The sequence below is a fragment of the Glandiceps talaboti genome, chromosome 10 (assembly GCF_964340395.1).
Source record: "Glandiceps talaboti chromosome 10, keGlaTala1.1, whole genome shotgun sequence".
Taxonomy (NCBI): domain Eukaryota; kingdom Metazoa; phylum Hemichordata; class Enteropneusta; family Spengelidae; genus Glandiceps; species Glandiceps talaboti.
In genome coordinates this window covers 15,519,360-15,591,448 of record NC_135558.1, presented here as the reverse complement: position 1 = coordinate 15,591,448, position 72,089 = coordinate 15,519,360, and the positions used below count along the sequence as shown (strand labels likewise).

General features: G+C 36.0%; 2 protein-coding genes across 2 annotated transcripts; both read right to left on the bottom strand.

Annotated features, from left to right (window-relative positions):
- Window positions 1-40,116: 40,116 nt before the first annotated feature.
- On the bottom strand, window positions 40,117-50,171 carry LOC144440653 (uncharacterized). The gene is made up of 7 exons (XM_078130039.1): window positions 50,007-50,171; window positions 48,497-48,618; window positions 46,266-46,335; window positions 45,895-46,008; window positions 43,723-43,911; window positions 41,955-42,065; window positions 40,117-40,293 (listed from the first exon to the last, which is right to left on the bottom strand). Exons 1-7 carry the CDS (start codon window positions 50,169-50,171, stop codon window positions 40,117-40,119), a joined length of 948 nt encoding a protein of 315 aa, XP_077986165.1.
- Window positions 50,172-53,337: 3,166 nt separating this feature from the next.
- LOC144441090 (endoglucanase E-4-like) lies at window positions 53,338-67,965 on the bottom strand. The gene is made up of 10 exons (XM_078130619.1): window positions 67,705-67,965; window positions 65,188-65,346; window positions 64,434-64,618; window positions 62,816-62,975; window positions 61,828-61,924; window positions 59,190-59,358; window positions 58,135-58,279; window positions 57,268-57,436; window positions 55,872-56,068; window positions 53,338-53,601 (listed from the first exon to the last, which is right to left on the bottom strand). Exons 1-10 carry the CDS (start codon window positions 67,913-67,915, stop codon window positions 53,576-53,578), a joined length of 1,518 nt encoding a protein of 505 aa, XP_077986745.1. The 5' UTR covers window positions 67,916-67,965; the 3' UTR covers window positions 53,338-53,575.
- Window positions 67,966-72,089: the final 4,124 nt, after the last annotated feature.

Below are 72,089 nucleotides of genomic sequence, written 5' to 3'. Positions count from 1 at the left end.
TATTAAACAATTTAATGCTCAGTATTCACCTTCTTTTAATAAATGGTCTGGTATTCATTAAGCAAACGAATACCTGCCATTCTTTGACTCATTACGTGCATTCGTAATAACATCTCTAACGACTTTTATGTACCACAGTCGAAGTCACAGACTACATACCCAGTTAGGTCGTTTCGTCAATTTGTTATCTTTAAAACAAAAACTTGTTCTGACTAAAATAGTGGAAGACATAAAACATTGTAAATAATGAACATTTTTTTTGAATACATTGCACCTTACACATATAAGTCATTTTGGAAATGGGTCAACGAAATTAGGGAACAGAGTAAGTTTGACCGAATTGACCGACCCCACCCATCAGTAAAAATGACCGACCCCTAATACCGACTAATACTATATTAGACCTGAATTCGCACCATTAACGATTTTCTGACGTGCTATCTAGACTGTTGAGGTAAACATTGTACTGTGGACAATATCAAACCGACCACCCATGGGTGTTTAAAATGGCTGTGGCGAACCTTTGGAACCCAAAGACACTGCCCTTTGGTGAGTACGAGTAATCCTATGGAAACCATAGAATACTAATATACATTTAAAGACATAAACATTCGCTTGTGCTAGCGTGAAAATACTATGAGCAGATAATTATAGTAACCACTTACAGTTCGATCACACTTAGGCCAATGCATATGAATAACCGTTGATTCTTGGAGTCAAAGTATTTATATGTGTTTATGTTAAGTATTGTCTTGTTTATCGACTCGCTAGAATGGGCACTTTAGCCTGTCAGATGTCGATAAAAATAAATAAATAAACAAACCGGCTGGGATTGACAATAGCATACATGTATATACGACCACAAACAAGAACCCAAATAACACTCTTATAATCAAGCAGTTCGCTTTTGTTTTGTGGCGCTGTTACAACAGCATAGATGAGCGTAAGGAAATATGTCAACTACTATAACAGTCGTATTTGTAATCATACTAAATAGACCCCAACCATTACTGGAAGTTTAAATTTTGGGTATACCAATCTTGACTTGTCAATGAATAATTTAGTCCGTGTCACAACTCCATAAGGGAGTGTAATGTTTGTTGGCTAATTAATGATTTTCAGTAATTAGGCTAAATCTATGTAAAGAGTACAAGCTTCAAATTCTGTATAATTTGGTACAAACATTTGTCATACCAAAGTGCGCCTGTCCTTATCCATTTTTTGATATATGTATTAGCTTTAATTAGTTATTTGAATATATTTGTTACTTATATCTTTGAAAACTGTCGCTAAGGTTTCGCATGTGCCAATTTGAATTTTGAATAGTGCATGTTGTGTTGGCCTTAAATATACCACATCTTGCTATATAATTCGCCAAGATAAATTGAGATGATATATTCACTATTTCATTCTCAATGAAAATTGAAAATCTATTTTGTACTTCGATAATTAGCAATACATTTGCACTCCCACGTTTTTGTTTGCCATGTAGGAATAAGAAAATGAAGGGTCATCGGTCAAACCAGGCCAGCTTCAACGTCCGGGTCAAATTGCTTACTTTCTAATGTTTTATGGAATTAAGGAAACAAATGAGCAAAAAAAATCGGACCAAAATTTCCGGGGTTGAAGTATGCTTCTGAATTATTGTAAAATCAGTATTTCTACACATAATTCATACATTGTTCGTACTGGCACGAAACAAGAGATGCCAGTTGAGGTATACATTTTTACAGTATCTAAAATGATGGACTTTAACGACTGTTATGGTGAGTTGAAAATATGCCAAAATCTTTAAACTAGGGGTAAAGTTTTTAAATTATGTTACTACACACAGTTATTGTTGGAATGAATCATACCATTATGTTTGGAGTATATGCCAAATTTAGTTGAATTTGAAGAGTGCAATTTTAAGATCTAGCCTAAATACTGAATGTTTTTAGATAATTATGCAAATGGATCATTAAAACTAATACTACATTAAAGCTTTTCAGAACATGCACTATAACTTATGTTTGAAGTATGTACCAAATTGATTGGATTTGAAGTATGCATTCGTAAGACATAGCCTAATTACAGAAAACAATTAATATACAAATAGATCATTAATATTCACAAATGTTTACAAAAACATAATCAGTTCTTACCATTACCGTAAAGAATATGTTCACCAAATTTCGTTTGAATTAAGCGAGCCATATATATGAAATCAATGGCACACTGACAGACAGTCAGACACACACACACACACTAACTTTACACCCCTTATATATAACCCTCCATATATGGAATGTAACTTAACTTGATTAATATATCTCTTGGTTTAATGAATCACTTGCATACATAAACGCTGTTTATCACAGCTGAACACTAGGGTTCAGTCATGTTTATGGCATGGTGTGTGTGTATTAGGTTGAAAATGTGGTTTATGGTTAAAAGTTGTTAACTCAATAAGTAGTTTGTGAATTGGTCTGAAATCTGGTGGGAACGGGCTTAGGGACCGGCCAGTTTCTTCGGCTGGGGGTGGGTGGTTTGTGTGTGTGTGTGTGTGTGTGTGTGGGGGGGGGGGTTACCCTGTTTTTGATATTGGTATGCTGGTTTGTAAATTGCGGATGGGAGGTGGGGGTGTCATTGTGTTTTGCATTGTGATGGAAGAAAAAAATACCTCCAATGGCATTGTAGCACAACTGTACAGTTTTTAAAAATGTTTATCCAAATGCTAGTCCATGTTAACAATAGGTGTTCATTTGCTGAATGACTGTCTAGTTGCCTATCCAACTATGTCGCTATCTTTGTGATATACGCTATCATTTGGCTGTTGCTATGAGGGTGGTCATGTTGTTAGATATATTTGCATACATTTTTATGTTTTTCTTAACTTGTGTATGAACTCCTGATATTATCTTTGCAATATACGTGATCATTTGGCTGTTGATATGGGCATGGTTTTGTTGCTAGGCATATTTGCATACATTTTTAAATGTTTATTATTTTTTCTATTAATCCTATTGTTATCTTCACAGTATATGCGATCATTGGCTGTTGCTATGGGCATGGTCTTGTTGCTAGGCACATTTGCATTCATTTTTTGAATGTTTATTCATTATCTATCAATTGCTTTGCAATATACGTGATTATTTGGCTGTTGCTATGGGCGTGGTCATGTTGCTAGGCAAATTTACATACATTTTTGGAATGGTTATTCAATTGTCTATTAATCCTTGTTATCTTTGTGACATACACCACCGTTTGGCTGTTGCTATGGGCGTGGTCATTGTTGGTAGGATATTTGCATACATGTTTTCAATGTTTACTCACTTGCCTAACAGATGATGTTGTTATTTGACCAAAATATACAGCCATTTGGTTGTTGCTAATGGCGTGGGCATGGTTGCTAGGGCCAATTTTGTCAAAATGTTTTAAAGAAAAGCTGCAGAATAACACTTTTAGAAACATCTCACCAAGTTTAAGACTCATTGACCATGTACTTCTTGAGATATAACTTTTTGACCAAAAATGAGCATTTTTACACCTAATTTGCATATCACTCATGGAATCATTGTATGCTTAATATTTCTTCGTCCATACATCCCTAGATGCATTCCCGTTAAATTTCAGCCCAATCTGGTCAGTGGTTTTCGAATTATAGCTTTTTGACCAAAAAGACAAATTTTTAGCCCTAATTTGTATATTACTGATGGGACCATCATGTCATGAACAATTCTTAGTAAAAACAAACTGAAGAATGTTTCACCCAAATTTCAGCTAAATCTGCCCAGGAGTTTTTGAGTTTAAGTTTTTTTGACCAAAAATCACGTTTTTGACCCAAATCACAAACTGGTGGTAAGATCATTTTGATTTGAACAATTTCCCAACTAGTCACCCAAGGTAATGGACCCACCAAATATCTTGCAATCGGTTCAGCAGTTTTTGACTTTGACACCACACACACACACACACACACACACACACACACACACACACACACACACACACACACAGACAGACGCAGGGCGATCCCTATAAAAATCCTTTTCTACAATGACATATAACCTTGTCTGAAATGTGGTACATGTAAGTTTGTGTCCCAGTTTCTTACACTAATAAGAGTTCAAACATAACTACACTTGCATTCCGGTGTGGGCATTAAATTTCGACTGACAGTTACAAATGACCGCATTGACCAATCAGGGAAAAGTGTGCGGACCGGTGTATCAGCAGAGTAACAAATTTATATAATGTCAGTGGCGGGAATGTATTTTCTGTGTATAAGATCCAATTAATGTTATCCAAGAAAGAGTGATTATACGCAGACAATCATAACCAGATTTAAACTGAATGCCCTTCCGTAAGGCCCTAAGAGTATCATCTTGCTATCATAAATATAATTCAAACTCCCTGTTCAAACCACACATTGCGCCCTCAATGTGCACTGAATATATAGAGGTCAATGTAAAGGTCACCAGTGTTACTACAATTTTGCGAAGTAATACACGTAGGCTAGATCGTGAACAACAGTGTTGAAGACCAAAAATTTATTTCTGTAGGCTTATAGATTTCATAATATTGTTATAAATCATACTTTATTACACCTGATGAATGTGTTCAATGAAAGTGTATATTTCCCTAAATACTGCGTTAATTACACGATCACATGGCTCACACCAAACAGCAGTAACTTGATATTGGGAGAAATTGCAAAACAACAAGGTAAAATTAGAAAGTTCGACGTTAATATCATACTTCCTAAATTTCTAATCGAAAATTTACGAGATTTAAATCGAATCCCTCCCGTACGGGAATCACCAATTATGCAAATTACCTATTGAAATGATATTCAAATTGTTCTCATTCATAAAATGTATGGAAATATCCCTAGCAACAATGACCACGCTCATAGCAAGTCAGACGATGTCGAATTTCTCAATGATTATAAGGATTATTTACTAGACAAGTGAACAAACATTCAAAATGTGTATGCAAATATTTCTAGTAAGAAGACTACGCCCGTAGCAACAGCTAAATGATCGCATATATTTGAAATATAACGAAAACTAATAGATAAGTGAATAAACATTCAAAAACTATGTAAATGTGCCTAGCAACAAGACAATGCCCATGCCAACAACAAAATTGCCACGCATATTGCAACGATAACATCAGGAATTAATAGACAAATGAATAAATGTTCAAAGTATTTATGCAAATGTGCCTAGCAACAAAATATCACTCCCACATATGATGATGTATATTTCAAAGATAACATCAATAGCAACATGACCACGCCCATAATAACAGCCAAATCATCGCGTATAATTATTGCAAAGATAACAACAGGGCTGGAGAGGAAACTGGATAATCATTCAGTAAATGAACGCCTACATATAACATGGATCAGCATGTTGATAAATTAAAAAAAAATATACAGCTATACTACAACATCATTGCATTCGTGCTATTGTTGGCAATCAGGCTATATATAGACTAAAAGCAAGCTTCAGATTCCATATTATTTGCTGCATATATCAACCATAATAATGCACGCCTTTTCTATGGAGTTATTCACATGGTCTTACATACTCACTCACCAGCTATAGAAGTAAACCCCCGTAAGGAATAGTTAGGTCCGACCATCTTATTACGCAATATATGCATACAAAGTGTATGTATCGACCTTGATAATCCCAATTTAGTTGTCTGACGATCGCTCGAAGCGTGAAACTCTGAGTAACGACTTATTTACATCCTTATTTTTTTTAAATTAAGTCTATAATGATCTGCTACTAATATTTGCATCGAGCACTGTGCTCTCCAGTGACACACTTACATTCATATGAGTATATATTGAACACATATTGCCTGGCCATGAGGGCTATAGCACCCGTTTATTACACCCGGGGGACTGTGAGTTACCAGAATAACATGCTATTTCCCGAGGCCAAAGTCCGTGTGGACTGGTCTACTTTCGCCGATACCACTACGAGGCAAACAGTTCTGAAGATGGCTGCCGATATATGGTAGTCCAAACGTCAACGTTCTCTGGTATGAAAAATTACCTTGGTTGTGAAATATAACTATTTTTCTCAAGATATTGTCCAATTCACCTGATGAAACTATTCACGGATATACGTAACAAACATGGCCAGTTAAAAGTCCAACAAGTACGGGAACTAGAAAACTTGCAGAAGAAAATCGCCTGATATCGAAATCACGTCGTATTCGATCTCTGTTGTCGCGACGAAGCGGCCACCCCACCCAGTCTATCGCTTAGGACGCCGATACATTCCGTATGCGCAAGGGACATTATCAAACGAGCAGAAAAGGAATTATTACGAGAAAGACTAAGAGTGAACAACAACACACTGAAAAGCCTACAAGAAAGTGAAAAATGTAAGAAAGCTGCACTGTTTACATCGTTAGAAAGCGAGTTTGTTGACGCAACCACGGAACATCTCACTAATTCCCGCGAGAATGAATACAGTAAAACAAAATGGCGGCAACAACAGAAGTTGAAGAAATTGATCGAGCGTAACAAACATCGAACGCAAGAGCCGGATTTAAGTGATAACAGCTCAAAAGGTGGGTGAAAAATATTTCCAACCGTCGTCTAGATGAACATGAAACGTCTCTACTCTCAAAAGGCCTTAATTTTGTCGTGACACCAGATAAAGTGCCTAAGGAAGAATACATAGTAGCCACTGAGTTGGCATGCAGATCCTTCAACATCCAAGACGCGACGCAACTCAGGTCACAGGTAGCTGGTATTCTAAAATCGGCCGAGCCTCCTAAGACCAACATAAGTAAAGAACAAAGAAAGGCTTTGCACAAACTAAAAAAGGAGAAGGACGTCATGTTTTACCCGCCGATAAGGGGAAAGCAGTAAATTTGATAATGGATGTAAGCCAATATGAAGATCAGATGAAAGACATGCTTAGTGACACTCGTACCTATGCTAAACTCCCTGTGATCCAACAGCGAAATATAAAAGGAAGTTAGTAAGCATCCTAAGAGACCGGTTAGTTTCTTCGGCCTGGGGGGGGGGGGGGGTCACCCTGTTTTTGAAATTGGCAGTAGGGGGGGGGGAGGGGTCATGCTGTTTTCAAAATTGTGGATGGGGGGGTCATTGTGTTTTGGATTGTGATGGGAGAAAAATTTCCTTTTTCAACAATGGCATATAGCCTTCTCTGAAATGTGGTACATGTAAATATTTGTTCTTCTCCCTGTTTCTGACATGAATTCTTACTTATTAGTTCAAGCATAACTATAAATATACATATACTGTATTATACATGTATTACCTAGCTACCACTAGTTACAGAACATGTCATGTAAATGCGTGGCTGTTTCACAATCAATGCTTCACTTATATTGCACTTTTGGGCAAAAGTGAACTTGAAGGTTTCGTAATGGTAATCTTCATAGATAGTTTATAAAAGAAGTTAATCTAAAATGTTCCCTACTTGTCACTATGAACTTGTCAGAAGGGATTAATACACTTTCTATTTTGGACACTACATGTTATTGACACTACAAATCACCACATCTCATCAGATTCCAGTTTCTATTATACACTAGGTATATGACCACCTAAAGTTCTCTAACATACCAGTGACTTTACTATACATGCAATATTAATGCCCCTATACTAATGTTACGGGGCCATTTTTATGTGACATGGGAAACTCATTTAAAACTTACATTTACGTTAGCTATTCGAAGCTTGGAAATATTACCTCAAAGGCTATGAATAACCTAAACATTGCCTTAATAGAAGCAAAAAAATGCAGATCTGCCAGGGGGAAAACCCCCAAGGACCCCCTCACCCCCAGAGGTCACTCATGCATTCAACCAACAATCACATGCACCAACAACCTTTTACTGTGATAATGGTGTTAAACTTTTCTTAAATATTTTCACCCAATTCTAATTTGAGATGATAGTCTTTTAAAGATGTGAAATGTTTGCCAAGGTAGTCTAAAATTGTCTTAAACTCCAAATCTCCCCTCCCAATGATACTACCAGTAGATGTGCTGACCTTTACTACATGTGTATACTGATGCTATTTAACAGTTTAAGAGCATATTTCAACCCTATGTAAGTTATAAAGAAAAGTTTCTGAAACTTGATGGTGCTGTCTTGTAAAGCATAGATTGAGTTATTGCTTGAAAGGGTCTGAATAGCCTAAAAATTGGCTTTAAGAAGAGTAAAAAACCTCCTGGACTTCTAGGGGGAAAAACCCTAGGAATCCCCCCCCCCCCCACTACATGAGGTGTACACATCCCAGTCTCAAACTCTTCCCCTCTTACTGTCAAAGTATATTTCAAAAATATTTCAACCCTTTGTAGTTGTTTTTTTACATGTTGTTGCTGTCTTGTAAAGCTTGGAAATTATTGTCTGAAAGAGTCTGGACCCCCTAGGACCCCCCCCCCCACTACATGAGGTGTACACATCCTAGTCTCAAGCTCTTCCCCCTACCTCTTACTGTCACAAGATGCTATCAAAACTAATATTTCACAAATATTTTTTCTTTTTGCATTTTGGTGCTGTCTTGTAAAGCTTGGAAATTATTGTCTGAAAGGGCCTGAATAGTCTAAAAGTTGACTTTTCCGAGTAAAAAACCTCAAGGGCTTCTAGGACCCCCTAGGACCCCCATAAGAGATATACATATTCCCTGCTCAAGCTTTCCCATACCTTTCACTGTCAAGATGCTATTAAACTCCTTTTGGAATGTATTTACCCTGTGTAGTCAATAATTATAATTATAATATACCTAGTGATAATGCTGTGCCATGATTCGCTAGAATCAGTCACGTGATAGGAAAATAGAATGACTATTTCCCTTTGGAAATAGTTCCATCATATTTTACATGGTCACGTGACCACAGCGCGTTCACAGCAGGTCAAAATGGCAGCTTCTGACAATGTCGTCTGCCACCGCATGAGTTCACAGCATGAGGTATATTATAAAACACATATTGCCTGGCCTATATTTGGGCTATAGCACCCGTTCATTACCCCCTCGTGACTGTGAGTTACCAGAATCACATGCTATTTCCCTCGGTCTTTGGCCTCGGGAAATAGCATGTGATTCGGCCTTTGGCCTCTGGCCTTTGGCCTCGGGAAATAGCATGTGATTCTGGTAACTCGCAGTCCCTCGGGTGTAATAAACGGGTGCTATAGCCCTCATGGCCAGGCAATATGTATTCACTATGATAGTGCTAACCCAGGATCTTATAAAGTAGATGCAAGACAGTCAAGCTGTCCACACTGAGTCACGATCAAAAAATACCTGTCATGTGAACATTATATATATATGGGGGGGGGGGGGTCATCACGTTTTAGAATTAAGTGATAGGGGGGTCAGCCTGTTTTTGGTTTTACAGATGGGGGGGGGGGGGGTCAGTGACTTTTTGTCGGCCCAATTTAAGAATCCACCACCCCCCCCCCCCCAGCTGAAGAAACTGACCAGTCCATAAGTAGATTGAAAGATCAGAAGAAAATCACCGATACACAGTACAAATACTTGTATCCTACAGCAGAAAATGTTCCCAGGTTATATTGGACTCCAAAAATACACAAGTCGGGCATCCCTCTTAGACCTTTTGTGGATTACACAGGTTCTATAGGCTAGAGATCTAGCAGACCTGTTGAACCCACTGTTTGGCAATACACCATGCCATGCGAAAAACTCAAAGGAGTTGGCAGCCGAACTGGCCACAGTACATATAAAAGATGGGGACATATTCAGCAGCCATGATGTGGTGTCACTGTTTACTAATACACCTATCCCTGAGACACTCCAAATAGTCAAAGCGAGATTAGAAAAGGATGCCACACTAAGAAAACGGACAAATCTCTCCATAGATGACATCATGGAACTCCTCACCTTCACAGCTACGACAACATACTTCAGCTTCAGAGGAGATATTTACCAACAAAATTTTGGTACCCCATGGGGAGTCCTGTTTCACCAATCTTAGCTAACATATTCATGGAGTGGTTAGAAGGGGAAGCCATAGCAACGACACCAATAGAATGTAAACCATCGCTCTGGAAAAGGTACATTGACGACATATTGGAAATCATCAAAGATGGCCAGGTAGACAACTTAACATCACACCTCAACACAATAGACAAAACAAACAACATTAAGTTTACGTATGAACCTGAAGAAGACAACAAAATTCCTTTCTTGGATATCCTAATCACTAAGAAGAGTGATGGCACAGTCAAGCTATGTGTATACAGAAAAAAGACCCATACAGACCAATATTTAAACTTCAGGTCGCATCATCTCCTGTATCACAAATTAGGAGTGATGCGTACTCTGCTTGATAGAATGAATAACATCGTGACCGAAGAAGCAGACAAAACAGCAGAAGAACAACATATAATGAAGGCTTTGGAAAAGTGTGGGTACCCTAAATGCACCATAAATAAAGTGAAGAAAGACATACAGAAAAAAAGGAGTTACCACCAGGACAGACTGGGAGGGGCAAAGGTCGTGGACAAAGAAACGGACAGATACCAAAGATGGATTAGAGAGGCAATTTGCATTAAGAAGAGGGGATCCACCATGAACAGGGATGAGGGGGCTTACAACCTGAGTACCGTGTGGACTGGTCTACTTTCGCCAATACCACTACGAGGCAAACAGTTTTGAAGATGGCTGCCGATGGTAGTCGAAACGTCAACGTTCTCTGGTATGAAAAATTACCTTGGTTGTGAAATACAACTATTTCTCTCTCTCTCTCTCTCTCTCTCTCTCTCTCTCTCTCTCTCTCTCTCTCTCTCTCTCTCTCTCTCTCTCTCTCTCTCTCTCTCTCTCTCTCTCTCTCTCTCTCTCTCTCTATATTGCGGTCGGTTGCCAATCCGGGGCCTGGAGACGCTTTGTGGTCCCAACCGCTCAACCAGTTTGCGCCTCGTGTTATCACTGCACACACTAAACTAAGGCTCTCACATAACAACAACACGAGACTGTTCGCTTGAATTGTGATCGACACTTTGCTGGTTTAATTCTTCATCACCATCTACAACATGATGGGAAGGTGAAAGGTCAAGAGAATAAGAACTTTACAATAAAATACTAAAATAAAAAGTTACAAGCTCATCAAAACTTGAAATACATCTATCATGACGCAATGCTAAATACAGGCAAACTTTCCAAACTTCACTAGGATATAAATAAAATGTGTCATCTTCCGTTTGGCATACACATCAAGAGTTTGGATGCTTTGGATTACTACACCATTTAAATAGTTTTTCTGAAGACATGGAACCACTTACCTACAACATGATGGGAAAGCGAAAGGTCAAGAGATCAAGTAGAACATCGCCCTCTCACACATGAAGTGAATTACTTTTGTCTTATTTGTACAAAGGTATAAAGCTTACAACATAAATATAAATTAACAACACTGTCACTACCACAAGGTTCCAAGAACCTGGGTCACACACACACTCACACACACACACACACATACAAACACACACACACACACACACAAATATATATATATATATATATATATATATATATATATATATATATATATATATATATATATATATATATATATAACTCGGTGAGTATCAATCTGCTAAGACAGTGCTCTATACCGCAGTGGCAGAGCGTAATAGTTTTGGTAGTACTGGAACTCTTTCTTGGGTGTAACTCGGAGTTTCACGCATATTGCGATCAGAGTGTCTGATGATCGCAATATGCGTGAAACTCCGAGTTACACCCAAGAAAGAGTTCCAGTACTACCAAAACTATATATATATATATATATATATATATATATATATATATATATATATATATATATATATATATATATATATATATATATATATATATATATATATATATATATATATATCGGTGAGTATCAATCTGCTAAGACAGTGCTCTATACCGCAGTGGCAAAGCGCAATAGTTTTGGTGGTTCTGGAACTCTTTCTTGGTTGTAACTCGGAGTTTCACACATAGTGCGATCATCAGACAACTGGTTTCTACTCTCTGGGTGTGCTGTATATATAGAGTGCAGACGATAGAAATATCATCACTATTGTCTATGTGTTGGTGGGTTGGTGCTGTGTGTGTGAAGGTATTGGTTGTTATTGTGTGAGGTATTGGGTGCGGACAAGTAGGTGTTGGCGGGTTGTTACATGTCGGCCTTTGATGTTCTGTTAGTTAACGGGTTTAGTTTAGGTGATAGATGCTCTATTGAAGTTGGACAAATACAACTTATTCTCGTGTCAGCATTTGGATATCAACTCAGTTCTTTTGTTTAGTGTGGAGTTTTTGTCTGCTTTAATAATGGTTAGTTTTTCGGTTAAACACAGGTTGCATCGTTTTGTTTTATTGGTGTATGCTCGGGCTGTCATGCTAATGGACCAGGATACGGAAAAGGGCTCGTTGTTTCTTTTCAGTTTCCAAATATGTTTTCATAGTTGTGTGCTGCTTTCCTGTTTTTCATGTTTGAATGACTGTTTGTGGTTGGCGTATCTCTGTTTGAAGTTGTTCTCTGTTAGGCCGATATACTTTAAAGTTTTTTTTCCATGGACGGTGGCTTGGTATATAATGTTTTCCGTTTGGCATTCGCCGTTCAAAGGGCAGGTGTCCTTCTGTCTGCAATTACATGGTTTTTGAATGGGTTTAGTTTTGCTGTTGGAGATGGTGGCGTTGTGCGCTTTGATTATGGTAGCCATGTTTGGCATGCAGCTATAACTGACTTTGACATTGTTTCTGTTGAATATTTTGTGTAACTTGGAGTCTGCTGGGAAGTGTTTTGCGATTAGGTTGAGGAATCGTTTGCCTACATTGGTGGCTACGCTTTTTGCTATATGGTGGGTTGAACCAGATGGTGTTTCTATTTCTATTTTTCTTGTTTTTCTGTGGTGGGGTGCTGGTGTATGCGATGTAGCCGCTGGTTTTTAGTGCATTTGGGTAGTTTGTGACTTGGGCATCGAAATCGAGCCAGAGCCTGTTTAAAGGCAAAAACTGAAATACACGTCAGATACTTTTCAGGTTCAAGTTTTTTAATAAATTATTTTCTGAAAGATTATTTATGTAAATTATTTCTGAATGCCGTCCGTAAGGGCAAAGTTTTGATATTCTCGTTCTTACAGAGATTTGATGGAATACAACAGAACATGTGCAATTACTTATTTTTCCTCATTGACTGTTAATAGACCATTATCCGTCTCTCGTGCATAGCAACCACATTCGGGTGGTCAAGCTGAAGTGTCAACCGCTTAGCAACACCATTGTTCTCGACGTCATCGTATGTACAGTGCAGTATGTATGATCATGGAAGTATACTTCCATGGTATGATAGATCAAGGGAAGCAAACTTTTAAAGTATGGTTGTAACAATGATGTGCGTATGTGAAATTCATAAATATTACAGTTGGAACCACTCGAGGATCGCAGGCCCTATGGTTGAAAACTTGCATGTCAGGTCGAGTATATTATATTCCTATTTTTAAACAACGTCTAAAATTTGATACAATGTCATAACTTTTCCATAGATTTTTTATACGTCACGTAGCGTCGTCTAAAAACCAATACAACAAAGTATACGGGATCACTTTACTGTAACGTGCCGTTAATAGTTGGCAATGATGTAATTTTTAGTCTGTAATTCGTCAGCTAAATTCGTCAGGGTCCGCTAAAAACTTTGAAAACGGTAGAGAATTTTTTTTCGCTGTCTTTGATTTTATCATATAAATTTATAACTGAGCTATACATGTGTATTTAAAATTAAAATTTAGAGATACTATGTCGTTTTATTTTACGAATTTGGACTATGAGTTCTACAACATGTTCATCGAATTAAAGTATAAACATGGCTGACACATACACGTGTTTCACGCATCGCCGGTGATTCCCTATTCTAGTTCCTGACGACCGTATTCCGATTTTACTCTAAGTTATCTTCATACAGTACTAGTCTAGTTCCTGGTAGACTGGTAGGTATATTGTATGAAGATAACGATTGTCAGGAACTGACTATGATTTCCCGACCTGTGGCGATAATTTAGAACTTTTCAATTCTGAACTCTAGGACCAAAACGGAACATTAGCACTCTAAAATGTGTAAGACTTTTAGCTTTCGTCCATATTTGTCAACAGTGTAAATGTCAATGGTACGTTCATAAGGGCTTACGGCCGGTGGATGTGTAGTACTACGCCACACTTCATGTGCATTATATTCTAATATACTTATATTGAATATTGGCGACGGGAAATGTTTCCACCATGTACATGTATACTAATAATCAAAACTACTCGATTTTGCTTGTCATTAATTACAATTTCTTAAGATTGAAATATTATAGCCATCTAGTATGCTGCATAAGTTTGGCACTGACAATGTATTCCCAGAAATGACAGTCAGTTCGGAAATATAATGACAGTGTGACACTGACGTATTTTTCTTTTAACTTGTTGACAAGCCATATTTTCGTAACATGCTCTTTAGTTCGTGTACTTTCAATTTTTTCAATGTCTTCCATGATGACTTACGAGTGTAGATGGTCACAAACGGTAGTATTTTTTTCAGACTAATGCATTGACTTTCATGTGAACAACATGGCCAACAACATGCTAGGTTATTTGCATATCTTGCAAGATCTGGCGCGAGACGGGAAATGCTTTATTGCCCATTGCTATAAAGATCGTGATGTAAATATGTTTGTGTGTTGTCATTATTTCATTTTTTGTTGTCTGTTGTGGTTGTTTGATATTCTTTGTGCTATAGTGTTGTTCTTTGTTTAGACTTTTGACAATATATCTTGTTTGCCTTTGGTTTTTGCCTTGGATTTTCTGCCTTAGCCGTTTTTTTGCCAGTTGATCGAATCTGACCAGATGATTCTATTGCTCACAATAGACTCAACTAATTCCCATCAGTGGGATTTCTCCTTCTGGAGTATGTTAGTGTTTGTTTGAAGGGTTGAGTATATGAGTGAGTGTTGCACAAGTGTATTAACTCTGATATTACTTGTTATTAGTGTTTGTTGGTAAAGTTGATGACTGTAATGTGTTTGAATGTCTTTTGTATCAGTAAGGATGTAAGTGTTGGTTTGTAAGGGTAATAATGAATGTAGGAATAGTGTTAGATATTGAGATAATGGCAGAGGAGGCTGGAAGGGTCTCACGTGACACCCATGTGACCGTTTCGCGATAGAGCATACGCTGATGACCTCGGTGAGTACCTCATTCTTTTATCCGTTTTATTCCCATTTGCGTCATTAGTCTTTCGTTCAGACGATCACTATTTTTTAAAATGACCATTATAAGTGTCATGCAACATGGAAATCGTGTTTTCAGTATGTTTAGTGTATCTAAAACGAACACAAACTTTGGTACTCGACAAGTCAATGTTATCGATATCTACATTTCCGGGGTTTTCACCTCGGTCGTTTTACCACAAAATTATGTTTCTATGTATGCTTTTGTCACTTTTCTATTAATTACCGTCATGAATTTCATGGTTCTGCAGGGATCTTCCCAATACCCCACTTTATAATGTGCGTAAATTGTCACTACTTTTTGTTGAATTTCGATGTTTTCAAGATGGCGACCCATTGTGCGTGCATATATAACAAATAGAAGGGGAAAACCGTGCCTCTCTGTTTAGGTAACCCCCTTCAATGTTACTCTCTCTCCACTCTCCACTCTGTACTCTCTCCACTCTGTACACGGGATCGACTTGGACTTTTAGGGAATTAGCTCAGACTACACACAATGTTCATGGTTAACCTGGATCATTTGGAAGTGGCCACGGAGCAGATCGAAGCTCCTGACCTCGGACCGTCTCTTCCAAAGACTGAATCCATCATTTTATTATTCCATCAAATTCTTATAAACATAAAATATACAATACTCAAATGATTGGGTGATAAAGTAATCAGCACCATAAATGACTAAAACGGAAGTATTGCCGTCGCCTTAATTCAATGCAAATGATATTGACAAATATGAAAACTAGCCAAGCAATATATGTGATCACGTCATTGTTCTTCCAACTGTCTGTAATTAGTCATTATGTGACATCAACGATCATATAATAACTTAATGTTGTCATCTTACAGAAGAATACTATTCGCGAAATGCAAACATTTGTTCTAAGTGTTAATTCATGACAGCTGAGAGTTCACGGTGACCTCGCAAAACATCAAAACTTAGCGAATATCAAAAAGTTGTATTCTGTCATCCGTAACACATATAACACGCACGCAAAGTGGCTTGGCCATTGACGGCTGTCCTACACTTGCTGGCCGGAAGTGTTTATTGACACTCTCGTGTCGTGCATTGATCGTTACACGTAACACTAATCCAATTGTCAGCATTTCCTCTTGTATCCTTAAAATTTTGTCCTTTTCACTCTTATCAAGACATTTTTCTGTTTATTTTCAGATTCGTCGCTATCGCTAGTCGATTTGCTGTGCCAAATCTGGACTTTCTTCTGTTCCTCATGTTACATTTTGTCTCGTATTAAACCATGTCTGTGTTGCCTTCTATAAATGTGTCTTGCTTGTGAGAAAAAGACCTGAATGTAATTTAACGTAAACCCCTTTCCTACCCCCTGATGATAGCTAAAGAAATAATTTAGATTACATCTTACAAACTAATTGTTAAAAAAATTGATGTACAACAACGTCATGTATTACGGATCGTATTACGGATCCACGCAGTGAATATTTTCCTCTTCACATGGCTTTCATGCCAGTCACTCAAAATATCAAATCTCGCCATTTCAGCTCAAAATTACATATATTACATCTACCTTGCTAGTTATATAATATTTCGCAATGCTTATATGATCAAAAATACTCATCATACGTTACCACAATTTGCGTAGCCTGGGCACATTTTGCTACATGTATGTTGCCAGACGAGCAAAACCATGTCGGACTAAAATATGCGAAACTGAGAGACTCGCACAATGTATGGCAATATATAACTTTATAATACAAAGGCCGAAGTCTTGTTGTAGTTGTATTTATTTATTTATTTATTTATTTATTTATTTATTTATTTTTATTTTTTTTTTGAGCAAATGTTTGTATTTTGGAAGGTAGACATCTAACGTTTTAGTCAGCTAGACTAAATAAAGTTGAGGAGCTGTACTTGGGACACTGCACTCAAAAATACGACCTGCTTACCCGAGTTGCCTTCATTCTGGTGTCACTATTACACACAGTTGCAGGGTAATATCGAATTTGCAAGTTACATGTTACTTGGAAATATCTCAAACAAGTGCGAAATCATATACCCTTTCGTGTAGGGTCAATGATGAAATTGGGTGTGCACGGTGATTTAAATTACAGTAGTAGTTGAGCAAGTTGTGAGAAACTCGCCTGTTTGCATTGTCACTTGTCAATGGAGGTCACCTTCGATTCCGGGGCGGATCACCCACTTTCTACCGCAAATCTTGAGTAGACCTTGTCTATTTCTAACTATAGCCATTTAAAAGTACACAAGAATCCATCTCTTTTGCAAAATTTTGTAAATTTTGGGCGAAACTACAAACGGGCGAAAAACCCGACCGAAATTTACGACCTCGGCGGGGTCAAGTATTCTTCACGAAAAATCACAGTATTCCTATCAATAATACCAAAATCGATTCTACCAGCACGGAGGGAGAAATATCAGTCGAAATGTTCGCTTTTATAGTATCCAATATGATGAATTATTGTGAAAGTTACGGCGAGTTGATGCCCCAAACTACGCGTACGCCTGGTGACCACTGAGCCAGCCACCATTGTAAACGTACGTTCAAGTGTACATTGTACACAATGGAGGCTCACTGCGTAATGAGCTTTCGCAGTTATTTTTACCCATCATGCTCTGCACCCCTTCCAGCCTCCTCTGGATAATGGCTTGAAACAAAGTATCTTGGATTGTTACTCTTTGTTTATTTCAATAAAAGTTGAAACAATTATATCAAAGTTGTAAGAATTTGACATCCAACCAATTTGTAATTAAACTAAATTGTGTATGTGTGTGTGCAACTTTTTGAATGTATGTATGTATGTATGTATGTATGTATGTATGTATGTATGTATGTATCAGGGCCGTAGCCTGACCAAATTGCCAAGGGTGGCAGAACTTTGACTTGGTGCAATCACGCATTTAACATTTAGAAAAGTGGTAATTTACATAAATTTGCATATAATTTACATAATATATATTTTAGCATACGCAATTGAATATCACATGTAAGGTCAGAAAAAATAAAAAATGCTTGTCAACGGGTAACCTAACCCATCACATTGGGTAAGTAGGTCGATTTCATTTTTTTCACAATGCTTGACAAGGATAAAACAAACCATATAAAATGACAGCAAAATATTTCAGGTCGAGTATAGATAGAACTTATTCAGTCATCCTGATACTATCTCATGTAATTTGTCTGCATAGCTACAGTTAGGAAATGTACACAATTTACGGTTAAACAAATGGTGCAGTTCCTCGCAAAAATGACCTGTTATTTTTATCATTCTAACAATGTAATAGTCTCCATCTAACATTTCAGTTAATATAAAAGTCATCATCAAAACATCCAAAGCAGTAGGATTACTTTTACCCCATTCTTTGAATATCACTGACAAAGTTGGCATGAATGCCGTGTGATGCGCTGATAACCTTGACTGACATTTGCATGACTAACCAGCTAATGACCACTTAGGGCAGCCTTTAATTTCCTTGGCACACATGTATGCGACATGTGTGATGGGCGATGTACATTACCGAAAACCATTGATTATGTAAATTGCTCATTAACATTAGTGGGATGTTTACCAAAACCTAATCAGTTCTTGCCATTGCTCTACAGAACATGTCTACCAAATTTTGTTGAAATTGATGCAGCCGTTTTTTCGAAAATGGTGATACAGACACTCACAGACACACACAGACTTCAACCCCTAATGTATCTCCTTCTTATGGAAGGAAAGAACTAAAACAGTGCCAACTGACTTTATAAGACACATGTGCTTTGTTATGGTAGATACGTGTACAAAATGTTTGGAAATTAGCTTAATGTAAAATGCACGGTTATTTTGGAGTTATGTAAGCTACATCGTTATAGGACATTTGAAAGATATGACCTAATGAATTAAAAACCATCAAATATGCAAACGACTGGTTAATTTTCATTGGGTTTTTACCAATACATAAGTTTTTTATGATAAGCATGTAGAAGGGGTGTAGCAACTTTCTTTAGAATCGATATTGTAGTTTTTGAGATACTAGTGTCCACAGTCAGAAAGACAGACAATAAGACAGACACACACACACACACACAGACTAAGTCATTATATAAGCTACCCTCACGGGAGGGAAATATGTAAGCACAGACCACAATACAGAATGTTGTTAGGAATTAATTAATTAAAGCTAAGAGCATGTGATACACCATCACAGATGTCTAGATAACTGCATACACTTTAAAGAAAAGTGCTTACATTATTTTTTCCTTTTCCGAAACAGGGACATTTCGATGGTCGATGATCTTGCCATTGTTGTCAACGGAAAGATGTTATCCGTCAAGAACTTGAAACAATATGTTCAGTTTGCTTTTGTATTTATCAATGTTGGTAAGTACATGTATTGGTCATGATAGAAAACACAAACAAAAAATATATAGTCGGGGGGGGGGGGGGCAATTGTCCTCCGGGGGGCTATTGTCGGGGGGGGGGGGGGGCAGTTGTCCTTTGGGGGCAATTGTCCGGGGGGTAGTTCTCTGGAGAGCAGTTGTCCTGTTACCACAGATGATAGTCAGGTAGTGTGGGTAAACGTCGGTAAAGGATGAATAGTAAGACGTGTAGATTTACTTTTTTACTGATGTCTATTACAATCATCAGCAATGTATTTTTTCACCATGTGAGTAGTTTTTTTTACCATGTGAGTAGTTTGTATTTCGAGGGTGTAGTTTTTTATACCATGTGAGTAGTTTTTTTTACCATGTGAGTAGTTTTTTTTTACCATGGGAGTAGATTTTACCTTCCGTAAGGAAGGTTTTAATATAGTGATGAAGTATGTGTGTCTGTGCGTGCGTGCATGTGTGTGTGTGTGTGTGTGTGTGTGTGTGTGTGTGTGTGTGTCACCATTTCTGAAAAAAATGGCTGCGTCAATTCAACGAAATTTCATAGACATGTTCTGTAGGGTAATGGCCAGAACTGATTAGGTTTTAGTAATAATCCGATGAATATTAATGACCAATTTAATTACTCAAATTCGATTGAATGAGTAAAAAGTTGGCATCAGATTCAGATTCAGATTCAGGTAGCATTATCTTATGAGCATTATATTGAGCGTAAGATGGCCTCAGATCCAAAGACACCTGACAGATTCAAACCTGAAATAATACCGTTTAGACTACAGGAAAGGATTATACTTCACTGCTGTTGGGTGTATTTGGATCTGAGGCTTTCTGACGTTCAATATGATGCTACCTGAAACTGAATCTGACGCCAACTTTATACGTGTGCTCTACACTGAGAAAGACTCTGTTTTCAGGGGTTTCATGCCAACCTTATTTTGTGTTTCCCTTGGATCTGCACTCTGCATTGGCTGGACAAACACGAGCGAGAAAAAAGAAGTCAGGGTATTTAAGTGATTCAAACTCACCAGAAAACAATTTTTTTCTTGGCCTTAAAATAGGTTTACAATGAGCTTGGAGTTCACAAACAGGTGAAATATTTATCATCGTTTCAATTTCGTCAAATATGGACTTGTCATTTTCAAATTTCACACACTAATGCACAGATGGATAAAGAGAAATCGTGTCTATTTAGATTTTTGATTAGAAGTTTAGAAAGTATTATATTGACCTTGAACCATCTTTTTACCATGTTCTTTTCCAATTTCTCTTGATAACAAACTATCGCTGTTTGTTGCAAGGATTGTACATAATCATTTATCTAGCTCTGTATCTCAGGATATAAATACACTCACATATTTATCAAGTGTAATAATCTATAATTTATACCCAAATGTGTGTGTGGTCAAAATATGGAAAATAGACCTAGCCTCGCCTAGCCTATGAAGAAAATTTCGCAACAATGTATCAATAATGGTGTCCTATACATTGACCTTCATATAATTAGTGTACAGTGATCATGAGGGCGCGCCACTTAACAAAATCTTGACAATTTTCCCATAGTGATTAAAGGAATGTGTAAACTTGTGGCGGGACAGAACTTCTGTCCTGCCACAGAAGGAAGTTCAACACGCACATGCCATATCCCAGGTATGTAGGGGATCACGAAAACCAAGTGAAGTCGAGGATGCAAGCTTTCCTCTGCTGAGAATAGGAGGCGAGGCGGGCATTTGAACAATATGTTTGACAACTAACTTTCATTGGGACTTGACGAGTCACAGATATAGAGCTAAATTTCTTGCAAAAATCATGAAATTGAAAGAGTATACCCTTACGGAAGGCATTCAGTTTAAATCTGGTTATTTCATGGGAGTATTTGTTTTTACCATGTGAGTAGTTTTTTTAAAACCATGTGAGCAGTTTGTTTACCATGTGAGTAGTTTTTTTTTAACATGTGAGTAGTTTTTATTTCATGGGAGTAGTTTTTTTACCATGAGAGTAGTTTTTTTTACCATGTGAGTATTTTTTATTAAACATGGGAGTAGTTTATATATCGTGTGAGTAGTTTTTTTTACTATGTGAGTAGTTTTTTTCTACCTTGTGAGGTTTTTTTGCAATAGCCAATGTGTGTGTTATATCTTAAGAACGCACACTTCAAAGTCAATGTAATTTAGCACATACATCAATTATGGCAAAGCACATATAGCCTATAAAACCTTTTGGTATAGTTTTTAGTTTTAATGTGTAATGTGCATGCTTAATGAATTAGGCTATATCTTAAGAGAGCAAACTTAAACTTCAGATATATGTAAGACCAAAGATCTATAGTTTTACCCTTTTGTTCAAATATGGTCTTTCGTTTATATTGTGTTTTATATTCAGGTTATGTATACCCCATCAATGTATTATTTGGTGAAGCTGAAAATGATATGGTTCTCACCTGCAATATTCCTGGGACTTCCAGTAACACTAACAATATACGGTATATTGAATGGAGAAAACGAACAACAGATGGGGACATTTTCCTTATTGACACCGTAGCTAAGAATACTTCAAAAAAATATGAAATGCTAGACAAGTTAAAATTGCTCATCAGAAATGTAAAAGTGTCGGATTCAGCGCTTTACCAGTGCTATACTATCTCTACGGATGGTATACACATAACGACAACACTATTACTTAACATAACAGGTAACAATTACAATTTACTGTAAAGTTGTTATGTCTGTCTGTCTGTCTGTCTGTCTGTCTATCTGTCTGTTTGTTTGTCAACCACCCCTGTATGTGTTCTGAAATGACTTAAAACATGTCGAGTTGAGATGAGTATTTTGCACATTTTCATAGTCAAGAAAAGTATCAAAATGCTACTTTATTACCCAAAATCAAATGTAAATTGATAACAATAATCAACAGAAGGAAGAAATGAGTCTGACAGGATTTTTCTTTTAAGAATGCAAGCCTTAAATGTCGTATTCGTAACATACAATGATGATAGCATAGTGCTTACAGATATCGTAAACAACCAGATGATGTTGTTGTCATTTTAATGAGTCAATTTCATTATACACTTACAAATAAAGGGATAGACTGTGTACTTTAGCTCAACTTTTCACATTTTTTCCTTCCGTAAGGAAGGAGATACTTTATGGGGAAAAAAGCCTGAGTGTCCATGTGTCTGTCTGAGTCATCGTTTTCTCCGAAACGGCTGGCTCAAACGAAATTCGACACACGTGTTTCATAGGGTAATAGCAAGACTTGATTAGGTGTTGTTAAACATCTTGTGAATATTAATGAGCAATTTACGTAATTAATTGTTTTCTGTAATTAGGCTATATCTCAAGAATGCAAGCTTCAAATTCAAAATAACTTGGTACATACATTTGCAATACCAAACCGTATCTGTCCTGGAATTAATTCCGATTTAGCTTTTAGTCTTAATAGGTTATTGCCATATTTTCGGTAATTAGACGTGGTGGCCACACAAAAGAAAGTTGTAAACTGGGGTCGGTCTCCTTTTTGGAAACAATATTCTTTTATTTAGCCTAACGGTTATCTTTGGCATATCAAAAATGTTGGCCATTCCACTTCTAGACATAGTTTTAGTGTCACCTCATATATATATATATATATATATATATATATATATATATATATATATATATATATATATATATATATATATATATATATATATATATATACTAATCAAATGTAAGAGGTAAGTCAAACTGAAGGAAAAGATATCAATACTGTGAAGTAGAGCTGTATTACACAAAATACACAAGTTATGGTACGGAGCCGTTACTCAGAGTTTCACGCTTGAATGCGATCTTCGGACGAAGATCGCATTCAAGCGTGAAACTCCGAGTAACGGCTCCGTACCATAACTTGTGTATTTTGTATATATATATATATATATATATATATATATATATATATATATATATATATATATATATATATATATATATATATATATATATATATATATATATATATATATATATATATATACATATATATATATATATATATATATATATATATATATATATATATATATATACTGTGTTAGCGGTAGGTTTTGAAAACCATTAGCCAATAATTAGTTCAATAATTATTTCATAATTCAAGTTTACAAATTCATTCTTTGCCATGAGCATTCAAAATTTTGATAAATACTACTACAACAAAGGTATGTTCAATGTTTTGTTTATCGCAACAACTCCCTGGAAATAAAGCTTTTACAACAGTACATACATGTATATGTTTGTGGTAACTACTTATACCTTGATATTGATACATGTGATCGGATCACTATCAGTGTTCTCCACACATTGTGGTTAGTTTTGTCAGGAAAGCTAAAATTATTTCAAATTATTTCAAACAATATATATGATTAGTTTTGTCAGGAAAGCTAAAATTATTTCAATTGTTATGTCAAATAAAAAAAGTTGGTTGATTCCGGTTACCCGACCCCACCTAGTTTTTCACACCGACCCTAAACTTTCTTTTACATAATTGAGGAAAAAAATAAGAAAATCATGAAAATTGTGTTTCGCAAGAAATAGTGGATGCAGAAACTGACATCAACTGTACATCAGATGAGAAGAAGCCCATAGCACAGAGACCAAACGAAAACAACAGAAAAACATAACTACCTAAATTACATACTCACAAATGAAAAAAATAAATATAAATAAAATAAAAAATCTACAAATTTTAAAATTGAATGTAATCGGAACCACACATTTTTTTACGCCTTATTTCAAACAATACATATGATTAGTTTTGTCAGGAAAGCTACAATTATTTCAAACTAAATGCCCAGAGAAGAGTAGACTCTAAAAAAAAACATTAAAAAGTTTGCGCAGGGACGTCACGTATACTGTACCTACATCGTGTCGCAGCTGGCCGAAATCTCGTGATATGTGAGACTTGTTACATGTACTTTACTTTACTATGGACGACTTCAAAAACTCGCGAGATTTTGTGACTTCATTACATGTACCCGCCATGTTAGAATTGTGTATGAAGTCGCCATGGTCGAACTTCGCGATGACCAAATATTAACCTAAAAGTGTTTTCAGAGTAAATTTGAACAAAAAACTAATGATCGGACACAGCATCCCCATTTTATCAAAAGGTATATGGGTCTGTTATACTTTTGTGGCGTCGTTGAAGAATACAAGTCGGAAGTATAGCATCACGTTTGTTACGTGTACATGTATTTCAAGTGATCGTGGACAGTGGAGGGGAAACACGTTTCCGCACATGGCAAGGCACGATGGTGTCCGACATTTAAAGCTGGGCACAAAACATTAAAAACAGTGCGCTGCTGGCCGTCGACACCAGGGTGCTGCGCCCTGCTAAAAACTCCTCATGATGGTGACTGCCAAAATTACCGCGAAGTATATATTGTGAACGATCATTTTACAAGATCGATCGAGAATTTGTGTTCGCCACTGTGGCGAACAAAGCATCTAATATTTTCGTCAAATTGAATATGAGTTTGCGAATTTGGCGAATGTTAGCGCGAACACAGAATATATATATATGTGTGTGCGTGTGTGTGTATGTGTGTGTGTGCGTGTGCGTGTGCGTGTGTGTGTGTGTGTGTGTGTGTGTGTGTGTGTGTGGCCTCACAAAGTGTTTGTCTCTGAGCGAGACAAACAGAGACAAAACCAAGGCTTACTTTACTCCCATTGCACGTACATGTACATATCCTAGAAACAACCAAGATTATACTCGTAACCAGTTTATTTTACCTAAACAAAATAAAATTGAGCCTCGAAATTTTTTATCCCGACATTTGGATATGATAGACAATTGAAAGCAGACCATGGTTAATTACATTTGTGTGCAGTTGCACACTTACACTGCTGACAATTGAAATGGCGCAAAAGTTAGTTCATGACATGACACATTTTAGCATAGTCCCGATTGCAGACTGTGCAAGCGTTTCGCGCAAGAAGGGATGACTTACTCTGCATGCAAGTCGGACTGCTTTTAGCACGAATGAACTGTTGTTCAGCTACTGTAGAGCTATAATTGGCGCATACACTCTTACTTATGTAATCCCGAAAAAAGTAACGCGTCCTTTCATATTCCAGGTAAGGATATCCAACGTAGTTCTACCTCTCAGCCTTCAACGGCTCGTAATACAAGATACTTGAAGGGCCCATCGACACGTAAGTCATATCTAGTCATTTGACTCATGGAACTGCCTTTCCTGATATCAGAGACAATGTACATATACAATACCACCATGCTTTATTAGAAGCCGAATACCGAATTACATTTGCTTGGTATATAATTGCCTACATTTCAAATTATGAGTACGTTCAATCTTACATGTTATATCCTATTTTTGTGCTGAACTCATATTCGTCCATTAGGAACATTACCACAATAGCCTCGATGTAAAATATTATATGATCGACTTTACGTAAAGGCTGCATTTTGCATTGAAAAGAACTCTATTCCTGAATCACTGAAAGAACGATAGGGGTGAAAAAAGAATTTCATGTGGTATAAAATCATCTTCAGAACCCAACGTTTGTGGACATGTTTTTTTTTTAATTTTACGGAATTTCTTTCCTCTTTAGAAAACAGGCGTACTATATTTTTAGGCTAGTTGTAAACAGTGTTAGCCCAGAATGAATCATATCTGATTCAATAAACGCATATACTAGCATAATGCAACCGCTTTAGCAAAAGTGCGTTGTGGTATACCAAAAGTTTTATTCAGATTCATATGCTTGAGAAACATTTTCTGGCTAATGACATTCCGTATGTTATGATGTTTAGACATACCGTCTGGCGCGATTCAAGATGATGTTACATAACTACCTTTGATTTAAATTTACCTCCTAGGTGGTACTACTAGTTTGCGGCGCCAAACGAGTGGATATACTTCATTACTGGAAGGAACCCATACGGAAATTTTGACATCGACACAACCCAATAACAATCTCGGAATGAATATAGGATTGGGATTGGGATTAGGATTAGGATTAGGAATAGGATTAGGAGTAGCCACACTCATATTTATTGTTGGTGTGCTGTTAAAAATTCGGAAAAGAAAAACCTGTTGGAAATTCTTCTCAAATGTAATGGGAAATGTGAGTATTACCGTTATTATAACTATTATCTCCACCATAATGTAACACGAGAGAGTTAATATTTGTATAACTCTTTATCATCTTTTTAGTCAGTTTACCCATTTTAACAGAATATTGAAATAAGGCATAAATTGTGGTGGATTCACAGTGCAACATTTTTGAAAGTTCGACTGGACACCATTCAGTCTTCATTGGAACTTATAACTGCTATCTAACAGTTCTTTAATTCATGTTATGGACGTGACAATGGTGGTAATTGGCAGTTGAGTATAAATTTTGCTGGTTGATTTAACCATGCCTAGTTTTGGTATATTTGCAATATTTGACCCTTATAGCTTACTATGATTGTTGTGTTTGTTACTTTGCATATTTGTATTTATTCTTTATTGCTCATTCAATGACTGCCAAGCCACTGTTGTTACTTTTATGAAACACACCAGTATTTAGCTGTTGCCATTGGTATGGGATTTCTATTGATATGCACATTTGTGTATATTCTTTTTAATCCATGTCTTTTTACTCTCATCACGTATCGGTGTCTTTGTTAAGGGTGTGGTCATCATTGCTAGAAATAATTGTGTGAACACATCATAAACTAAATTTATTTTAGTAACATACCTTGAACTAACTTTGTTTTAGTGAGAAATTAATAGAAGCATCTAAACCTAGTCTCATCCCAATCTGCCTAGTATCAGTTTTAGGCTTTCATTCAAAATCACATTTGCAAATCAAAGATGGCGTATATATCGTGTGTGGACCAAATCAAATGTGATATCTTGTGTAGGCCAAATCGGAATGGGACACCCTAGAATAGTCGAAACCAAATTTTACAATAGTCAAAACCAAATTTAAAACTTATCAGTATTTTAAAAACCTTAAACCAAATCGGATGTTTTCAGGCGTATTTTTAAGATCAAGGATAGGTTGATAGTATAGAGAATTCGAAGCGAGCATTTAGACCGTCATATTAGTCAGGTGTCACAGGTAAAAATCTCGACACACTGGATTAAAGCAGAAGTATTGGCACAGTTGGTCAAACGGATATCCATAATCAATGGGGGGGGGGGGGGCTGGATGACCTTTAGAATCTGGTCAGTTTCTTCGGCCGGGGGGTGAGAGGTGATGACCCTGTTTTTTTTTATATTGGCAGTACATGATTCGTGCTGTTTTGATTTGAAAAGTGTGGATAGGGGTCATTGTGTTTTGGATTGTGATGGAAGAGAGAAATAGTGTTATACAATGGCATGTAGCCTTGTCTGAAATGTTGCAAATGTAAATATTGTAATATTACCTCACGTCAGAGTTCAAACATAACCATACATATACATATATACATATACATATACATATACATATACATGTATACCTAGCTACCGCACTATAACCTAGCTACCACACTAGTTACAGGACATGTCGTGTAAATGCTTAACTGTTTCACAATCAGTGCTTCACTTATATTGCACTTTGGGGCAAATGTGAACCTAAACGTTTCATAATGGTAATCTTCATAGATAGTTTATACAAGAAGTTAATCTAAATTGGTCTACTCATCAGTATGAACTTGTCAGAAGGCATTTATATACTTTCTTTTTCAGACACTACATGTTATCGACACTACAAAGCACCACATCTCATTAGGTTCCAGTTTCTATTATACATGTACTCTAGGTATTTTACCACCTAAGGTTACTATGCATGCAATATCAATGTCCCATTGCCAATGATACAGGCCCATTTGACTCCCAAGGACTCCCTCACCCAAGTGGTCACTCATGCATTCAACCATCAATCAGATGCGTCAACCCTTTTACTGTCGTAATGGTATTAATTTAAAAAAAAATATTTTCTTCCTATACCAATTTGAGATTATATTGTCTTTTAAAGATGTAAAGTGTTTGCCGAGATAGTCTAAAATTGCCTTAAACTCCAAATCTCCCCTACCAATGATACTGCCATTAGATGTGCTGACTTTTGTTATAATGATGCCATTTAACATTTTAAGAATATTTTCTCAACCCTATGTAAGTTATAAAGAATAGTTTCTACTGGTATCTTTATATCGATGTCTTTATATTAATTTAAAGCAGTCTTGACTTACTTGTTCAGCTATATTATAGCTGAACAAGTAGCAATACCACTGGGTGATTAGCAAGTTTGTTGTATGGAGTAAATGTTTGGCATCTGTAAACTCAGATCATGCACTGGACACTTAGTCTATGTCATCATATAAAACTATGGATGTTATACGAATACTTTGAAAGCATGTCTTGAAAGGGTGAAAGTTGTCATCCTTTAGACAACATCTGTTTTGTTATTTGTGTTTCATACAAGGAGAAATTTGTTTGATTCTGCTGACTCAAACATCTTTTGCCTGCAGTCAGAGCTCTACTATTTAACCCTGTTAATAGATAAAACATAATTACTATAATGATGTAATTACTTATATATACCAGAAATTACATCACCAAAGTATTTACCCCTCGCCATACATGTATCTGTAAGTAGAGCTTCTATTTGACAACTGACCTCCCAGAAAATTTCAGTTATAAAAGTTTAAACCTTCGTTTTTTACAGAAATGTATTGTCGACATTAGCAGTGTCAAAAACTACATTGAACATTTGAGTGAAAAAAAATATCAGATAAGGGGGGAAAGAAGTGTACACAAACATTTGCTGAATATAACAGGTTGACGTTATTCTTGAGTGTAAATCCTGAAAGGTTAAAAGAAAAGTACCTAGATAAATATCTTGATAAGCATAAATTCCTAAACAGAGGAATCTAAAAAGAGACAAACTGTAGATAATAACTACTAACATTCAACAACACCGGGATATAATTTAATTCAGGAGAAATGACCCCAAAAGAAATTACAACTGATATTATTAATGTGACTGAAACGGACATGAGTGACTCTGATGAGAGTGAAGGTGACACTTTTTAGTAGGCATAGAAGGTATTCTTGAGAGTGATAGAGACATTGTTGAAACTGTCAACTCTGAACGTACAGTTGATAACGTGTTACTGTATAGTGACAATGAAGAAACAATTTCTGCACACTCTCGAGGGCAGGAGACTTTGAGAAGTGGCAGGTTTGCAAGTAGTTTTATGTTTAAATAAAAATAATGTGGTTTTTTTCCATATACTGTGAAATTGTTTTATGGCTCCCCCTAATTTCTCCTGGGTAAAAATGATGCCCCCAAAATCCTTCGCCCCCTGGAAGTAATATCTGGACACTTCCTAAAAGCTTTCCCGAACGTTCCGAGGATTTCTATATGCTGTGTTAGCGCCAATCAAAGTGTAAAAGTGGAAAAAAAATCAGGTGGAATGTCCACGAAAACTTGACAATTTCGTTGTTGAAATGAGTCGACTTGAGAACGTCAGTAGAAATTTAAAATATTTCAAGTGATAACACCTAATAAAACAGGAACAAACACACTTACATCGAGTCTTTAACTTCAAGCAGTTTTATTACGCCAGCACTACCCTACAGCACAAATATGTCTGTAATTTAGTATAACAAATTAAAACGATCAGTTTTACTACTACATGACCTTTTGCACGGGTCCCATGTGTGTTTCTGTGAGACGACCTTGCCGCTTTCGTAGTTACCAACAAAACTATTCAACCTGTGTGTACTCGTAAACAACATTATGATACAGTTCCCATAGTGACGTGACGGATGTACGTGACGACCTTATACAAACAATTGTTAGGTGTGAGACTAATATTGATGGCAGTATCATTGGTAGTTGAGAGTTGGAGTTTATTTACTTTAGGATGGTCTTTTCAGGCAATCTTCAGACTATGGCACACATTTCACATCATTCTTTAAAAGACAATATCATCTAAAATTAGCATAAGGTGAAAATGTTTGAGAAAGTTTTAATACCGTTATTACAGTAAACAAGGTGGGAGCATTTGATGGGCCCGTAACTTTGGAATACTGGCTTTACTATTGTAGATATAACACGGTTACTGGTATGTTAGAGAACTTTTGGTGGTTATACCCCACACTGTGTATAATAGATACTGGAATCTGATGAGATTTGGGGCGCTTTTCTTGTTGCGTCACAGTGAGCCTTGTCTCTCAAAGTTTCGTCAATTCGTATTGCTGTATGTGGACTTAAGGTGAAATGCGCCTCGACTTTAAAGGTCATCGGATCACTTTCAAATTTGTACCAGTGGTAGAGCTGAACCATGATGGGAGACTTATCTTTTGGGTAAAATGTTTTTGAAGGAGGGCGCCCTCTAGTGTTTCATTGTTCTGGTTTCGTTAAAAAACATACAACTATGTCAATAAATGAATCCCTGGCAATACCATTTTTGGATAAATATAATTTTTCAGGTCATTTTGCTTTCTTAATAGTATGGTGCTTACATTCATGTCAAATAATAGGAATAGTTATGTTTATTTAAAGATTAACGATCAAAAATGAAAAAAAATTGCCATATTTAAATGTTTTTCCAATTTTTTACTATTTCCCCCATTTTAACTTTTTGAAATAATTTGACGAAAGATAAACCTAATCATGCCAATCAATTAAATGAATAGATTGTGGTAGTCATACAAACTTTTCAGATATTTTACATCAAGTCGGATGGTTACAATGCATTCCAATGTATTTCAATGGGTATTTATGGTATCTTGTTGTCACATTGGTAGCCATGAAAACAGTAAATAGTGGTAATTATTGACGTTCTACTTTGGAAGCAGGCTGAGATATACTTTTTTTTGTTTCAACTTCTGAGAATTTTCTTCAGTATATAAAACATTGCATCCACATTTGTCTTCTATGCTAATTACTAAAATCACTTTACATAAATTAATTAGATATCACTTAGCAACAATAAAAGGATGGTCATTTTAGATAAAAGATTTTGAGTAAAGTGGGAAGAAAATTTGAAACATGGAATGCCATAGCATACCAGTACACCACATTAGTAAAAGCTGTGTGATGAAAAGAGATGATGAATATAACATATATCCTTAACCTTGTGTTGTGATAGTCTAAATACATTTTGACATGTTTGTTGAAACTGATATTTGCACATAGCAGAGGAAATACCTAATTTACAATAATTTTGGTCCTGGATGTGTTTAACTTTGAAGCGGCTTTCTACACATTTAAGATACTGGTATTGTGTTGGACCAAAAACAACAAATGCCATTCAACTCTTACATTGATGTATTATTTCGTATGTGCAATTTGAAGGATTTTGAAATCAGACAATTCTTTGTTACATGTGTTAATTTGTTAACAACGTTGGTGTTTTAGTTGTTGTTATTGTTGAAAACGGCTGACCAACTATTGAAAAGGTTAATTTTCCGTGTATGAGGAGTCATGAAGTTAGTTATTTTTCAGGTAATATGATCCACATTATATTTTGAGATACCCCCCCTTAACACTATGCATATTTTTTTTCGAATGCCCCGCCAAATATCCCCCCGCCCTCTCCTAACAAGTTTTTGTGAATGCAGCCTAACCACTTTATTTTTTGTACGTGTATTTCAATAGAACGAGTCGAATAATGAAGAGTTGTCCAATACTGCACAAGAACAATCAACAGAGTTATGTATGCTGGTAGGTATACTAGTATAGTATTGTATCATATTATATATATATATATATATATATATATATATATTATAACTCGGTGAGTATCAATCTGCTAAGACAGTGCTCTATACCGCAGTGGTAGAGCGCAATAGTTTTGGTGGTTCTGGAACTCTTTCTTGTTGGTTGTCTTGGTTGGGTAACCGGAATCAACCAAGAAAGAGTTCCAGAACCACCAAAACTATATATACAAACCGGAATCAACCAAGAAAGAGTTCCAGAACCACCAAAACTATATATACACTTCAAAGAATAGCTCGTTCTATTGAAATACAGTACAAAAAATAAAGTGGTTAGGCTGCATTCAATTTTAGAGTATGTAGGATGGGTAGATTTTATTTTACATGTTTTGTATGTGTAAGGATCTTGTACAGATAGTTATGTTTTCCATTGTTCATTTTTCTTTTTAAATTGATGTTAAAATTTCCGCACCTCAATACCAGTGCCGCACAAATGTCCCTACGCCAGATGCCAGCACCATATGACAGTTCTTCTGTGCTGGCACGGTTTAGGTCCGTCTGACAGCGATGGCGTCCCGAACATAATTAAATATTACTATTGTTCACGACACTTGACAATAATCGCGATTTTATTATTTCTTCACGATGAAAAAAATGTTGGATCGACTGTGGAAATCTAGGTGGTTACAATTATATATATAATTTTACTTTTGGCAGCTTTAAACTGTTTTAGCTCTGTGATGATTGCAAAGTGTGAAACTCATATCTTATACATATCGTAATGTGAAGCATGTATTAAAATATCATAATGCCAGGAATGTATAATAAATCGATTTTAAATTTGAATTTAGGAAACTTGCTTGAAAAAGTATAACATCTTCAGCGAAGTTGTAATCAATAATTAAAATCAACCTCTCCAAAATCAAATACAGCTGAGTTCTAGAATTCAGTTATTTGTTAATAATATAAGCTATTTCCTTACATTAATTGTTAGAAAATGTGATGTTATGTCATACAACAGAACCATTGATATTGATAGTTAATTTTTTTATACTTGTGTCGACAAAACTTATCCGTATCCGTCACATGGTCTAATTAGTACTGTCGTAAGACTAAAGTCCAATGTTTAGAGTACAAACAAGTCTTGCCAAACTTTACCACAGGTATAATTACATATCATGCAAAAATATGTAGATATAACAACACATCATGGCGAACAGGTAGGTAGTTAATGATACGACGAGTATTTGTACTTTTGTCAACGAGTAATCTCTAATTATTCCATGAAGAACATTCCGCTACCAGATCATAGATGACCGTAAGTACACAAAAGGACTAATTGAAAAAAACTGAAAGCGTGATTAAAAGAATGCGATGGAAAGCCTTCTTTTACTTGCACCCACACAAATCAAGAAAAACACCACCCCAGATTGATGAAATGATCTAGTTTGAGGAAGATTTAATATGCGCCGTGTTATCGAGAACATAAAAGTTAGAAACATTAAATGCCAATTTATAACTAAGCTACATAAAGATGCAAAAAACTATTAAACAATCTGAACATATGCTCGTCCCAGCATACAAAAGTAACAACTACTACAAGTTACAGAACTGTTAAAAAGACAACACCACAGCGAAATACAAGAGAAATTTTGCCTCACAAACCAACCAAATCGACGTCAAAGCAAAATATATCAGGGCGGGGCGGGTGGGGGGGGGACTTCAGCTGGATGACAGAATAGAAACCGTTGCGCAGAAACATCACACTCAAGTACCACAAAGAAAACGACCCTAACCATGAACAATGTAGAATCATTAAAGATTCAAAAGGTCACCAAAAAGTCACAATTTTAGACCTTATTTGAACAATTTTTGATTTACACATCCCTACGAACATCACGAAAAATTTCTGACGAATCCGTCTTGTAGTTTTTGATTTATTTAAATTTCTTGTACCTAATCATACATCGATGAACTGATCGATGAACTGATCGATTTCAACAATGTCTCCTCTATAATGTTCTCACCAAATGCTAAGGCACTCACACACTCACAGACAGATAGACAGACAGACAGACAGACAGACAGACAGACACAGACAGGTACATGCACATATAGCACTACTAACACTCAGTTCAGTTGTGTTCAAAATGGTAAAATTACAAAATAAGACTTGACTGTATGTATACAACCATTTTTTGAGTTTGATTATGTGGTTCATAACTATGTTGCAATGAACGTGTACAAATCATCAGAAAACAGGAGTTTCTGTAACAAATATTATAATTTATACAGGAATATGTAATATATATATATATATATATATATATATATATATATATATATATATATATATATATATATATATATATATATATATATATATATATACACACCATTACTCCATTGCAAATATCTAGGTAATTAGCAATCTTTTGACAAATCCAGTGCTCGAAATGTCCTAAATTCTTCATATATATGTGTATAGACGGAGAGAAATGATCCTCATTCTGATAGTCCTGGAGAAGAACAACCTAATGATGAGGAAATTGTAAGGAAGCAGAAGCATGAATCAAACGAAAATGAAGACGAAGACGAAGTAACTACTAAACTGGTTGGTTGAGATCTCACTTTAGTATATTGTCAATATATGGAAAATAGTTTAGGTTACGGTGTGAAAATTAATTACACACAAATATTTAACTAATTGATTCTTTGCATTTCTTCTGATTTTCAACACGAAAACCAGTTTTCGTGAGAGGTGAGAAGCCAACTCACATGTGTCGCAGGGTGTTAATATAATTCAAGCAATATTTTTATCAAAAGGAATCGGATGTAAAAATGTGTAATAGTTACTGCAAGTTGCTTCATATGATCTTGACAACTGTAATACATCGGGGTGACCAATTTGTGATATGGTTTTCATCGTAATCTCGATGTCAATAACTTGCGTATACATTTCTGTCTTTTACAGGTGAAGAATCCAGAAGATGAATTCAACGATCTGTTGATTAATATCGCAGAAAACATTAGCGATAGTAAGTATTGAGACAATGGAGGACAATTTAATGTTTAACCTCGTTCTCTGTAATCCAACTTTTCTATAGACAACTACATGCACAAGATTAAATGGATTAGTTTCATCATTTTGTGTTTATCCGTCCATAATTTCAATAGTAAAACATGCCTTTATATTTAACATATATACCATGGGGGTATATGCAAGCACTTTTTTCAATTTTGTTGTATATTAAAAGTTTGCTTGTAGCGTTGCACCATACATCAAGGTTGATATATATGTTATGCTGTAGTGGGGTCAATCTAAGACCACGAAATTATGTAGTGATATGAAGTTCAATTAGCATCACTACGTCAAAGCAAATGTGTAAATTAACCAATGAAACATGGATTTTGCGAATACAAATGCGATTTTATGCATGAAAATGACTGTGTACATGTTTTTATTGAATATTTCAACACATGGCCTGCCATAATCACATGCATATTATAGTCCATTCCTTCTTAATATTTACAGACGAATGTGATAAGATGAAACGATACTATACAGAAAAAATAGAGAAGAGAGAGTCTGATAATATTATTCATCCGTTTGAATTTTTCCAAACAATGAAACACCTTGGTTACCTGTCCATTACTAATACATCACACTTGGAAGAGTTACTGATGAAAATTGGGAGATCTGACCTAAAAGAGAAGCTTAGTGAAAGAATTGCAACTATACGCTCATCACAGGCCACTTAGAATTCAGGACTTCTCATTTCGTATGGGAAGATAGTACTAATTTTACAGGACATATATAACAGCAATGGAGCCAGTAAGTTATTAACTATTGGTCGCATTTCAGGGAAGGATATCTGATGAATTCACGTTATAATGAGAAGTCGGATGTTAAATAAGATAAACATTTTGGTTTCATTCACTTTCATGTATTGGTGCAGAGTTGACATCAATTCAATTATATGTGTGGAAGTGAGGTATGCGACTTTCTAGGGAAATAATTGTTCTCCATTACTGTTTTTATTGTAAATGTATTTAAAATATCATTTCCTGCCATTTTAGCCAAGACTGAATTTTCGAAAGTATGAGTTTGGATTAAGAATTTAGGCATGAACAACTGTAACAGCTTTAACAACGTTGGTTCGGAACAAAAGAACGATACTAATTGTGGAATATAGTTAAACGTTAGTGTCAATAGTAATGACATAATTTGACAGCATTATTTGTGACTTCAATCTCAATAACAGAATACCTATATTTACTTTTTGTGGCATTGGTGTTGTGCAGGGTGGCCCGGGTTGCATTTGGTTCATATTATATGTCAGAAATATAACTGTGTACAGATCAATTGTAGTTGTTTGACCTTGAAGATAAGGTCAGTGTCAGAGGTAAAATTCTGTCAAGAAAGCTAAGATCTGACATAATGGGTATAGTGAAGCTGAGTAGATTTTAGTCATACAACTTGACTTGATGCTTTCATTCTTAAGACAAATAGGTATTGCTGTTTGAGAACGTTGCAAATCAAGGTGCAACTGATATATGGCGTCCATAGAAGGCTCAGTTAAAATTGGGTTAATTTTTTTTACATTGAAAATGAAGAGGCGCTTGAAATGGTGATATACAGTATTATTTGTTAAAACATTCTATTATTAAAAACGTTTGCAGAAAAAAAACAAAGAAAGTGGGTTTGAAATGAAATGTTTCCCAAAGAAAGAATGCAAATTGTCTTTTGACAGGTATTTTGCTGATTTTCAACAGGAATGTTACTAACTTGGAAATGGATATCAGAATAACTTTCTTGGCATCAAATAGAGTTCCCATCCTTAATTTTTAAGTACCTACACGGAGCTATGGTGCAAGTTATAATAACTTTACGGTCATATCCACATTACTTTACTTGTATGCTGAGTGATGATATTGGTGTATTAATTGGAGTGTAAAATACGATTCTAAAATCCTATAGGTGGCAATGGCGAGTCATTAGCGACATTGTGTATCTTACAGTCATTAAACAATACGTATTCATAACATCAGATGAAATAATGATTGTCTTCCAAAAGGAAATAAAACCAAGATTTTACCCTCACATGCTTTCGTTTATATATCTGTGAGTGTACGGGTGTCTGTCTGTGTGGGTCTGTGTCTATGTTAATCTATCTGTGAGTGTGTGGGTGTGTCTGTCTGGCTGTCTGTGTATATCTGTGTGATTGTGTGGGTGTGTCAGTATTTATATGTGTCTGTGTCTATCTGTGAGTGTGTGGGTTTCCCTGTGTCTCTGTTTCTGTCTATAGTTGAGTGTGTGGGCGTGTCTGTGTCTATCTGTGAGTGTGTGGGATTTTCTGTCTGTGTGTCTGTGGGTTTTTTTGTGTGTCTATCTATGAATGTGTGTGTGTGTGTGTGTGTGTGTGTCTATGTGTTTGTCTATTTGTGAGTGATTGAGTGTGTATGCCCATGTCTATCTGTGAGTGAGTGAGTGAGTGAGTGAGTGTGTTTGAGTGTCTGTGTCTGTTTACTTGTGTGAGAGTATGTGAGTATGTCTATCTGTGTCTATCTGTGGGTGTGAGGGTGTGTCTGCCTGTGACTGAGTGTGTTTGAGTGTCTGTGTCTGTTTACTTGTGTGAGAGAGTATGTGAGTATGTCTATCTGTGTCTATCTGTGGGTGTGAGGGTGTGTCTGCCTGTGAGTGTGTGGGTTTGTGTGTCTGTCTGTGAGTGTGTGGGTGTGTGTGTCTATTTATATGTGTGTCTGTGTCTGTGTTTGCCTGTGTCTATATGCGAGTTTGTGTCTGTGTCTGTGAACATTACTACATCTATTCAACTTCCTTATGATAATGCCAAAAACTGATCATAGGTTCATGTAAACATAATAATTCAAATTAACAGATCATTTGCAAAATTAACTATTTTTGATAATACATTGATAATAGCAACGTCAACGAATACGATAAAGCTTTCAAATGTAACTTCTGATTTTAATGAGTTATTTGCATAATTAATAATTCTGGTAAAAAAGAAATCTTAAGAATGTAAGCTAGAAATTAATTTTATTTGACATATTCATTGCTGACACAGCTTGCACTCTTAAAGCAGCACTAGCTGTAACTGGACTTGTTTTTTTAGTCAGAAAACCAATATGTTCACTGAAAATTGTTATAAAATACCACAAATTAAGCCATGTAAATAAGTGGTAGAGTAACATGTTGAAAGTGTGATAACATGGGTCACTTATGTTTGGGTGCAGAACCAGAAACAGATTTGACTTGACTTAATACACATTGCATTTACAGATACATAAATGTGTTTACCCCCATTAGGTGATTCAATACAGCTCAGGGTGTACCATGTTATGAGGAAGTCAATATCTCTTAATAAATCAGTTTTTAAACATCCCAGTTGCAGCTAGTGCAGCTTTGACAGCTTTTTGAGATGGCTTTAATGAGTAATTTGCATAATGATTTACTTTTTGGTCATTAAGCAGTATCTTATTAAACAAGAATGCATTCTTTAAATTTCATATAGTTGACAACAACAAAGCATACTTGCATAATATGGCTTGTAGTTTTTTTATTTCAGTGAGTACTTTGCATAGCTGATGGTAATTAGCCAATATTTTAGGAATGTAAACTTCAAATATCACATAATTCGACACATACATTGATGTTGACACACCGTACATGTAATATGAAGATTTTTGGCTTAGATTTTATTTGTAATGATCCATTTCCACAGCTAATATTTTGTTTTTGTAATTAGGCAATATCTTCAGAATGTAATCTATAAATCTCAGATAACTTTGTACATATATTAATTTTTTTGTTAATGGTTTCTTCCCATCAGATGTACAGCCATCAAAGATTGGAAGAACAGTTTGTTTTTTTAATTGACGTCAACTTCCACATCCACTATTTCTTGCGAGACTTCACAATTTTCATTTTTTCTCAAATACGTAAAAAAAAAGTTTAGGGTCGGCAGTGAAAAACTGGGTGGGGTCGGCCAAACCAAACAATTTTTTTTTAGGCATTAATGATATCAAAGGACATAAGAACAATGATCCTTATGGAGGGCTTTTCTGTTTACATCTGGTTTTTATGGCTATTCTGTAAATACATGACCTCAGTATTTACCTGTACATAAAATTGAAGTACATCAAAGTGTAAAGGAATGTAAAGGTTATTTTAGATAACATTTGAAAATAGCTCATAATTAAAAAGTTTGACTCTCAGATGAAAGAAGTCATTAGTATTAATGTGTCAATAAAATCTTCTAACAATTTGGTACAGATGGCCTTACAGCTAAAATAATGTAGACTTGGTGTTTTACTCATGTGTCATGACATTTAATACACACCCTCAGACAACTTCTAATGCAAACAAAACAATTACATAGGTGCCATGCACAGTGGGGATGTAGAAGTAGTCAAGTTGAAATGTTGATTATCAGTTAGAAAATAAACACTTGCAGCCATTTAAATCATCAAGTCCATATGTAATGTTTTCATTAGAAGCCAGTTTTTACTGCAGTGTGAAAGAATAGCAATGCTTATCAGTGTTCAGTGTGATTGGGCAAAGGATTCTGCTGTTTTTATTGTGTCTCTGTTATTGTTAGTCTACAGTTGAAATGTCTATCTTTGTGTCTAAAAACATAATGTCCTGTGAGTGAATCACCAAGCCTAGATCATTTCAGCTGTATATTTTTCTTTAAAAATCACTATTCTAGTCTAGATGTAAATTGATAATGCTTGAAAAGTTCAAAAGAAATGGAAACCAATATTTTGATATTACAGACATTAATATATGAAATCTAATTTCTGATATAGATATTTTTCAGCTGTGATTGGTGGGTACTTGTTACTACCGTCTGTACATTCAATCAAGACATCACAGTCTGGATGTACAAAAAATATAACAGATTGTCTTGCTTTCTGTTTGTCATCATCAGTCTGTGGCATTACAACTCGATGTTTCTGTGGAGATAGAAATGAAATAACAATCAACTTATAGTTGCTATGGCTAACTTTATTTTTTGTTTAATTCAAAGTCATAGCTCGCGCAGCAGTTGCGAAGTGGCTGCGTAGTGGCTCAATGACTAGTATGCATGTGTGTCCTATATACTACATGTAAGTGAAGTTTTTGTGGTGGTTTTACCCAAGGATGCATTGCGGCTCAGTGACTACGCATGCACATTCTGTATATACTATGCGCATTCTCCACATGGAGGGCGCTATCTACAATATAATCATGAGGCCATGGAGACCATGTCATGAGGCAGCCCAGGCAGCTGGTCACAAATAAATCTACCCTGCATGAGCTTATGGGCTTTGCCTAGTTATGATATTCGTTGATGTCAGAACATTAATTCAATAAAGTTTAAGTAGTACTTGAGTTTTAAATGCTAACCATATAAACAGACTGATATACTGTAGTCAACATGAAAATCAAATGATTTTTGAACGACAGTTCAAAAGAAACTTTTGTGACTAAATTTAATGGATCTTCATTTTCAAAAGTTGTGTTTGGCATCACTCACTCATCATTACAATAGGAAAATGTTTAACATTTTCCCCTATCAATTTAAACTTTGTAAGAGGACTTGGATTTCATTGTCACATTATGAGATGAAAATTATTTGATAAAAAACAAATTCAATAACATGTGTATGAATGAATTTTAAGATTTCAAATTACCTAATGTGTGGGAATAATGCATTCCTTAAAAAGACATGGTTTGTAACTTGTATGGAATTTTGGTCGTTATGTTTGCTTCATATTAATAATATTTCATAACATTCATTTTGGTAGTACTAAAACATGTTGCATTTTGTCTATCACAGACTACATACAGGTTTCACTATAAATTTTACATGTCATGTAGACATTACATTAGAAATAACTATTTGGATACAATATACATAAACACCATGATTTTCATGCCTCTTTCTTCTTCTTCAAATAAAATAAACAGCTCAGTGTGGAGTTAAGTCAAATTGTTAGCGGGACAGCAGAGGAAAATTCAAACAATTATGTGTATATTGCCACCTCATACTGTTTCAACTCAGTTTTGTTTATGAATAAGTTTTAGTTATATTGGATTCTGAAGCCACAATTGCATTAGTCTCAAACTATACATGTGAGCTTGTTGTCTAGTCTCGCTCCATCGTCTAATCAAATGGCTTTCTCTAGCACAACATTCCATTCTTACCACAGACAGTAGCACTTTAATGCTATTGGAGCATTAATATAAACATAATGACGTCATCGTTTCTCACATGACTTACGGTAAGACTGGAGGATGAATTTGTAGTAAACTGAAGGAAGTAACCATTCACAACTGCCTGTCAGTATGTGATGGATTACTTATTATATTAACGTGTGCTGTTCACTCTTTTGCCAGCAGGATTTTTAGCTAGATTTTTGGGAGAATTTGTCCATTTGACTGTACATAAAGAGAGAGAGATTGTAGAAAATGAGCCCAAAGTATAGCTCTACTCTACAATTAGAATCTGATCCACTTTGAGTCTGTGTATTTTTTTTTCGTATTAACATTTATTTTGAATTGTTGAAATCAAGTTGTTGATCAAATGAACATTCTGGTAATGATCACGAGATCAAATTATTTTGACACTCACCGCTGACTTAAGTGTGTCTGCAGTCCACCTCTGCATGAGGTCCCCTAAGTTTACCAATACTGTACCTTCTACTGGTGTCGCCTTCACATATTGCCCATCTAGATTCATTACCTGTTTGGAATAATGATATAGTTCACATATGGCACATCCCTGTGGTCAAAAGTACTATCCCTGAGGATGGACAATAACAGACAGGTGAATTAAAACTTGGTCAAGGTTACACATATCATTCTAAAATTTCAGCTAAGAACAGCTACACTTAATTGTATGCTACATTCTTCAATCTGGCAAAATGATAAAAAAAATTGACACTCTGTATGGCAGGATTTGGGAAAAAAAACACAATGTTATTGTATGGTGACAACCCCTCGAGCATGTATCTGAGCAAATGTTATCATTTGATGTAGAAATTTGAGAACTTGTAAAAAAAAGGACAAAGTTTCCTTCTGAATTTAATTGTCATTTCAATGTCATTCAGACTGATTAAATATGATTATGAAAAGAAAATATCAAAAATGTATGCATGTTTTTTTAAATAATTTTTTTAATTTGTAACTGACCGACTGACCCACCATTTTTAAGGCGTTACAATGGGACATGAAATTAAGTACAGGCATCTCATTACTGGGACAAGCCATTAGCCAACTTGTTATCAAAGAGTACCAATATTTACACATGTGATGATGGGCTCTTACATAACACAAGTAAACAGCTGTAAAACATTTTATTACCAAACCGGCACTACTTTTGGCATTTCAGTCAATTGAGGCAAACCTTATCTCCGTCTTATATCAGTTGTTATCAATTTATTAGGCTATTATAAGTAACGCTACAAACAGCTTTAGAGATGCAAACAACTTTTATGACACCCGTTTTCGTCAGGCAAGCCCGCAGGTTTGTTGCACTTGGACCGCTAATGGTTTGTGACTGTCATGTAATGAAAATATATAATGCATATATGCATATCAGGAATATTTTGAGGACCATCATGGACATAAATATTTTGCATAATTTCTTGTGTCATCCTCAGCAGTACTTTAGTATGTATATTTTTACAATGTAATTGCAATATACAACCTGCGAATAAAGCACCAGTGCATTTGTTTGTCCTGTATAATTCTGGTTAGAAAGCAATGGAGAAAACAGTATGTTGTCTGTGTTAAAGTGGATGTATGGAAGATAAATTTTTAATCTATTTTTGAATTTTAAATAATAAAAGTTTTTCAAAATTACATACAATGAATTTTACTATGTTGTTTCACATTGTTTTTACAAGCAGAAAAGCAACATTTATTATTTTGATAATTGAAAATCCAAAATAATTACCACATTATCACCTATATGGCCATTTTAATGTTTTCAATAGAAAAAGTATAAATACATATTTAATTATGCTTTCTATTCAGTGGGGAATTTGTAGTGGCTTCACATCATGGTGAATCCAAACAACTGGATGTACAATACACAAACACCTGAAGAGACACAGACTCATAGAGAATCCTCACTGTATCTCTCTCTAAGTGAAAAGTGCCATTTCTGGTTTCGCCATCTCACAACAGAAATGTGACATTATCAGATTTTTGGCAATTCCGTGTGACCCGTCAGGTAGAGACTGCGCACCTGCAGGATTACTGCTCAATTTTTGAGTTACTCTGCAGTATTATACAGATACAGATACAGATACAGAACTGGAAACGCCACCTTTTCATGTAGTGTTTGGCATAATTGAAATTTTACATGTGGTTTACCAAAGACATGACACACTTACTTCTAGACCGCCGACATCATCTTGGAAGAGTAAAGTAAGTGATCCAAAGTCTGAGTGTTCTCCACACCTCTCTTGGCCCTCTTTAATGTCAAAATCTCCTGTGACAGGTGGATAATATGCTGTTCTGAGAGTTGTATCATTCTTTCCTCCAACCATACATTCATGAGTTTTTGCAAAAAATAATGGATCCTGTAACATAGATGTTAAATGCTATCCTTAGATTATTTTACCCTACAGTTTATAGGTGAAATTTCTATTGTTAGTTCCCCTTGGGCTGTAGCCATTAATTGAGCCTAATACTATGAGATTCTGCGTTACCTAACTATATACATACGTTTATACTGGAGTATGGGATATTCATATTCCCAAATACTTTTACGTCATAGATCATATTATTTTCCTATATCTTTCATCATTCAGTCAAGGAAAATATAATTGACATAAGGGGCATTGTCACTACAAATCAAAGTGGCATAGTTTCAAAACCCCTTATTTTAGGAATATTTTCTGGCTGAAGGAAATTAATCATTTATGCCTCGAGTTCTGCTTGCAGAGATTAGGCGCTCCATAAGTCTACTTTATTACCAGAATTAAATTATTGTTCCTGCACGAGCTTGATCAAAAATATAACATTGGTGAAAATAATGGGACTTGAGTCTGAGAGTATCACTCACTTCATTTCAAACACCCCATACATACACACATACATACATACATACATATTACATACATATACATACATACATACATACTTGTACTCCGGTGTGGGCGTTAAATGTCAACTGACAGTTACAAATGAGGCTATTGATCAATCAGGGAAAAGCATGAAGACCGGTGTATCAACTGAGTAGCAAATTTATCTAATATCTTTGGCAGGAGTGTATTTTCTGTGTATGAGATCCAATTAATGCCATCCTGGGAAGAGTGATTAGATGCAGACAATCATAACAAAAACATGGCCCCTGACTGTGTGTGACCAGGAAGAACGATTAGACACAGACAATCATAACAACAACATGGCCCGTGAATGTTACTGAACTGATAAGACTTGGTTCACTCGCTGAACGTAATGTTTAGTAATAATAAATGTGAACATGACCGCAGAGGGTATTTAGAAGGTGAACAATATTAGTTTCTTACTTGTCTGTGATAAAATACATGTAAGTAGCAACTTGCAAGGGATACACAGTATCATGGCAGGGAGAAAGTGACGGTTTGCTGTTATGACATTTGAGGTTATAGATGATAGCAAGTACATAGTTGTATGAAATACACTGTCCATTGTGATGTAATTGCTATTTTCGTCACAACGTATGTAATGATATACGTGTGTGACATTGAATGTTGACACAGGCATGTATCAATGTTGTCGGCTTTAGGCATCAGTCTTCTTATCGGAAATCAAAACACGGACGCTGGGTGTATGAAGTTCTTCCTGGGAAGAATATGTCACTACAAATGAAGTTCCCGGGGTACAAGATAAATGCCATCCGGGCAATACACGCCTCCTACATCGGCGTGTAGTTACCCGGACGGCATTTATTACATACATACACTAATACATACATACATACATACATACGCACACACACATACACACACACACATACATACATACATACATACATACATACATACATAGCCATGACCTAGTCATGAGTTGTTGTAGGGCAGGGCTTGAAATTAGTAGTACATACATGTAGTCAGATAGACTACTCAATATTATACATTATACTTCAAATGACAAATTTACAAAATGGTAGTGTGACAGACAATGATAACTGTAGCTGAAATGGTTCACCTGGATAAAGCTGACTACCAATTATAAATTAGAAGTGAAATTTTAGCCCTGTGAAGTAGAGCACCAGGAGAATAAATCATATTTTCTGTTCAAAGTTGTACAATTTGGTTTGCATATGGTATAAAAGTATCTTACTAAATTCCTATCTGGTGAGATACATGGATTGATCAGAACACTAGATGTAAACAAACTATGGTGTAATTTTCATGAGAACATTTAAAAACATTATCACATTCATTTTTAGAAAGGTTTCTCTGATCATTATCCCTGCTACAGTTTATAAAGATGAAATATATAATTTTCCACTCTGATTTTGAGTGGGAATGTACGAAAATGGCAAAAGTGAGAATGTAATAATTTTCAAAACTCACCAACTTCAAGGCTTTAGCAAACACTTCAAGAATCCGTAAAGTCAGTTTACTGCAAATCTTGAAGAAATCTGTCATGACTTCCCTGAATTCAGGAAGTTCTTCATCTGGCATGGCCTGTGATTAGAGAATTATCAAATCATAAACAAATTATAAAATCAGGTACTGATTAAAATTCAAAATGAGAGACGATTATACTGTGCAGTCTGACAAAATTCTTGCAAGTTCTTTTCTTTAAAAAACACAAAACACCAAAATAATTGGAAAAGTCAAATTCAGTGAAATGAATTCAGTCTCAGCATTGTGCAGTGATGCACATAATTCAGATCAGTTCATCAGAATGACTATATAACTTCTATTAAAGTCATACTTACCTTTTCTTCTGTCTTTTCCAGGTAATTAAAACATTCTTTTAGATCACCAGTAATAAATGTTGGATTAGTCCTGGTGAAGCAATGAATATAAATATCACAATATCAAGGAGTGAAAAGGACTATAAATTTTTATTATTGGTTCAGTTAAAACTTCGTAACACCTATATAATTGTACATCTATACATTTGTCGATCATGATAGTGATTTTCACCTTTGGAATTTTTTTATGGGAACTAAAGTTCAATGACCTGAAACTTTCCTTGTATTTGCTGATGGCTAGATACATTTTGACATGAATAAAGTACATGCAGTGTTTAGCTTCTACATACAATTACATGAACCAATTTGGGAAAATTGTTGCAGAAAAGTTTTATCAAAACTTTTTACCAGTCCTTATTTTTATCCATGTCAGATAAGATATTGCCAAAGACTTTGTAACGTACCCCACTGCCCCTGAAGGCCCTAAGTATATATGCTAGTGTCACCATACATAAGATGGTGTCATCGATGTTGCGCGACTGCGACATATTTTACAATAAATTGAAAGTTGAACCTGTACAGTTTCTGATGGTCATAAGTTGTTGTGTGTGCTAGTGTAATATTAATAGGCACAACTTGTAAAGCTTTGTACATTCACTCTGGTTTGAATTACCGCACAATGACATGTTTAGGCAAAGGTATGAGTTACGCTTGTTGTCTTGTCTTTCAAATAACATATTGACTTGTGTGTGATGTAGAATTACATGATTGTAGAAGTGGTGTCAATTATTCATGTTTTAGTGTTTTCATATTTGCGATATGTCAGAAATACTCCAATATTTTCTAGAGTGATAATATTACTACCTTCCACCCTAATGCCTTCCCACCTCCACATTTTGAAAAACGTATTGATTTGTGGGTGATGTAGAATTACATGGTTGTGGAAGTAGTCCTATGCTTTCATATTTGCGATACGTCAGAAACACCCCAATATTTTCTGGAGTGGTGTTATTACTACCCTCCACCCTAATGCCCTCCTACCTCCACTCTTATCTCAAACATATAAATGTAAACTATATTATGATCACTATTGAAGGTAAATGCCTGGCATTCATGTTTAGTAAACTATACCATGTAAATTTAATTTTTAATCATTTATAAACAGTAATTATTATCTCACTTGTACATCCAAAAAACTATTTAACATCAAGCCATAAATCTTATGCAAAAAAAAAATAATTTTGTGTTTCCAATAACATGCTCTCAGAAAATAGGGTAGGTAGGTCAGGATTTGATTTGACTTGGTTTTTTTTTTACTGCTTTTTTTTGAAAACTATTGCTTCAACCCAAAGATTAACAAATTGTTGGTCACAATACCCATACTGTGATAGTTTGATGAAATGTATACAAGCATCAATGAGGAAAGAAAACAGAAGATCAAGAAGACACAAAAAGTTCTTTTTTGAAAGTCCTAACAACCGACCCCACCTAGTTTTTCAGGCCAACCTTAAACTTTTTAACGTATTCAAGAGAAAATAATAAAATTGTGAATATTGTGAAGTATCACAGAAATAGTGGATGCAAAAACTGACATGACTTTAAAAAGACAATAAAAAACTCTTCTTCCAATCTGTTATGGCTGTACATCTGATGAGTAGAAACCAACAACACAAGAGACCTTTTGGGAAACAACGGAAAACATAACTACCTGAACTAGAGACTCACATATGAAAAAAAAATAAAATAAAAAATCTACCTACCCCACTATTCTAAAAGTGAGCATAATTGGAACCACACAATTTTTTTTAGCCTAATTTAAAGTAATGTTTAGGGTTACCGGCTTAAAGTGGCCATATGGATGAAGATTGGGTATTTATTTTGGATTATTAATTTATGAAATAATCTTATTATGGCTACCTATTTGAAATATTAATGTGAAACAGCATAGACCCAGTCTGTGTTTTGTAACTCAATAAATTGCAAACAACTAAAACATGTGTAAAATGTTGTTATTGTACATACAATAACAAACATTTTACACATTTAGTAATGTTTTACAATTGATTTATTTACAAACACGGACTTAGCATGTGTTGTTTCACATTGATTTTTCAAGTAGGAAGCCATGATAAAATTATTTCATAAATTAAAAATCCCCAATCCTGATCAATATGGCCACTCAAAACTAGGGTCAGGTTTATCGGAAGCACAAACAATTTTTTATTTGGCCTTAGTTAGAAGTCCATACCTACCTCTCACCTTCAATTGGTATATACCCATGTGGTGTTTCTCCTTTAGGCTGTAGTGCACATTTCATTTTGACGTCTCTCGGCAAGCTGTAAAATCTTCTAGAGACTTCAAACACTTGTTTTACCTGAAGACAATTATAACAAAGTTAGTCAATGCAACTTATCCTGTTTTGTACGGAAAAAATATCCGAATGAACATTACAAGACCACTGATAGATGAATGGGTAAATTCAATAGGCCTTTCCAAAAATTTACATGGTGGTGCTCTACTTCCTGTCTGCGTGCACCTTGGTATAGGTTACTCAGTTAATCATAGAGCACTGCTGCTCTCCTTGAAGTCTGAAGAATACAAAAAACATCCCTGATTTACACTTCTCTACAGAATACCAAGGGACACAATGATACAAAGAGGTGGTGATACCCCCAATTTGCACGAGGGCGCTGTATTCTCAATTTCCTGTTTGCAGTCTGGAATGGCCTATTGATTGCCTATAGAGATGAACCTATAGGTTTGTACCATGCAAGTATACTATGAAAAACCTTATCACTCAGTACAGAGTTAGATATATTTGGTTGGTATGACTGTTCTTAGTCAGAGATTCAACTCCTCTAAAACCTGCAAACAATGCATTCAAATGAATAATGAGATAGTGGGTCTTCGAATCGAATTCTTTCACTGATGACATCAAGCCAGCAATAATTTATAACCCATATGATATTTAGGTTATGTATGTGTCTTCAAGAGTAAGACTTTGTAAGACACATATACTATAAGTCTGATCAGTGATAAGTGAATGATTGACGATGCAACAGTTCAATGATCCAGACCCAGAAGTCAAGTTTTAGAATCTAAAGTTCAACTTTTTTGAGCTGTGCAGTTCAAAAAATTGATTGGAAATTAATCTTTTTGTAATTTCCTTTGGAGATTGGAAGAGAGGTAAGCTGATTTATTGACAACTTCATTTTTTAGGGAGATAATCGGTGACAAGTTGTTAGTGTTGGCATTAGTATTCGATGACAGTATGATATAATCTACAGAGATCAAAGTCATACCAGCCAATGTATCCTCAGACTAGCACATGTGATCGATCAGCATGAAGTGTACTATGAACTGATATAAATTGTACTGTTACAATTTCATTGAAAGCATCATCAAGTTGCTTTGATACACATGTATATACTTGTGCTATGAATAAACCTGGGTAATTTTATTTTCATTTGGTGTTTGATATTGTCCCCAAATTTCCCCCTATTTTGCTTACGAATGCCCCTAAACTAAATCACGACATCCTAAAGTGAACACTGCCATAATACCTCCATTTTCCATAGAACCAATGAATTCCTGCTAGCATGACGTGGTGGGTCTGTTACTAGGTTCGATTCTGACTATCAAAACCAGACGCCCCCTGCCCACCTTCCCTCCATACGCGGGAGTGGTAACAGTTACGTACACAGCAACCATGATGTGGTTCGGCTAGCCAATCGTGCCACACTATACGGCAGACGTTTTTACCTTTTCCGGTTGTATTCCATGGTTTTCCAAGTAAACAAATCCTATGGTACTGAAAGCATTGTATACTTCGTCCGCTAACCTCTGCAGATTGTCTTCACTGGGCCTATCTTTGCTTAAACTGTACGCGTCGAAGTCTATCACTGGAATTCCTTGAACAACAGCCATTTTTTTTCAAATTGTTGTTGATGTTTTTGAGGTCACCACGAGGTCACCTGCAGGCGGGGTCACGGTAAGGTCAGCAAATAACTCACATCCTAAAACTGCGATTGATAATTTTGAATGTTGTCACAAGAATTTTAAATCCATAATGAAATTTCATGCCTATTAGATATTTAGAATCATGTATTGAATAAATTGGTACAATTTTAGGGCATGGTATAATGTTCTAGTCTTTCGTTCTGTATTTGAATCAGGTCTCACCAATGCGGACAACCAATGGAAATTATAGAGCGCGAAACCATTACATGATTTTTAAAGAAAAAAAAGTGAAAATATTTTTATTTCGTTTTTTCTTCGTTTTTTTCGTGGTTTTTTTTTAGTCCATTTAAATTACATCTGTCGTGTTGATATTCAATGGCGCCACCTAACACACTACGTTCTTTATCTTTCGTTTTTTTAACGTGCTACTGCGTACAGGTGCAGACGGGTGTCAGCCTTGAAAACAGTCCCCATATAATGCTGAGGTAAACCATAGCAACAACAAAAATAAGTTGTCAGGGGCAACATGATATTATGCAAGTAGCGTTGATGTTGTGGAAGACATTAAAACATCATGTCCCTTAATTTACTATGTGCAGTCTCCCGAGATATAAGTATTATACATCAGATTGACCACTAAACTCAAAATGGTCCTTTTAGTTTTAGACACCTCTTTAAATAACCCCAAATGGTCCTTTACAGATCAACATTAGATGAACATTGGATATTCATATGTTATTTAAGTGTTTGTTTCCTTCAGATATATAAGTAGTTAAGAATGTCCATTGTTCATCTAACAAATATTCATGTAAGCATAACGCATCAGTTTACCACTCAAAGAGCGATAGCTAGAGGTGAACAATAATTTCAATTTGATGTTTCCTGGCAAGCGAGCGAATTTTATGTGATGGGAAATCATGAAATGTTTCTCAAGACCCCGAAGTTTATGAAAATGCCTTTTTTTCTTATGCAGTTGTATAGCCCCTTTAAAGTGATGAAGCAAAATAAGTGGGTTTTCAGTGACGATATTAGCAGATAACCTGTAAAAGAGCGTTGACCCCCATACGATGCTTTCACGTCTCAGACATACCTCACATCTACATAGCATACATTGAACAGATAAAATGACAATGTTGGTTTGGTGTTTCACTCATGTAGCATGACATTTAATACACACACTCGGACAACTTCTAATGCAAAAAAACAATTACATAGATGCTGTGCACAGTGGGGATGTAGAAGAAGTCAAGTTGATATATGTTGATTATCAGTTAGAAAATAAACAACTGAAGCCAATAAAATCATCAAGTCCCAGGTGTATTGTTTTCCTGTTTTTACTGCACTGTGAAAGAATAGTAATGCTTATCACTGTTCAATGGGATTGGACAAAGGACCCTGCTGTGTTTGCTGCTGTGTCTCTGTTATTCATATTAGCTGTGGTATTATTTTTATTATAATTTTATTATTATTATTAATTGTGCATTAAAAAATTACAGAAGTGGGTGACCAAGTGTACGAGCTATTCCTTATTAACATAACACGACTAAATTGATTATTGCTTGCGATAAACTGTAGTATAAATAAAAACACGGCTCGATTATTTCAAACAACAGAACACATTTCTCGTCGTTCCAAATTAACAGGTACAGTGAGTAATTTCTTGTGTAATACATGTACGTCACAAAAAGTGGGCATACCGGGATACATGTTCTTCTTGGTCAAAAATAAAATACGACCAGATACAAACTCTATACCTCTTAAGTGTAGTGAACAGTATTCCTCTATAGAACCCTTTATTATAAACGGGTTTTTCATCACTTAGTTGGTAAACATGTACCAGCTGGTCCACAGAATAATGTCTTGCTGTTGCCAGTGTAAATTCATTACGGCGTAAGTATATTATGATATACGAAACTATTACCAAAGTATGACGAGGATCGTCGACAAAGAGTAAGACAGGTCGAAAACCGATGCGATGCCGAAAACTTAGAACTGCGACGTGCTTTTATAACCTAACCATTTGATCTACCAAGCTGCTGAACATTTTTGGTCATTACTGTAGTGGCCAGTGAACTTGATAAGACTAAAAGGCGGAGCGAGTGCAAAAGGTTCTCAATTAGAATTGAAGGTTTCCAGTATAAGATTGAAGACTCAGTACAAATAATTTTGGAAATGTGATTCTGGTATTGGGGTAACTGTAACACATGTGTTTAACGGAGTTACGATCAGCGCAGTGATTACATGATCATGCACACATAAAAAGACATAGACACAGACACAGACACAGACAGACAGACAGACACACACACACACACACACACACAAAGACATATACGTTGACAGACACACATAGTCTAAACCACCTATTACATACGTCGACTGTGGACTGAGAGTGAATATGATATTCCTAGTCTCGGGAACAAAGTACTTGACAGATACAGCGAGTCACCTTCCCATCACCTTTCCCTGATACGGAATATTTCCCGTCTCTGACAGTAAGTGCTACAGAACGTTGTTCTAGTATAGCACATTCCATACATACATACATACATACATACATACATACATACATACATACATACATACATACATACATACATACATACATACATACATACATACATACATACATACATACACCCTTGGAAGACGCTGACACATACACCTAATTAAATGCACACAAGTTACTATCTGAATCACATCACCGTTTACCGGCTCTGTTTGATACAACAACGCAGAAATCAGTAAGAACCTGTACATATGCTGCACTTCGAGGTAGCAAGATTGAATGAATACAGTTTTTGCGACATTTTGTCTAAATATAATGAACTAAGGTGCCACCATGCAGACTCCGTTTCAAACATCGCATGCAGGCGTCAAACTTTTGGCGCCTGTATGTCTGCGTCTAGCTGCAGTACGTTTAAATGGTATACTTCTTAATAGATAAAATGTAGCAAGAAATTCTAATCCTATATTAGTATAGAATATTACAGTCTCCTATTGGTTTCTGTGTGGTTGTTTCAAATAGAGCCACTGAAATAGGACTTTAACGTAGGCTAAGTATTTACACACTGTCAGTGTAACATGTGTGAGTAATGCATACATACAAACAAAAGAAACATGTTGTTGCAGTAAATACGAGATACTTTTTATTTTGCAAGATAATATTCCTACAACAATTCACTACTGAAGACACTAGAGTAGAGGTTTTCACTTTGGCTTCTAAGAATGACACCATTTAGAGATTTGTATAACGCAAATCTAGAAGGAATAGTGATCAGGTGATAAAAGGTAAAGTACTCGGTCAGGTTGCCATGTTGATGTGTTAGTCGTGGTAGGCACTCGCCATCGGTCATATTAATGGTCCCAATCTATCGTCTGCTGATGCTGATTAAACCTGCAGTAAATAACATCAAATTAGACAACTCTTGATGAATTATAAAAATGAAAATTGCGAATAAACAATGAAAAACTATTAATTTACAACGGGAAGCAGGCATATTTTTGTACCTCAGAACAAATTATAACATGGCGGACACAGTAGTTACATTGAATATCTGTATTAATTTATGATCACAAAAACCTCTAGCGAGTGAATTGGGCTTGTGGGCTCCAATACAACCATTGCCAATGAGGGATGCTGTAATCAGGATGTCATTTTATTAGTGGTGGAGCATTACAGTGGTTTTGAAGGTGCCAACAGTATTTTCGTTATCACGCTATCAAACTAACTTAGATTTGCAAACTTCGTACATGGCCACAACACACAGCAGGGTATAATTTACACAAATACATACATGAACAATACACCAAGTCTAGTCTGTTGCCTGTACAATACAGAATTGATTTCAAAGTTCTCCTGACCACCTATAAAATATTATATGGTCTTTCACCGCCTTACTTATCATACACTATCCGTAAAGAAGCCTAATCTCCGCACACTTCGGTCATCTGACAAATACTTATTGGTTGAACCCAATTACAGATGTAATTCATTCGGTGTCCGTGTTTTCGCATGTGCCACACCACGTCTTTGGAACAAATTGCCACTGGAGCTTCGACAGACACTCACAGTCAATGCCTTCAGGAAGAACCTTAAAAGTTACATACTTGTTCGCGAAAGTTTTCAATATTCAACTGTACAGCGTCTCTGAACTCTACTTCGTATTGGATACAGGCGCTCTATAAATTGTTTGATTGATTGATTGATTGATTGATTGATTGATTGATTGGTTGATTGATTGAACACCTGAACACACGATACTCATATTTATAATGCTGCATAGCTTGCTTTATTATATTCTTGTATACAATGCATCGTGTGCTGTATAACTATACTATCTGTAAAGACTGGTACAAAGAGGAAGACCGTTGAGGATCGTCTGTCTAATGCTGATAGCTTTCCTAATCTGTGTACTGTAAATGATATTGGAATGCCATTGTAAGGATGGTGAAGGGTAAGACCTGTGACCTTGGTGGATTTCTTTCTGGGCATTTAATTCACGCAGTTATTAGTATTTTCCTAGTATTTTTTTTGGATATCGTTTGCATTTTGCACGGTTACCTGCCATCCGGATATGATCTCGACAAGTTTGGTGCCCATCACTTAAAGATGAGGCCGGTGATAAAAGAGATGTACAGTTTTTTCTAACCCCCCCCCCATCATAATGTAGCTCAGCAATGTGGAATTTTATCGCCGTGCTTTTTAATTTTTACATGGGTGAGCCGCCTTGTCGTTTATCTTCTTGTAAAGTTGGTTGTATGTATGATGGCAATATTGATATCATATTTCTTATGTCGATGACCTTATATTATTGCTTTCAGTCCTTCATGCAAGGACTTGCAAAACCTGATCTACATATGTGATCAGTATGGCACCTAACACGATATCATGTATGACCAGTGATGCCCAACTGCTTGAAGATTTTAAATACCCCTGATATTTCTCTCATTGCAATAAGCTGCCCTGTGTTAATTCTTATAAATGTATTGGTGTATTCGTCCTTAGTGGTTCAATGAATGACAAAGACATAACTAGACTTGGTGTATTTCTCCTTAGTAGTTGAATGGATGACAAAGACATGACTAAACCTTGGTGTCAATGTGTTTAGAATTTTGTTAAGAGGGTTGAATGTCAGTGTATTCATTCATGCATGTAAGTAACTATCTCCAATGCAGGCAATGGAGCGACATAAGCTTTCTATATTTTGTATTATATTTTACGCTGTGTTTATATATGCTTGGAGCCTGAATATAAACAAATAAAAAAATAAAGTAAATAATTACACCTATCGACATCAGACCGTTGACAAATGGAACCTGTTACAAACAGGGAAAGTAAACAACAGATTCGATTAATAACACTTGGCACAGCATGTTGGAAGTTCCAGCGCTAGATTAAAAAAAACAGTTGTACGGCTGCTTTACATATCAGCTCACATTCCCTGGCATTTCATGTACACATTAAGAGGACATAAAACTGTTCTTATCAAACCTGTGTAATACAGGTCTCTGCTGTCCCAACATCCTGCATCAGGTGTTATTAATCCAATTCAATTGTTTACTTTCCCTGTTTAAAACAGGTTCTATTTGTCAACGGTCTGATGTCAGCAGTTATAATTAAGTAAAGAAATTCCCAATGACGTCATAACTTAAAATATGACATACCTGCCAGTGCAGTTTGGAGGCCAGCATTGTAATCACATGCAACTTCATTATGTATGTAGTCACTTCGGTCGTCGTTCCACCAATCACTCCCATCAGGGCCTCCAACCATAGCACCAGTCAATTCACTAGGGTTAGCTTCTATACTCTTGAAACTGTTTGAACCTTTGCATTCTACATTCAAGTCCTTTGGACAAGAGCTGTCAAATGTGTAGATAGTAATATATCATCACGTTAACGAGCAGTCGAGTCTATCTATAGGGTGGGTTTTTAAGTTTGGCTTCTGCATCCATTACATAAAGAAAGTGTTGGTATGTGTTACTGTTAAGTCACTGGTTATTAAACGACGACGATGATGGTTCAAATAAAAGAGTGCTGTGGCAGTATTGTTGGCAATTTGTTTGCCACTGAGGTCCAAACTCTAAAGTCAAAAGGGGCTTTTCTCCCACATGTACAATGAATGGAGTCCAATCTCTTGCAGTCCAGACGGGCAAGAGTTCCGCCTGTCCGCCCGTGCGTTGCCAGCTATACCTCTGACAAGCACTGGGCAAACTTGGCACAAGTTTGACATGCCACTGTGGGCATATGGGCGTCCTTTCCTTTTATACACGGGTTGAGTAGTCATATGCTATATTATCAGTGTACAAGTTGGGACCGCCTGTCTGAAGTTGCAAAAATGTAAAGTGATGGGATGTGTTATTAGTGTATCAGCAGCCCGACATACTAGGTGTATAAGATTGTGATATATATATATATATATATATATATATATATATATATGTGTTCCTGGCCAAGACGTTTCGCCCAGGCTTTGCTGAGCTGCCTTTCGTGATATAGAGTAAGTCAGTCATGTTCTTATAACTGAATGCGCCAGTCTGTAATACAGGTGTAAAGTTTCAGGTTGTAATATGAGTGGGTTAGATTCTGTTACGAGTGTGTCGGGTTGTGATGAGTGGGCCAGATTCTGATACGAGTGTGTTGGGGTGTGATATGAGTGTGTCAGATTCTGATACGAGTGTGTCGGGGTGTGATATGAGTGGGTCAGATTCTGATACGAGTGTGTCGGGGTGTGATATGAGTGGGTCAGATTCTGATACGAGTGTGTCGGGGTGTGATATGATGGAGTGGGTCAGATTCTGATACGAGTGTGTCGGGGTGTAATATGAGTGTGTCACATTGTGATATATGGTTGTCAGGTTACGTAATAACCATGGACGATTTAAAAAAAGGCATGGTGGATTTTGATACATTGATGTATTTAAGCATTCTGTAATGAATTGTGACAGTAGCAATTTGACTAAACATATAACTAAGACAGGTCTTCGTGTGGTTTGGAAATACATTGACAACTGTTATAATATTTGTGGTATAATGTTTGTGTTTCATAATAGATACTCACCTTGATCTATGATGTGGTTTTGTTGGTGGATTATAACCAAAGCCAACCATGAAACTATGACCACCATCTCCCAGCGAATAGTCAATCTGTCCCACAGCCCAATTGTAGTATTTGTGATCAGGGTCCATACCGTAATGGTAAGCCAACGCAGCCAGGGCTGAGGTGCCAGCTGGAATGAAAATATATACTTTGAATATAGTACACTGAACTTGCTACAACGAAAATCATATATAAACTCTGAAACAAAACGTCTTTGATATTCTGCCAATAGTAAGTGGTGTTAACTTTTGCTATAGTTAGTGGAATGTTATGTACCTTTTAAAATGAACTCAGCATATTACCTGCAACGGCTTATGCCGCTTTAATGATTACATTAATGATTTTGACATGCCACTACACTAGATACATATAATAATGACCACTAATGTCTTTTCATGAGTAATTGACAAATGAATTTGTAGTGAATGTAACTTAGGTTATTTGATGAAAATGTGCATTGTAATGGACTGGTGTTATATGAAGTCTGACATTTCGGGAGCAGGCATCGTGTGCACCTGACGAAACGACGTATGACGTCATGTCTCGCGGTCAGATCATAGCCTTAGAACAACAGCTGGGCAAGTCTCGGTATGTAAAATCAGCTGTGCGTCACACTTGGGATAGCCGTGTTTAATATTCTGATGCTAATCCTAACTTTAAACAGAGGCAAACCTAAGTACGTTACAAACCACTATGTATACGTTGCATATCTTTTCTCTATAGTGGTCTGGGGTAACACAAACTTTTCATTCATTATTGTTTGTTTAAAATACATATTTCTCATCCTTATAGCCATAGGGTTGAATGTGAATTGTCAAGTGACCATACCTGCATATCTGAGAGATCCCCAAGAATTTCTCATGACGAGTCCCCTTGGCGTGTACGGTAGTTTCATGCCAGGCAGCCAATTGCTGATGAAACTATTCACTTTTTTCTTGTATATGTCGTCCTTGGTGATGGCGTACAACAACATCTAAAGTACATATATGATACATGGTACAGTAGACAACAGTAACATTTCCTTACATGCTAAACTGAAGACAATGACATTGAATTAATAAATCACTGTATGTATGTATGTATGTATGTATGTATGTATTTATTTATGTATGTATGTATGTATGTATGTATGTATGTAAGTGTGTGTGTGTATGTATGTATGTATGTATGTATGTATGTATGTATGTATGTATGTATGTATGTATGTATGTATGTGTGTGTGTGTGCATGTATGTACATGTGTATGTATGTATGTATGTATGTATGTATGTATGTATGTATGTATGTGTGCATGTGGATGGATGGGATGTATGTATGTATGTATGTATGTATGTATGTATGTATGTATGTGTGCATGTGGATGGATGGGATGTATGTATGTATGTATGTATGTATGTATGTATGTATGTATGTATGTATGTAGGTAGGTAGGTAGGTAGGTAGGTAGGTAGGTAGGCATGCATGCATGCATGCATGCATGTATGTATGTATGTATGTATGTATGTATGTATGTATGTATGTATTGATCGACGGATGCGTAGATGGATGGATTGATGGATGTGCATGCATAGATGGATGGGTGGACGGGAAGTTAACAACATGACTGTTAAGTAACACGGATACCAATTACAAATAAAAGGTAGTCAATTTATCCAAGAATAATCTTGTCAAATTAAATTTGTCATTATAAGCATGTTATCAATCATTACACTGATAAAAACTCGATTCTGATCCAAAAACAAATTAATTTTTGATGAGTGTGCTTTTTTATTATTAATTCATTTAGTTATCAATTTTCATACGAGCCACCATTCGTTTATTGTTAACGTTGTCTTTATTTCAAGTTGCACATTATTGATTTGTTAAAGCCCAAGACAACTAACCTGCAAACCGGCCTTCTTATCACCCCAGCCGAAGGCATAAGCTCTCGATTTCAGCTTATTATATTTATCAGCAAATAGAACTTCACAGATGTTCAAATAATCGGGTGTACCTTCTACTCGAAATAACCACAGATTGGCCCAGCATATTTCATCCAAAAACCACGCAGATCTGCATATACATACACATTAGTATTAGTACTGCATAATAATTAGGCGAGGTTAAAGTTCAGGTGGAGTCAGTCTGTATTATCAAGTTGTAACTAAAGTGGAAGCACTATTATCAAGGTAGAAGTTCGGATTTAGAAACAGATATATTTCAATAAAAATCAATAGTCCTTTCTTCAGTGTCCACACAACACATTTTACTGGTCAAGTGGTACAACGCTAGAGGTCGTCTACAACAGCTTTGGAGTTACAAACTTTCCAATTTCCTGGCTGTGGCTCTTGAAAGGAAACATTTTTAGCAAACTTGACCAGAAAGCTTTAAACCAGAAAAAGAATATCGTCTGGCTTGATCAATAACATTACAACATTCAAGCAGCGGGTTTGAAATACAGCACGTTTCAAGTTACCGTTCACCCGATTCTGTTTTTACAAGCAAGCTGAAACTAATATAAAACTGTATGTTCTACAATAAGATAGCAAGACCGCAATATCTTGCTACTTCTTTTCTATATAAATGAAACAATTTAAACGTAATTCAGCTTGACACAGACAGGCGGACGCCAATGTTTTGACGTAGACATTTTGGTGTCTTCATGGTTGCACGTCAGTTCTTTTCATTTGAACAAAATGTCGCAAGAAATTGACAGGTATTCATGCACTTAATAAAGTGTAGCATGTACAATTTGTTACACTAGCATTGTGAATGTTTTGTCTAATCATCCTTTTCATTTTAATGAACAACATTATTGTGTTGTATTTTTGAGAGTGTGATTGTGGTTGTTTCTTGTTTTGTCGTTTTAAAACGGCCTCCTTGGAAAGAAATACTGACTACTTAAGGAGCTACCGATGACAGATACAGTAAATAAATAAATAAATGAATAAAATATAAATGAATAAATAAATAAATAAATAAATATTGCCACTATTTGTTTTTGCAAGTGATATCATTAGTAGATTGCTTCTTTGTGAATCATCTGCTCTGACATGGATGAGTTGTTTGTATTGCCAAAATGTTCCTTGGGAACACCACTCATGGTAATTATATAAAGGTATTGTAAACTATGGAATCTGGACGAGAGAAACGGAGTTTAATCTATTGCTCATTCAGTTAAGACGACCAGTCCATGCAAATTATCCGCAATGCCTGATGGGAGACAGGAGAACTGCATATTCAATAGATGAACACGAATATTCTTCATTGTTGTATTTAAGTGCAGTCCAGAATGTACTATTAAAAACAACAGACAAAATAACAATTTCCACCCAAAATTTGAATGTTTGAATTTAAAAACAAGATAAATTAAGTTAGTATTTACTGACAAAATTTCGCAATCTTTCTGCTTGAGGCTTTCAATACCAGCAATACGCCCTCTACAGTTGAGACAGGTGCCAATTATTTGTTTATTTAGTAATTTTGTATAATTCGTGTGTTTTAAGCGAGATTACTGGATACGACTTTCCTGTGTATATTGTGGGTCTAGATCCCCCCCCCCCGACCTTTTTCACCCAGCTCATTACCTGACCATTCAACCAAAGGGGCGCTTTTGATCCAATAATATATCAACATAGTCAATATCGTCATGCTGCCTTCATTGTTAATATAAAAAAGAGTGAATTATAGTCCATGGATTGATCTCGCAGGCCTACTAACTGTCATATAAGTTTATTCAAAGTAATCTTTTGCGATTCTTTGAGGTCACTGAATCTAGTATTTTAATACTGTAGAACTTCAAAGATTATCCGTGAACACTAGACCAAATTGGATGAATATTGTCGGCAAAGATAAAACCTATGTCACCTTTCATACTGATAAAATGCTATATTCTTATCAAACTAAACCGATTAGATAGAACGTTTCTTACCTTTAAAGTAATTTGTCACCATCAACGGCGATTTTGTTAGGCAAGGGACAAAGTCATTTACATCATTCATTCATTCATTCATTCATTCATTCATTCATTCATTCATTCATTCATTCATTCATTCATTCATTCATTCATTCATTCATTCATTCATTGAATCATTCATTCATTCGTTCATTCATTCATTCATTCATTCATTAGGCCTAATACAAAAAACACAAAAAAATTGTGTGGTTCCGATTACGCTCAATTTTAGAATAGGTGGGGTAGGTAGATTTTTTAAATATTTTATTATATATTATTTTTTTCTGTGTGAGTGTCTAGTTCAGGTTTTCCATTGTTTTCCAAATGATCTTTGTGTTGTTTATTTCTTCCTATCAGATGCACAGCCATTACAGATTGGAAGAACAGTTTTATTTTGTCTTTTTAAGTTGATGTCAGTTTCAACATCCACTATTTCTCATGAGACTATATATTTTTTCTCGAATACGTAACAAATGTTTAGGGACGTCCGCAGTGAAAAGCTAGGTGGGGTTGGGTAACCGGAACCAAATAATTATTTTTTAGGCCTTACCTTAAACAATAAAATTCAATAATAAAAAAATACATACGGGTAGTAAGACTGGTCGGGATAAACACCTTTAACGGTAGTTGCAAATTCCAGTAGTTCTTTGGAGTGCTGTAAACACTTATTAGCATATTCTGGATCTAAAAAAAGATAATATTAATTGATTACTTTCGGAAAGTAAGGACAAATAACAAAATTATATAAATAAACCCGCTGCAAGCGATACCGCTCATTGTATTATTACTGTTACAGTAAAGGTGTACAACCCCTTACATGAGAGCGTTCACTGGCTCTGTTTGATACAACTACACAGAAACCATTAAAAAAAACTACACATGAGTAAAATTGACTGTGAATACAGTTTCTCGCTACATGTTACCAAAAAATGAACTAACATGCCACCATGTAGACAATCCATGAAATGCTGACATTGGTGCGCACGTGTCGACAACAAATTTGATTCACGATAAATTATGGCTGTAGATATTATAATGTTCTGAAAGCCGTATTCTAACAATATCTGAATAGGGTTTCAATTCTACTGCCAGCAATATCATGTAGGTTACTACCAACGAAAGAGACCATAGCGTTTCAATTACACTGGACGGTGCTTTTTTAACTAATACAAAATACACAAACTGCTAATGCTCAAAATATACAATAAATGCATTTTATCTCACTGTGAACATGTATCATCATCGTCGTCCGATGAAACAAGGAAATTCAAAACACAAACATGTTTATTTGACTGTGTAAAATATCATTTGCGTATGTGCTATTGATATCAGTGATGTAGTTTGTTTGTATAATTCGTAACAAAACACTTATGAGACATATATACAAACACACCGTGCCGCCTGATTGAAGCTGTATAGATTCTCTAGTTTGGTAGTAATTGTGGTTTTTTGTAAGTATTTCTCTAAGTCAAATAGCTTATGAACTTCGCTTGTGCAACGTGAAGTCAATCATGAAGGTAGAAATGACCCCTTCTCTCCTCTCCCTCTATGAGTCAAGACCCTGTCATTACTTACCACTATCTTTGAAAATTATTGCACACGTAGAGAGTGCAGCTGATGCCTCGGCTGCCGCCTCTGAGCAGGGTACGTTGTCGTCACATTTATAAGCTGGGCGATCCATTGTCATGTTTTCGGGTCGACCCCAATATTGATGGTCTGCACCAGCATTTCCAACCTACAATTAAAACAAATAATAACATATAATTATTTGTTTTCGCTATAAACTTAATTCAAGATAGAACAAAGTACACGTATATCCAGTAATTTTCAGCACAAAAAACTTTGGTAAGTATATATCTCACGTATGTATACAATATCATCAATTCTTTATAGACTGTAATTCAAACAAAGCAAGGATAAGTGTTACACTTCCATGGAATAACTAATTGCAATTCGCTGTTTAGTTGATATTACAAACAGTGAACTGTGATCGCCGGCTCAGGTTGTCGTCGACTTTTAGGTCCGTGAATTGACACGATTGCCACGTGTAAGATATTCCTATGGCAACATTAATATACGTCAATTTTGTACGGAGAGCTGAGTGTAGGCCAGTCTCAACAACATGTCTGCGACATGCATGAATCGTTCTAGTCCTCGTCAGTCTACAAACCCCTTAAATTTTCACATCTAACTCATGTTACTCAAATTAGTTGGCATGCTCACGAAATCCAAATATAAGGGGTATTGTAATTGTGACCATTTCACATATAGGAAAACATATAACTCCTGCAATTCTTGTTGCATAAAAACATTGTTGATAATGTAATTTGTAATTACTCTCTTGTTCATGTTTGTCAACATTTATAGTTTGTTTTATTTGTTTGTTGTTTGTTTTAGTTAACATATCTAACCCACGGGTAATTTAGCATCCGTGTTTCAAATAAACAAATAAGAATTTAACATACAAAAGCAAAAAAAAAATCAGAATTAGATGAAAGTGAGTTAATTTATTTCCAGATACTCTGGTTTCATTCTACTTTCATTTCCATCCGTATGTAGTCGCTTTAGTTTTCATCTTTTTGGTATATTTAGTCTGTTATGTATTACATTTCATCGTTCTTGTGTTATCCTCTGTGTGTTATTTAATGTGAAAGGACCACAATGGAAATAAGTTGTTAAAACTTGTTTGTGTCATCCTCAGCAAAGGTATTCAGCGATGTATCTTTTTTTTTTCTATGATGGATGTATTGTATATCCGTTTTAGTTTGTGGTTTTTCCGAATATTTTTTCCCCAAAACAAATCAAATCAAATCAACTAATTCTGAGCACCATGTGCTAAAATTACAGTGAGCTGGGTTGTTTCAAGTGGAAATTTCCTGCTCGCTGTTTACTGTATATATCAGTTGAGCCCACCCTTCGCATGCAGACAGATGGTATCTCAGTTTCTGATGTGTTTTACCAGACATATTTGATCACTGGAACTGAACGTTATATAGCAAAGCACTGTAATTAATTGTCTGGAGATCGCATAGGCGTAAAACTCTGAATTAAGTGTATAGCTATACATATGTACATGGTAATCCATTTGTTTATAAATTATGGTATCACTCAGCTTTGTTTTGCTTTTGTATGTTTTAATTATTATTTCTTTGTTTGAAACACGGTTGCTGATTAACCTGTGGTTTAACCCTACCTGATAGTAATATACATGCGGTTCTGGGTGGCACTTCATAAAGTAATCGTACAACCATCGAAGATTGAGTTCCATGTGTTCAGTTTCCCCACAATAGTCGTAGGCGTCTCTAAACTCGACTAACCCCCATCCTAAGACAGTGGCAGTATACGCCATTGGAAAGTTAAATTTGACGTGATCCCCAGCTGGAAGAAAAACAAACAAAACAATATTATATGCAATATCACTACGTCGAGGTCGCATCATGTCATAAGATTAGTAAATTAGCAAATAATGTATTCTGTGACTTGGAAAATCAAATGATTGGGAATTTCGCGAGCGCGCGCGCTTAAAAACGCAAGCACACATACACTCACGCGGGCGCCCCCCCCTCACACACACACACACACACACACACACACACACACACACACAATCAATCCGTGAGTGTGTACATTACATGCATGCGAGTCATACATGCATACATACATACATACATACATACATACATACATACATACATACATACATACAGACAGACAGACAGACAGACAGACAGACAGACATACATACATACATACATACACATATACATACATACATACATATATACATACATACATACATACATACATACATACATACATACATACATACATACATACATACATACAGACAGACAGACAGACATATATACAGACAGACAGACAGACAGACAGACAGACAGACAGACCGATACATGCGTGAAAACACACCTGTGATTTGATAAACTTACCATCATACAATCCCCCTGTCAGAGATTCACCCTTGTCTCCTTTATCACCCAAAGCAGAATTCCCTCTCCACTTAATGCGATTCCAGTCAGGTAACTCTCCAGATTGTTGTGCTTCGTAAAATAATATTGACTTGTGCAAAGCCTCGCAGTAATCATAACCTGTAAGGATATGTATCAAATCAACTTTAAACTGTCTCAAACAGGAGATGGTGTACATATTCACGTGCACGTATATTGCCATTAAACCTGTCATTAAGAACCCAAAGCTGTACTTGCTAATAGTATAAAATACGTTGTACCTGTTAGTTAGTCGTTGGATAGTGTAGTGACAGGTTGAAATCTTGGGTGAGTCGTATTATCGGAAACAAATACTTTTTATTCATTTTTTGCTTTTTGAGTAAGCTGAGAGCAAAGGTGTTGACCTCGTACGTTTTATTTCTAGCGTCATCGGCCTGAAAATAGGCTTTGTTTTACAAGAATGCGAAATGTGATTTCCACCGTATGAACTGGCAGAAAATATTTTCTGACGAACTGACTCAGATGATGCTTGTGTGACCGTTTTAACTGATCAACCGTCATCGCCTACATTGTGTAGTTTAGTTTGTAAATATTAAATTAACGTTTGCATAAAAAAGTGATGCATTCACAAATTGTTGTAAATGAAGCGTTCTGTAGAACTGAGCAATGATGATTTCGCTCATTTTCCAGTGGCCCGGCACGCTCATGTTAGAACTTGCTAAACAGAAGTATACATCCCCTGCCTACTACACTCATCTCGGGAGTCGTCTCCCGGTCACAAAGACGAAGTACATCGAAGAGGGTTCTTGCCAGTCATAATTTCAGCACAAAAACTAACAATTCTACTGAAATCCTCACTAGGTCGTCTTTTTATAACATATTTAATTCCTCAAATTTTGTTCTAGCGTTTTTGAGTTAACATTAATACATCAAGCTCAGCGCAACACACTGGTCAACCCTTCAGATCGAATTGCATGGGAGTTTTCACCAGTCCATACCATGTACTTTATGATACCGTTAAATCGAGATGTTCGACTGAGATTTCTTTTCCGGTGCCATTGAAATTGATTTTTGAGCCATCTATTGGATTACTGATTTTCTGGCGAGTGTTGGCAACTTGTGGAAATTTCGACATGAATTTTCTATCATGATTCATTATTATATTCTGTAGCTGGAAACGCCAAAAAGCATTGCTTCGCGGGCAGGGCCCTAGCTGTACTCACACCGGAATCTGTCAAAGCAATTCATTTCCGCGATTTATCATGAATACGTAGTTTGTTTGTCGATCAGCATAGTTTTGCCATTTTTATTTTGAAATGATGTCACCGCCACATGAGAAGGCCATCACCCTTTATCGGTTTGATCGCTATGATGTCATTACTCACGAATAATTGATACCCATATCCTTAATATTAATACCCGGTTTCTGGATGACTTCAGTAGACAAATTGTAGTCTGGCTTGTGAGAATGGCCTGGCGTGTGTGCAATTAGAATATCACTGTCATTCTTTCAAGAATGTATCACTTTCAGTGGGGGGGGGGGGGGTTACAGTAGATTTTGTCTCAGCTTGCATTGCAAACACTATTAAATCATATATCAAGATCAATAAGAAAGAATACCAGGTTTCCTCTTGAGATAGACACAATAAAGATAACACACCGACATTCCTTTTAATACACATGGCGTCTGCGCGCTGTAAGCTTTGTTACATTTAATTGTTGTCATAATACAATACAATACGGAACAGTTACTGTGTAAAGGGTGTTTGTGTGCTGTCTTTGTTATGTCTATCTGGATATAAAACCTTGCAATCAGTCTCACTGATCTTGACGACACACCTTTTAATAGCATTTGCAAGCGAATACGAAATCTCCTGTACTAACTGTTGAATCTTAAGTTCCAGCAAACGTATTATATTGTATATCACATGTTATCAGCTGTTGTGGATCATAAGATTTGGGATAGTGTTGTAGGAAACTGTAGGAAATCTGAGTTTCTATAATTAATATTCCCGCTGTTAATCAAACCTTTGGATTGTCCAGTCTATATATCTACACCACATGTTGATAAAGCTGCACTAGTTGTAACTGGAGTATTTAAACAACCAACCAACAATCCTTTCAAAGAACATATTTATAATACCTACAATTAGACATGATTGTATCAATAGATAGCACAGCAATATTTTTAAATCGCCATCGAATTGTCGCGTGGATTTGGGGTGCGGACCTAAAAATCATTTGAATTTGATATAGTGTACCATACTATGTATACAGCTGCATAAATATATTTACCCACAAGTGATTCAATACTGTTTGGGGTGTACAATATTACAAGTATGTCAATTATATCCAGTGAAATAGGTATTTTTTTAAACGTTCGACTTGCAGCTAGTGGGGCTTTAACATGCATACGCCGATATCTTAAAACAGCGTAACTTTGCTATTTGGAACTACAGAAAAGGAGCGACACTGTACACGTGTCATTACGGTGATTACCTGGTTGTCTTTTCACTCGTCCAGAGATGGTTTCATCGACACTTCTTTTCTCGTCGTCGTCTTCTTCTTCGGAGTCGGAATCTTCCTCACCGTCATCTTCCTCATCGGGTATTCGCGGTTGAGGTATCTCGTACAACCCATCATAGTTCTGGCTTTGGATAACCGTTACGATACTCAAGAGCGCGAACAGTAGAATGTAACACAAATTCATGTTACACGTCGGATTTGGGTACAGGAACCACAGAAATGCCGGAGCTTGTTACCACAAACGGGAGTGGATAGGAACACACTTACAGCATGTATTTATACACTTTACAGACCAATCAAATATCGTGTCGTGTTGCGATATATTTTGAACCAAATCAACAAGACGAAAAAAACTTAATTACTTTCCAAATATTAAACGCGACACGAACATCAACCGATTAGAATTTCCATGATAATGTTTGTATTTTTGTCTTTTCAAACTCATCAAAATGAAAGAAAAACGATTACACTAGCGTTTTTCTCGTTCTTCCAAGACTTAATCTCCCGCACGAAATACGTTCGCCACTTACTGTTCTTTTCTGATCACTGGGCATGACACGTCTATCATTTGGAAGAAACCCTCACGCTTCCACGCGTGTTCTTTTGTTGGAGCCACAAATCACTATAAGTGCGAATTAAAGATTCTGTTATAAACCTGTTAAACAACTTCCTTTTTCGCTGTCAGAAACCACGCCACTCCATTAACCACATGCATATTTACAAATTATGTGTTGTAATTGTGGCTCGCTGCAAAACAGGGAAATGTAATTGACAGCATGTACGTGTAATGGTTGTTATGGTTACAATAAGTATTACTGATCACGTGCTTGATCTGCTGTCGATAATAAATCGTTGCTACCAATTGGAGGAAACATAACTACGTTGGCGAGAAGCAGAACAACTATTCATACAATATCTCGAGTTTCTTCGTTGAAAAAGTATCACTATCTCGAGGCCCATTTATATGCACGTACTATAGATGGAATAGGAACGTTGTGTCTCGTGAGAGCGTCTGTATATATCTGGTTATCCCGGCACTTTTAGCACATTTTCCTGTTTCTTTAGCTATAGATTCAAATTGCAGTTTATCAATTTTGATTGATGACCTGAAATTAATTAGACAATGTTCTTATTATTCTCCCTCCCCCTAAATAAAATAAAATAAACCTCACAATATTGTAATAATTAGTTAGGTCTTTACTATTTACACACGCACATACGCGCTCACCCCCCCCCCCCCCACACACACACACTTTTCTCTGTTGCCGTCACCCTCCATGGAGTACCCCTCTCCTATACCTAACAACCTACATACATACATACATACATACATACATACATGTACATACATACATACATACACATACATACATACATACATACATACATACATACATGTATACATACATACATACATACATTCCATCCATCCATCCATCCGCACGCACACACACACATACATACATACATACATACATACATACATACATACATACATACACACACAGACATCCCATCCATCTGCACACACACATACATACATACATACATACATACATACATACATACATACATACATACATACATACATACATACATACGTACCTACGTACGTACATACATGCATACATCATTCATACATACATACATACATACATACATACATACATACATACATACATACATACATACATACATACATACATACATACATACAGAGACAGACAGACAGACAGACAGACAGACAGACAGACAGACAGACAGACAGACAGACAGGCAAATATGCAATGCAAATATGCAAATATGTAATGACACACGTCACATAATACCAACGAGACCTCTACAAGTAGTATTAATAGGGGTGGGGGTCGTCAGTATGTATCGTTTAAAATTGATTACGAACAACACCATGTCTTTTCATACCGGGGATAGTCGACCTACGGGGGAGTCGTCTCGCACCGTTCCATTTGTCATGACGCCGATTGGATAAAAAGTTTCTTTCTGTATACTATTTTTTTTAGAAGGGAGAAGTACGGTCATTTGAACAGACATATATACATGATTCAAATGACGCATGCAATTACGTGTGTGGAACGTGTTGTACTAGCCTCGAGCTCGTTAATACATAATACGTGTGACAGCCTCAGTTTAATTAGAGAGTAATTAAAGTATCGCTGTCACTGTCATAAGATGAAAACACCGGAAAAATGATGTGTTGCGTTCGAGTGTTTTTTAATTATTAAGTGGTCCTTTGATCAATAGGTTGTGTTTTACACCCTGCATGCCTGTGTAATTACTTCCCCCTGTGGGGGTTGGATGGAGGTTATGTTTTCACCCCTATTTATTTTGATCTGTTTATGTATTGTTATCTTGTTAGCAAGATATCTAGAAAATTATAGATGTATATATATATATATAGATGAAAATGTGTGAAATAATTACCTATGCCCATTGATTGAATCCGGATATTTGTAGGGATGTATTCCGTGCTTTATTTTTTGATACATCTATATATTTTTGGAAGCTTACATGTTAGGCAATAGGCCATGATGATCGAACGAAAATGCTAACATATGGTCATGTTACTCTTTCTTCTTCCATCCATAACGGTTACTGATGAGGACCATCGCACAATGTCACACAAGCTCAATAAACGAATTTCGTTCGTTGAGGACAACCCCATCCCCCTCCCCCAACACTCTTCCCCTAAACCAACATTCATAAGTGCGACATCGACACGTTATGATGTAAACCACTATGCAAATTGTAGCGATGACATCACTACCATCGATGCAATGTAAATGCTTATTGATGGAAAACACATTAGTACTACCGGATACATAGCACGTATATCACAATAAAAGTACATTTTAAACAATCAATCAATCAATCAATCAATCAATCAATCAATCAATCAATCAATCAATCAATCAATCAATCAATCAATCAAGATCACTGTAAAAGTAAGAAAGCTCTTTCGAACAGATGCGTTTTGATATCCTTCTTGAATTTATCTACAGTGGGTGATGAACGAAGTTAAAATGGTATACCGTTCCATGAGGGGCGCGCAGCGAGAACGCACGCTCACCATACATGTATTAATTTGTATTAGGCAAAAAAAAATCTTCTGTTCAGCGCGCATCACTTAAATACCTTCGCGTCGGTCTTTTTTCGTGTTTGATCAACCTGACAGTGTGCAGTCTGCAGATCTGAGGGGAAACACAAAATTAACCCTCCCCACTTCATCGAAGACATCTGCAGAGCCAGTCATGAACAAGCAAATGACAGTGGTCTGCTCCACGTACACACGTATGTTTAACATGTTTGTTCTAAAGGAAGGCCATGTTTCAACTTAAGACTTTGCTAGGGAAGCTGGGTGGAATGTCCATGTCCGACTCTTTCAAACTTTTTGATACTTATGTTACACCTATTTTACTCTATGGTAGTGAAATTTGGGGTTATGAAAATTCCCCCCAGGTTGAACAAGTTCATTATCAGTTCTGTAAATTTCTTTTGAATGTTAGTGGGAAAACAAATGATTTAGCAGCAATAGGAGAGTGTGGTAGATTTCCCATCTGTGTCATGTATTTTAAATGATGCGTGAGCTACTGGCTGAAAATACTACAAATGGACACTGATAGATACCCCTATAAATGCTACATTATGTTGAAAAGATTAGAAGAAAGGAGTATAAAATCAGTCAACTAGGCTTTTAACGTTAAATCTTTAATTTGCCACCTTGGATTCGGCCATGCATGGTTGAACCAGGGTGTAGGCTCCACTAGTCAGTTTTTGTCTGAATTCACCCAAAGGTTAAAAGACTGTGCTAGTCAGATCTGGCACGAGGATATCGAGTCATCTCCTAGGCTTCGTTCCTACCACACTTTCAAATCAATGCTTGAACCAGAGAGATATTTAAGTTGTGTAAATGTGTAAATGTGTAAATTTAGAACAGCACTGTCAAGATTTCGCTGCTCTTCGCATCCTTTGCAAATTGAGAGGGAACGACATGAAAACATTCCTGCTGACCAAAGATTTTGTAAATACTGTATTACACATAATTTGTACTGTATTGAGGATGAGTATCATTTCTTAGCAATTTGTCCGCTTTACAAGGACCTTCGTAAAGAAATGTTACCAAGGTGGTTTTGTTTAAACCCTTCCTATGATAAGTTCATTTCACTTTTGAATTCAGATAATATAACTTATCTAAATAATTTAGCTTCAATTATTTATTTTGCAATGAAAAATAGAGAGGAATTTCCCTCTATGAACTGAAACGTTTGTATTACTGTTTGCTCTTTGGGCCTGTGGCCTTAATATTGTTATGAAATAAACTGATTGATTGATTCAACATG

Coding starts and splice junctions, on each gene's coding strand:
- LOC144440653 (XM_078130039.1), bottom strand. CDS start 50,171: ATGGCTGTTGTTCAAGGAATTCCAGTGATAGACTTCGACGCGTACAGT. Junction 48,619..50,006: donor ATGGAATACAACCGGAAAAG/GTAAAAACGTCT, acceptor AATTGTCTTCAG/GTAAAACAAGTGTTTGAAGT. Junction 40,294..41,954: donor CAGACACACTTAAGTCAGCG/GTGAGTGTCAAA, acceptor CTATCTCCACAG/AAACATCGAGTTGTAATGCC.
- LOC144441090 (XM_078130619.1), bottom strand. CDS start 67,915: ATGAATTTGTGTTACATTCTACTGTTCGCGCTCTTGAGTATCGTAACG. Junction 61,925..62,815: donor AATAATTTTCAAAGATAGTG/GTAAGTAATGAC, acceptor ATCTTTTTTTAG/ATCCAGAATATGCTAATAAG. Junction 56,069..57,267: donor AAACCACATCATAGATCAAG/GTGAGTATCTAT, acceptor CACATTTGACAG/CTCTTGTCCAAAGGACTTGA.